Genomic DNA, 72,089 nt, shown 5'->3' on the forward strand with positions numbered 1-72,089 from the left:
ATAATTCAAAAATTAAAATAAAAAGGCTACATCTACCGGCTAAATCGCCCCCCTCGTCCGCTACACACACACACACAATTATGCCAATGTGTGTGTGCCTACACATAAAAAAGCCAATGACTCCCCACCCACTGATTCTCTCAATCATAATGGCACACTCTTCCCCCACACATTCACTCAATTTCCAAAAATTATTAAAAACCCATTTCCTTTCAATATCTTCAAATCTTTTATCTATAATTGTATAAATTCCATTTTCACAATTTTATGATTTTAAATATACCATAATCTTGAAAATAATTCAGCTACACTCATATTTGGGATTTAATTAGGTATTTAACATTTCTTTGATCCATGAACTGATCAATTTTTTAAAACGTTATCTTACGTAAAATGACGGAGACGAATAAGAAAAAATATATATGTATATATATAAAAACTAACCCTATATGTTTTCCATAAAATTATAAAAATAAGGAGTAGGTCCCTTGTGAGACGGTCTCACGAATCTTTATCTGTGAGACGGATCAACCCTACCGATATTCACAATAAAAACTAATACTCGTAGCATAAAAAGTAATATTTTTTCATAGATGACCCAAATAAGTAGGGGTGAGCAAGATTTCGGTTAAACCGAATTAACCGACATAACCGAGCCAATTCGGAAATTCGGTTCGGTTATTTCGGAAATTCGGTTTTTAAATTAAAAAAATCCAGTTATATCGATTAATTCAGTTCGGTTATTGTTTTCAAAATTTTTAAATAGATTAACCGAATTAACCGATATAATAAATACTATTATTTAATAAATTTTTATTATTTATCAATTTTATATATATTATAATTTTTACTTTTAAAATCAATATAATATGAATTAATTCTGTTCAAACAAAATTTATACATTTGTGATATGTGTGATTTTATATTTTTATGCATTTGTGTAGATTGTAGTATTCAAGAAAAATATATATATAATTAAAGTTAAATCACAATTTTTTTAAAAAAAACTAATCGGTTAATTTGGTAACCGACCGAATTAACCGATTTTAATTCGGTTCGGTTTTCTTCGGTTATGAAAAATAATTCGGTCGGTTCGGTTATGACAAAATATTTCGGATCGGTTCGGTTATGGCTAATTCGGTTCGGTCAGTACCGACCGACCGAATACTCACCCCTACAAATAAGAGATCCATCTTATAAAATACGACCCGTGAGACCGTCGCACACAAGTTTTTGCCAAATAAAAAAAAAATGAAATACCACATGGAATAAAAGAACATACTAACTTCAATTTAAATCAAGTTTCATTAGGAAACTTAAATTCTTTTTCTTCACACAACATATATTGTTATGTTATATCACTGTTGCCAACCTAGATATTATTATCCCCTTCTCTCTTTCTCTCTTCTCCTTACAATTTCACTGCCTTTTTCTCTTGTTTCTGCACCTTGTCTTCAAGCTGAAGCAAAGCCCTTTGATTCCACAAATTTATTGATTCATAGCTCTGGATTTGTTTTCTTGTTCAAATCTAGCTCACCACTATATAAATCACCTTGAATCTTTAGGCTTTTCTCGTTGATCTTCGTGGATCCAGCTAATATGTCACAGGAAACTATCTCCGAACGTGTTTGTTACGTTCAGTGCAACTTCTGCAACACCATTCTAGCGGTATTATTGTATTACTCAATTGATCTTTCAAATTTTGAAGATTTTCGAGATCCTATTTAACTAGGGCATATGTGATCGCGATAAAGTCTTTAAATTTTTTTTTACTGTTTTTTCATTAAATTTTTCCTTACGCATCGAGCTGTATATGATAATCTAGAGCTAGCAAATGAAATATATATATATATATATATATATATATATATATATATATATATATATATATATATATATATATATATATATAATTTCAATAAAAGTACTACATCACCGGAGATTAAGAATCGTGGCCGGTTTGGTATATATCTTTCTTGTGATATGGTGATGCTTCATATTGGGTTTTTTTTTTTGGGTGATAAAAATTTTCAAGAATCTGCAAGATAAAGTTGAAGTTCATATTTTGGACAGAAAGAGCTGGAGATTTTACAATAATATGATATGTCAAATTGAAGATTTAGTTGTAATTATGATGAGTAAAACCCTAATGATCTCTTTTCTTTTTAGGGCTCCCCATTAAATATTTTTGTGTCCAATCTGAAATTATTATTATTTTTTTACCCTGAAACTTTCAACTGCATCGCTACATGAGTATAAAGCAACTATAATCTTGATACATATATATATATATAACTGAATCATTACACACATATTTGTGTGTCGGTGAGTGAAAAATGGATGCATTATATGTCTGATCGAATTCTGCTGTGAGATCTCACTTTGATTTAACCCAAAGAATTCTCTCCCAGATCTGCCAGAAGAAACTCATCGCATAGAAAAGTGATTCCTTTTCTTTTTTTCCAGATTTTTTTTAAGCAACCCATGTTTTCCAACATTTGTTCTCAAGTGAGAAGTTTCATCAATGGATATTATTTACACACACAAATTTCATTTTTAATTAGTTCCTCGGATAATTGAGTGCTTTCATTGGAAATTCGAGTACTTTTTTTTTCCGCTGTTTGTTCTGAAAAATCCATCCAGTTACTGTATCATCATTATTGATCACGTTCCAGTAACAAAATTAATTTTGAGTTTTTATTGAAAAATAAATAAATAAATAAATAAAAGAAATTTCATGATCAATCAAGTTTCTTGGCCATAGTGCTTGATGAATTCCGTTCCAGTCACGTCGTTTTCTTCTCTTCTCAAACACAAAAAATAAAAAAAAAATTGATTCATCAATTAAGCAGTGATGCATGGTGGTGTCAGAGACCTGTCACAAAAAGTCAGTAGCACTGAAACGAAAGAGAGATTTGAGGGCTTCTTTTCACACAATTGGGAGATCATCCCTCTTCGGTTTTCCTGCCCGTATTCTCAGCCATATTAGTCTCCAGTAAAAAAAAAAACAAAACAAAACAAGATTCAAATATTTACCCTCTGTTAAAGAAATTAAACTCAAGTCAAATCCACATGCATTTGAATCAATCGAAACCCATTATATTCCAACTAATCCCTCTCAAGAATTATATCGTTTTCAGGTCAGCGTCCCGTTCAGCATGTTCACCGTTGCGACGGTGAGATGCGGGCATTGCGCAAATTTGCTGTCTGTCAATATGGGGGGAGCTTCGCTTCATCAGTCTCATGTTCATATGATTCAAGATTTCCAGGTTTTCTTCTTCTCTGTCTCTTCTTCTTTTTTTTTTTTTTTTTTGCAACAAATTAATTCACTTCACTGTTTCAGATTCTTCTGTCATCTACGTACAGTGTTTTCTTGTTACCATAAACTTTGCGAATCAAATAAGACTGGAATTAAATTAACGTTGCTGTGTGTGTTTCAGCGTCAGAAACAACCGTTTTTGTTAGCTGATCTTCCATATTAATCAAATAGAAATTTGCATAAATTTTTTTAAGGTTTTTGATCAAAATTAAAATGTGCTTCAAATCATTTTTGAAATTAAACGATTTTTTAATAATAATTACGATAAATTCAAATAATATCATTTTTTTTATTAGATGTTTGAGTCAAATTTGGGAGAAAAAAGCAAAAAAAAAAAAAAAATCATAAATGAAGAATATTGTTTGACCGAGAGTATATATTAAATTGTACATCCTATTACATTTTATCATCCTTTTAACTTGTTCGATCGATTTAAGTTGATGTGGCACGAATAATATTCTATCCGTACATATTCTCTTTCTTATTTGTTAATACATTTTTTTCTGTTAATTAGTGAAAAATTTTAAAAAATATTTATCTTATTATGTTTTTGGGTTTAGTCACGTGTAAATTTAGTTTTAGTCAAATAAATTAATGTTCGATTTTAGTTTCAATGTTTTTTCATTGCAGTGCTAAGAGATAGCGTCATGTTAGCTCACAGGAAAAAAAATTTTGAAAAGATGACCAACTTATTGTACTAAACAAAATTTTGACAAATTATAGGATAAAAAAAACGAAAACATGCCGATTTATATGACGATTTTAATAATTTTCCTAGTTATTTATATTTATATTTAAATTACATAGATAACTTGATATTATAAAAAATATTAAATAGAATCGTGTGTGCTAATTACATCTTATAACTTGTTGAAACTTGAAACCAGCTTCAGAAACAACACTTAATGAATGAAACTGCTCTTAAAGACAACGGCTCATCTTCAAAGTGGAACAAAACCGGATCATTTCCCACTGAGTATGAACAACCTAAGATGGCTCCGATTCGACGTAAGTTGGTTATGTTCTTCATTCCCCAACCCCAATACTGGATCTGCTTATCGTCTTGATTCTCACTCTTATCTAAGGATGGAAAGTAAGGGTGAGTGTTTGATGAAACACTCACTAAGAGAAGACCGATCGAATATATATATATATATATTTGAAACTGAAACTCAACAGAGCTGAAACTTAAATTTTTTCTTGCAGATATTTAATAACAAGCATAAACATACACTGAAAGTCCTCTAATTTCCTTACTGATATCAGTTAGAACAATGGTTTTTTAACGTAGCAGGGTTAGAACATCGACCATCACCCAAACACATCAAAGTCAAAATAAACAAAATTCGGAATTTTCTTTCCACTTAGATTTCAAATGTTAGCATTGCTTCTTGATCTTAAACTTGCCTCCACATTTCAGAATATATATTTCAAAATATTCACGTATATTAAAACGCATGATACGATTAAAACAGTAAGTCCACATATATATATATATATATGAATTCTTTAAGTAATATCAGTAGTTTTGAATTTGTTTGGAGTGCGAGAATTCCTTCAGCAGCTTGCTGCCACCAGCTAAAATTTTCAAGCTTTTTGAGTGTGTCTTCCCATGGATTTCAGATCGTATATTATATATACAACGGTGAAAAATCTTGAGAGTTACATCCCCAATATTTGCCATAAACCTCTAATGAAAACCTATTATATATCAGTCGTTATATATCACTCTTTACTTGGTTGTTACACTCAATTACTTGACAATTAGAAGCTGATGGAGGTGCATCGAGGCCAGTTTGTATAGGTTTGACCGAATCTTCAAACAAATAATAATCAATATACAGCTAGCCAATGGCCCTCTAATTATGGGCAGGAAGAAAAAAGAGGAGATAGTGTTTCCTCCCTTTTAAATTGGAAATATACCTTGATTCAACACAAAAACTCTCGTGATAGTATACGACAGATCTCTTATCTAGGTTATTGTTGGGTGCAATAATTGTCCATGTTTGGTAGAGTGATCGAATCATGGTGCTTGAGCTGCTGTGCGATTTAAAAGATTTGAGTTGCACCATTACCACCAGCTATAGCTTTTGGTAAAGCGGCAAGCGCTTGGTCTTACAATTCGTATCAGAACCAAGGTCACGGGTTCGATTTCCATTGATTGCAAGGAGTGCAATTACTGGGAGGGAGATTGTTGTGCACAATAATTATCCGTGTTTGGTAAAGCGATCGAACCGTGGTGCTTGAGCTGCTGTGCGGTTTAAAATATTTGAGTTGCACCATTACCACAAACTATAGCTTTTGGTAAAGCGGTAAGCACTCGGTTCTACAGTTACTCATAAAAAAATTACTTTTAATGCCAAAAATTTTAATTTTTTATTGTAAATACTGACAGAGTTGAATCGTAAAAAAAAATCTTTGAAATTTTCTCACGAGAGACTTACTTCTCCATCAGCATAGTTGTCCCTAATCTCCAAATGACAACTTTGTCATCAAGTAAAATCTTGATGGGTTTTGTGAGAAAAGTGCTAAAAAAGAGCACCTGACTTTTTTTGCTTCATTTATGACCTGCTACGATGGCGACTTTACATTCTAGTACAACTCATTTTTATATTAAAAATTATAAAGAAATCAAGAAGAAAACGTCTTTATTCATAAATGATAATTAAACATGTTAGTCGTTTTTTTATATATTCGAAATAAACATTAATCATTATATATATTTAAATAGTTTGATTTACGTTTATTTTTTCGGTTAATAGTATATTATACTTGTTTTTTTTAATATAAAAAATCTAATAATTTAAGTTGTGGATTTTTCTTTTGCGTTCAAATTGTAGGCAGTAATTGTTTAAAGCATTGTTTGGCACATGAAATAAGGGCGAGATTGATAAATAATCTTCATTATCTCATGTTTGGTACCTTTTAAAAAGCTCATGACATTGATAAATAAATTTTGAGAAGGATAAAACAGTAAACATCCTTCGTAAGAGGTGTGATAATTTTAATGTAATAATAAAATATATTACAAATGACTTAATTACCCCCAATTTAAATGCATTTAAGTTAATGTTAAATGTTTACTAAATACATACATATATACAAATATATAGATATATATATATACACACACAAATATATTTATATATATATATATATATATATATATATACACACACACACATGTATATATATGTGTGTGTGTATATAAATATATATATATAACATAATTTAAGCATTGAGATATGCAATTACAAGATCTTGATAACAATGAAATATAAGTTTTTGTGATATGGTTAATTTTTTCATTACAATTCAACATATAAATTTAGACACTCTTGTTAAAATCATACCAAACATCCAACATATTAACTTATCATTATATTTATCCTTGATTTATCCTTATACTATATATCCATTACTATCATATCCTATGTACCAAACTGTACCTAAATATATTATCTGCATTATATATAATAGAATTGACAAAAACTTGTGTGAGACGGTCTCACGGGTCGTGTTTGTGAGACGGATCTCTTATTTGGGTCACCCATGAAAAAGTATTACTTTTTATGCTAAAAGTATCACTTTTTATTGTAAATATGGGTAGGGTTGACCCGTCTCACAGATTATGATCCGTGAGACGCTCTCACATGAGACTCACTCAATAGAATTTGAGACGCGGATATTAAAGGCTTCACTAGTAACTTAATTTATTAAAAAATTAAAACTCAAAAACTATTAAAATATTAAGTTAAATAAAAATATTAACAATGTTGTGTAACATAGTGCTCTCGGGTCGTCCGAGTTAATGAAATAATTTAATATTTAGATAATAGTCAGGAGTTCGATTCTGTTTACGAACACCTTCTTGGACGAGTTTATTACACAAAACTTGCCTAATGTGTTTCATCTGTTTAACGCGTTTTACATGTTATTGCACTAGTATGATGTTTTAGAGTGTGCACAGAAAGATAGCGATCATAGGTACTCGTGTTATAAAAAAAATATTATTATTTTTGTTACTATCATTAATAGTAAATATGGGGTCAATTTTCTGCCGATTTAGCTACAAATTAATGTTAGCTGTGAAACTAAATTAATTTCATCTAAAAGTTTTAAGAACATTCGATTTTTCATATTTCACATACATGGTCGTTTCAATATTGTTATAGTGTCATTTTTTTGTTATTTATTATAGCAATTATGATAATATAAAATATTTATTAATTTTCTTAATTAATTTCTACGGTCATGATTTCTTCACAGCCCCAGAGAAAAGACAACGCGTTCCTTCGGCGTATAATCGCTTCATAAAGTAAGTTCTAATCAGGATCATTAATGTTTAACAAATAATTTTTATAAATTATTTGTAAATTTCCCATTTCCTCAAATTTCAATTAAAATAATTAAACTCTAGCTTTTTATAATATAGTTTCCCTTCAAATTTATTAATAAAAATTATATTTCGTGATATTTATAGAGAGGAGATTCAGAGGATAAAAGCTAGCAATCCTGAGATTAGCCATCGCGAAGCTTTTAGCACAGCTGCGAAAAATGTAAGTAATATTTTATCTAATCTTTTTCATAAATTCGAATTAAACTTTGTTTTAAAATGATATTTTTCCCATTTTTATTTTAACTGAATGAATATTCATGTTTATAATCAATTAAGAAAGGTAAATTTTGTGATTAATTTTTGTTAAAAAAAATTTTATCGCCGAGGCAAAGTGAGATTTGGATCTTCTACTGTGTTGAAAATATAGCATTTGGCGCTGTGCATTTTTTACACGAGATAATCGCGTGATCATCTTATGGACATCACATCATATGAGATAAATTTAAAAAGTTGTCAGTGTAAAAAGTGTGCTGTGTTTTCAACACAGTCGATGATTCAAATCCGGCAAAACGTTAAAAAAGACACGGGATCTTGATTTTTGCCAAACGGACAGGTATAAAATCTAACATTCACAGCTTTATTTATTTTCTTGGTTTCAAGTGTTGTCTGGTGCACAAACATCAACACAAGTAGCGGACAAATTATTTTACTTATTTATGAATTAATTATTAATATTTGCAGTGGGCACATTTTCCTCGGTTTAATTTTGGACTGAAGCTGGAGAGCAACACACAAGCAAAGCTGGACCATGCAGGAGAAACTCAAGGGACTCAAAAATCTCTTGGTCTCTACTAAGATTTTTAAACATTGGAAATAATGGGCAAATCTACCAATATTTTTAAATTTCTTCCGAAAATTTCAAAATCTGTGGCATTAAATGACTAAGAAATCTGGTTTTCGATGATGCAAATCGGTGTGATTTTGTCGATCATGACAACAAATTTCACTGATTTTTTTTTCTGTAAACTTTTGACCCTTTTTTATTAACTAAACTTTTTTTAAAAAAATCAACTGATTATTTTCACTTGTTTAAAAATAAAAAAAGGGACTTGGTACATTTCTTGAAATTCTGGGGTTTCATTTAAAAAGGTGCATCGGTCACCCTTAAAAAAATATAAGTAATATTTTCTAATATGTTGAAGAAATTTCAGAAGTGAGTTATGGCTGTTTCCCTTGTGATTTGGCATGAATCCCTTCTTTGAGTATATATCATGACGTGTTTATTGTACAATTAATTGTACCACAATTACAGAATTTTAGAGTGAATTAAATAAATGTTGGTTGTTTTTTGGAATTTCAAGCACCTTAGATTATTTTATTGATGTCCGTCAAATGATTTATTTATAGTCTAACATATTTCTTTAAATTAAATACGAGATACGTCTCATATTTAAAAGAAAGTAAATCAAAAATAATATTTGGATTAAGATTATGAATATCTTGATATTTGATTTACCATATCTTAGATAAATATCATCAAAATGTTCCAATTTTAGTGTTTATATGTGATGGTTAGAAAACATTTATAAATACCGAATTATGAGATCGGTTAGGATCAATGAAGATGTTTAGAGAGGGGGTGAATCACCTCACAAAATTTTCTTGTTAATCTTTGTCGTTTCGTTGTCTTTGCTTAAAAAAAATACTCAATAATAACAATTTTAACTAAAACCGTGGTTAAAAAGTAAAAGACAACGGTTTTTTTTTTTTTTTTGTAAAACCGTTGTCTTTTAAATGTTGTGTATTCATTATTTTCTTGTAGTGACCATGGTGAAAATCAGTAAACCACGAGCAATAGATCGACAAAGTAAAATGCAATTAAAACTAAATCACACAGTAATTGTTTATGGAAGTTTGAAGGATAAAACTCTTCCACGTCTCCCCATATTATGATTCCAGAAGGGTTTTACTAAAGGACTTTGGTTTTACAACTCTTGTAAACACTCACTTCGTTGAAACTTATACACTGCTTACTGAAACTCTTAGCAACAACTTTTCTTCAAAAAACAAGATTTAAACAGAAAGACTCATCTTTTCAGTTACAAAACTCAAACAAAAATACAGTATAATCTTGAAAAAATTGTGAGTAAGGTTCAACACAGATGATATCTGAAATAGATCTGATATGTCTTTATGTGTATACTTGATATAACATTTTATAGATGATTTTCAACATTCAGATTTGAATGACTGTAATTCAGTCGTACGAAAACCATAACATAAATAGTATTGAATGTCACATGCCATTTGTCGTGTTTAAAAAATGATAAAAAAAAATCCTTCAACATCGACATTCAACACCCAAAATATGTTTGTTTGTATTATCTGAACATTTAGATTTGCTGATAAAATGTCTTCAATAGTTAAGGAAAAAAATCCGAGGTAATACAGTCGTTAGTTGTGAGGGCGTTGTGCTCATGATTAAAATTTAATTATCAAGCAACCATGATTTATTAACATAAAAATAAAAAAAAAATTCAATTTGGACTTACAGAAATTTCGGCATGACCTCTCACAAGTAGAAAATCCCAAAAATTTCAACAACACAATAACATTTATATACTCGAAAATAGAGTCCAATAGATCAAAGAGAATACCAATTGCATGCAGAACTGGCTAGACTTGATTACACCAAATAAAATCTAACACTAAAGTATACAAACATACAAATACGCGTGGCATCTCCGAGGAAAATGACTCAATACATAGTATAAATATCTGGGGACAATAATTACAATACGACTCGACTCACTGTGCTCAACTGGTAGATGCTATGCTAGCTATATCAGAACAACATGTATAACCTATTATGAAATTACCGAACAAACCTCGGCAACCTCTAGTGACAGAAGTCAAACTCTAGTATGAAGATCAAATAAATTACATCATATATAAATGACATATAATGTAATAAATGCAATGCATGTAGGTTACGAAATAATCTCGGATATCAAATTAAATCCAATGAATCTATAACAACAATTTTTACCATATGTGTAAGGGGTGCGACATATCAAATATGCCCTTGGCCCTACACATCTGCGTCAAGGGCGACGGTCTATAGAATTGCTCGGCTTTTCCGCTAATCATCAGAGGTGTGACACTAACATACCCTTGGCTATGATGTCTAAATAACTCATCCAAGAGTACACATAAATCTCGGAAACAACTGAGTCATGACTCAATATGAATGTGTGCTCAACCATGTATATAAATCCACGTATTATTCAAATATAATTTATGTTTTGTTTTATGAAATTACAAATAATCCTAAAATGCATTCCAATAACACAAAGAGTACATAATCACACAATTCACATAAAATAAGTCAATTCACATTAATTAAATTACACTTCGCTATAGACGTTGTTTTAAATTAATCCGTACCTTAGCCAAAAACTTACAATATGACAATAATTATTTATGGGCTTCCTGACTAATCCAAACTTATGGCAAAAATCATTATTTCACATTAACTTATATTATTATTCGATAATCCAATACTTTAGCCATAATTCTAAAATCACTCTTCAGGCTTATAAAAAATTTCAACTCTTCGCAAAGTCCAAATTATCCATTTATTTAACCTACTAAACCAAAATTACTCGATAATATTCAAGGTGAAATTCGGAAATCACAATCCAACGAAATTTGAAATTTTCGATAATGTCTTAATAAATTCCGAAATTAGCATTTAATATTTCCAATCCATTAGATATCCAACACTCAATTTATTCAAATCCTAAAAATTCGAAATCCGGTCTTCTTTCTTTTCACTTCAAACAAGAGGTAAAAAAAAAGCAAAATACAAAAAAAAGGGAATGAATAGCGCTGAAATTCTGAAATAATTCTTCGAATAATTTCTGAAATTTAGAATATACCTCCAATAAGCTCAATGAATCACTTATAATCAATAACACAATAAATAAATATATAAATAAATAAATAAATAAATAAATATATATATATATATATATATATATATATATATATATATATATATATATATATATATATATATATATATATATTATCATCGAACCAAATATCAAACCCAAATAAAAATTCGAAACCCTATAATTTGGATATAACTTCAGTTGATTCCATTAATAATGGAGCTAAATTCGACCTCTACACACTCTAAGGAAGAAGAAATCATAGAAGGTAGAAGCTGAAAATTCGAGCGTATGCTCGTGTGCAACAACTAGACATAAAATAGAGTTGTGCAGACGACTCAGTTCTCGCTCCTCGGACCGAAATCCAAGAAGTAACCACTTGGGCTAGCTCAACGAGCTCCATAGACCTGCTTTTGGTCGCTCTGGTTAAGTCGATGCTACTAAGAGAGCACTGCCTCCACATGATTTGGATGAACAAGATTCACACACATATGTGATTTTAAAAAATTAGTGGACCTCGTGTATGTGTGACTAAATTTGAGCCTTGATTCTATCATATGGGTAGTGCCCCTACATATAGGATGAAATCAACCGACTTCTCTGCTTCTACCGTCTTTTTTTTTTATTCTTTTATTTTAGTATTTGGGTTGGGCTTTAGAGTAATTGGGCTTGAAGAAATTGGGCTCTCATATCAGTACTTATTCAGTAGACAGACGAAGTTACATTTAATTCAGTGAAGACTGTCATCGCGAGTTTGGTAAGACCATATTCAGATCTTTTGGAATATGGGTGCTGAAATTGTTTGTTTGCTGAATTTTATCAACTTGAGTTTTTGTACAAACCCTCCCAGTGAAATATAAAAAATACACACTTCTCCCCTGTGAAAATTATATAGATATTTTAAACCTTAGCTTCTTATAAAAGTTGCACGAAGATCTCTTACACCAAATAAAATTTGGCGAGCTGAAGTATTTTGATATCCTATAGAGAAGTTGTAAAAATGATCAGAGGGCAAAACAGATAAAAAAAAAGTAATTTTTTATAAGTCATATTTTAGGCCCGTTAGACTAGTTCAGATGTTATCTACGCAATATTTTGTTATCTAATTTTAGTCTATCTTTATTTTTAAAAATAATTCACTTAGGGAGATAAATTTTTAAGAAAATGTTGACCAGATCTATTTCCCTAAATATTCATGATAAATACTCGTATTTTGTTATCTAATTATAGTCGATCATTATTTATAAAAAAAATGACTTTCTGCCATATATTTCAAATATATTTAGAGAGATATTTTTTTTAAAGAAAATATTGAGTGGGTCTATTTTCTTAAATATACCCGATAAACACAAAACCACTGGACAACTAGAAGCGCGACTACGAGTTGGTTGGGCCTTTGCCCGAATCCTAAAGCCTGTGTAGTAGACCAAAGATTTGGGTTGGGCCTTCTATTAGCCCAACAGCTTTGTGATCTTTTCTTGATCGATCGACTATTACGTTCCACATCGCAATCAGAACGGAGAACTCACTCGGGGGCAAATCGCGATGGGTGACGCCGCCGCCGCTGCTCCGGCCGCCGACGAAGAACTGCTGCTTAAACAATTCTTTTCAGAAGTCAGCGAGGTTGAGCGCGACAATGAAGTTAAAAGGTTCCCATAATTATTATGAATGTATTTAGCTTCAAAATGATTTATTTTACTTCGTTTCATTGTTTTGTTTGCCTTTGGTAAAAAAAAATTCCTCAGACCGATGAAGAAAACATGCTTAAGGATTACCTATTGCATTTGAATACGATAATATTTGGTATATTGCTTTGTAGTTCGGGCATGTATGTGCTTTTAGATTAGTATTGAAATGAAATGCGAGGAGCGGAAGATAAACTTCGATGAAAAATTCCGTGGATATTTGAATGTCAGCTCAATGACAGTTATTTTGGACTTTGTCGTGGATTAAGGTTTGATCGGATATAATTAGATGTTGCTGATTCAAATTTCATACTACTTTTGAAGCTAAAATATCATTAGAATTCAGGCTTCTAATCGACCATCTGTGTAGTGTTGGCGTGCGATAATATAGTTTAAGAGTACTAAATGGACTATTACAAAATATAAATAGCAGACTCGACTGAGAGCCCGCTTTGGATATAAAATATTTGTTAAGTATCTGGTTTCTTCTTAGTTAAAATTCTTTGATCTCTTCTTCTTCTTTTTATTTTTTTTTCTTATTCCTATTTTTTGTTACCTCCTCTCATGACTAAAGCTAGCTATTTTACACTGTAAAGTATTATTACACTTCTGCTGATGACATGTTCTCTAACTTCTTGGTTTCTGTAGGATCCTTTCATGCTTCAAGTTAAATGCATTTGAATATCTTAACCTCCCATTTGATTCATCTTTAGATGATGTGAAAAGGCAATACCGTAAGGTTATTTCTTTCACAATCTCAAGCTATTAAGCCATCTGTTCAATGTTGATTATCTGGTATTTTTGGGTATCATACAAGTGTTTGACATAACTTTATCATCTTAACAGTTATCTTTGCTAGTCCATCCTGATAAATGCAAACATCCACAAGCAAAGGAGGCATTTGCAGGTAAATAACCCTAAGCTACTGTGTAATTTGCTAAGGCAGTCTTGTACACTTCTACACACTTTGAGATGAATTTGTTGTCGTGAATTTAATTTTGTTTGTTAATGGAAAATTCAATTTGTTAGTTAATTTGTTGACATTGTTTTATCTACCTTACAGCTTTAGCTAAAGCTCAACAACTACTTAACGACTCTCAGGAAAGGGATTATCTTTTGAACCAAGTTAATGCTGCAAAAGGTTAGTGGTTAAGCTTACTTGTTTGTGGAAGAGGTGGTACTAAAATTACTACTTTTTAGTAAAATGAGTAAATTAAAGATTATATAACTGCTTGTAGCTTGATATTCAGCTTTATGAGTGGAACGCCACTCGTATTAATGTTTTAAAATGTGAATTATTCATTTACTTTCAACAAGGAGATCTAGTGCCACTGTACCAGTGATGCCCACCCCCTGTAAAAGCAAATGAAAAATGCCTATGGCATAAAATGATAAATAGAAAAGCAGGCGAGCGAAGCAAGCTTTAACAGTCCGTCCATGACCTTAATTATTTAATCGTGTGACAATACTCAACATTACTGAAGTTCTCTAGTCGCAGCAGTTCTTTCTTGTAGTAATCAAGTGATCTCCTGTTTGATCATGCTTCCCATTCGTACTCTACTTGAAGAAACTATGAAAGTGTTTATTTTCCTTATGTATTAATAAAAAAGGCCATTGTTTCTCGAGCGTTTTTTTTCAACTTTGTTCATTTCATAACTGATTACATGTTCCTGTTTGAAGTTCGATATCCTCACCCAAATGTCCTTCAAGTCAAGTCTGGATGAAGTTATCCATACACCAATAGAGCGTCTCTGTTGCTATTTATGTTTGTGGTAATAAATACTATGTTGTGCTGATTAATCTGTAATGCTGCTCTCTTCTGAATATGTAATGCAGAAGAACTTAGAGCAAAGAGAAAAAAGCAGCTGAAAAAGGACACTGCTTCCAAGTTAAAGTCATTAGTGGATGAGGTAAGGTTGATTTGCTCCAATATTGATATTTTTACTGGTTTCTAACATAGAGATTGTTGATCAGCATAAGTTATGATCGAGCAAAACTTGCACAGTAAAATCCCCAATAAAAATATGATTTTGTATGCTCAAAATTAATCGCAAGTGCACGATGTCAAGTTATAATATAGTGTACAAGAGTACGAGTATCGTTCCACTGAAGACTGTGCTTAACAATTATTATTTTCAGTTATTTAACATTTAGCAACGAAAATTGAGTTGTGTGATTATTCCTACTATACTCAAATAAATATGTAATTAAAATGATTCAACAAGTAATGAATGAAAATTTAATCTAAAATGTTGAGTTAAAATTCAATGAGAAAAGGATTTGTTGGGAATCTCGGTTCACCTACCCCTCGTTTATTTATTAATTCGTTCGATCGTGATCTACGCTTCCGACAGGATTTCCTAATCTATTGAACACACTCTCTCGAGCTATGCCAAACTAATTCTACTCAATGAAGTAATTAAATGTCTTTAATTATTTATCAAGAGCAAATCACATTTCGATCTATGAAATCCCCTAGTTTTCGACCCTAAGGACTATGACTATCCGCACGTATCCAATTTCATATATCTATGTAAATTGTAGATCCGCGGATTATACTACTCGATCCTATCACTCGTTATTCTCTCGAACTCACTCGTGATATGAAAACATCGTTAAAGTTAGCTACGCTTTAATGACACAGTAAAACAGTAGTAAAATCAAGAATAACGCACAATCGAAATATAAATTAATTCAAATCAAGGTTCGGGGTAGGATCCCCTTAAATCCCAACAAATATTAAAGTTTAGCTACTAGAATTCATAATTCAACTAAGCAAAACAATGTTTAAAAGATAAAAACTAAGGTAGAAATACTAGAAGTGACGAAAAACGCGAAGAACGGTGCCCGGAAAATGTCGAATCTTCAATCCAAGCGCCCCGTGCTCTCCAAAACTCTTGACGGCTGAAGAATCCAGTCTGAATAGGTCCCCCGTCCAAAAAAACCGTCCACCCCTATCATCCATCCTCCGAAATAAGGAAAAGAATCGAATGCAAAATCTTGCCAAAATTAGGTGGCGCTCGGGCGGTAGAAAAGTACCGCTCGAGCGCCACACCTTCTGTAAACTTCCTTGAGGTGTGCGGCATTCGCGCTCGGGCGGTAGAAAACTACCGCTCGAGCGCCGACTCTTCTGTAGCTTGGCCTTTGTAAAGCATCTCTCGCGCTCGGGCGGTAGAAAGTTACCGCCCGAGCGCCGACCTTTCTGTCGAGTTGTGGACTTGATCACCTTTCGCACCCGGGCGGTAGAAAATTACCGCCCGGGCGCCGCTCATTCTGTCCGTTGCCTCCTCTTTTGTACACTTTGCTCCATTTTTTGGTTTTCCGGCCACTTTTCCTTCAAATTCGTCATGCCCGAGTGAGATATGATATAATGCAAATGTTTACTCTAAAATGAACAGAATGTGATTGAAATAAACGTATGCACAATGCAAAACACACACAGACTAATGCAATAAAACACGTAAAAACGACACATATCAACCCTCTCATACTAACTTTTGCTTGCCCTCAAGTAAAATAGGTTATAGACCGCAATCAAACACGGAACAAACACAAAGGGGAGGGTACCGAAACAACTGAAATGATGGTGAAGTAGCGAACCGGTATCTCCTGCCTCAGCGGGTGTTTGAACCACATCCCCTTTGCCAAATCCCAACATTCATCAATACCCCTTTTAAAGCACCTTATAACATTTTGATTTGACCAGAAAGTGTGGTTGTGTGTGTGCTGTGGGTCTCACTAGCTCGTGCTTCAGATAGTTTTATTCGCAAATCATGCGAGTCTACCAAATCAACAGTTCAATGCAAGTTTCCCTATCCTGAGTTCTGTTTCTAGTCGTGACCAACAAGTAAACACAAAGTGACAAAATTTCAAGGTTGTACAACAGGACTTTAGGGAGTCAATATCATGAGGTTTCAAATGGCTCAAAAAGATGGGACGTACACTGATCATTTTCATTATGCACTTGTCAGAATTTTTATCTGACATTCTCAACGCCTTACATCTCCATCTATTTAGCTTTGGGATATGATTTCATCTCTTTTTGGCTCCCCCACACCTTACATCCCCTTTTTTCATTCACAACTCTATTAAATTTTTTTTTTTTTTTAGTGCACAATTTTCTCAAGTGTACTCCCTAGGTTTTGAGTATATGGAACGTTTGTTTTTTTTTTTTGGCTTAGGGGTAACTCTTGAGGTATTATGCACAATTGGGACAAAAGTTATTCCGGTGGGCTCAAGTGATCTACTCTATTTCATATCACTGGTCGGTCACGACTGTCAACAAAAATTCACTCAAGTTCAATTTGCATCTCATGTTTTTCCAGTTTCTCCCATAGATTCTTAAACTCGACTGTCGTTAACACTACTCATAACACCCACAATGTATGCATATGGAAATTTTCAATTCACTGGGGTATTTATAACGAGTGATAAGACTAAGTAGAATGCAGTTCATTCATCCCACAATCATCATCGGCTACCAATTTACTAGTTTCACCATTACTGACACTCATGCAGGACACTTACGAACGTAAACAAATAAGAAGGCGTGCGACGACCCCCTCATACTAGACGTGTGCAATGTCCCCATTGCACAAAAGACGCAAAACACAGAAATGCAAACACAAAGGCAGACTAAGAAACATGAAAGCTAATAAGCATGCTAGACTGAAACAACGATAAGAAAGAAAACAGAAAGCGGTAAAGAAATAAAAGTGCGAAGAAGGGGAAACAGTAAACTCCCTGGTCAAGACTCGTCGTCGTCGTCGTGCTCGGGTGGTGGCACTCCGGCAGCGTCCCCCTGCTGAAAATAATCATACTGGAACTGGAATGAGGGAGGAGGTAGCGGAGTCGGTGGAATGGTTGACGGGTCAACGCCCCCGTGCACAAGCAAAGTAGCGCATCATGGAGTCAATGTGAGATAGATGGTCCGTGACGTAGGAGTTGAGCTGACTCTGATGCGCTTGGAAGGCGAGATTTTCATCCATCTTATCATTCTGAGTTCGCCTGCGGGGTTGTGGTGGGAGGCGGCGTGGGACGGTAGTGCTTGATCCACCGGCTTCCTCCGCCCGAGTGGGGAAGTCCGCCCGTCGTTTCGCTCTTTTTCTCTGTTCATCCTCCTGACAAATTGGCTTCATCGGTTGAAGCCACTCCTCGTCGTCCCGAAAGTTCACCCCGGCCCGTGCACATAATTCGGAAATGATGGTCGGGAAGAAAAGATCTATGTGGCTGTTGTGGGCACTCAGTGTGATTTGCGAATCTATGAGTTTTCCCTACATCGATGTCGTCTCCTCGGTGCAACGCAAAAAGTAACACCGCACGCTCCTTTTGCACCTCGCTTTTAGTGCGAGACTGGCATCATCCGTCGGGCCACAAACAAATACCATAAGGCAATATCAGCTCTCAAGTATTTCTCATCAAAACAGCTCGGGGATCCACCCTAATGGTTTCCACATCGCACCCGGGTGGCACAGAGTTTCGATAATCAGGTTGTAGTCGGGATTAACCACCAATGCCTGGAAATTAGAGTTATCGACCTCGGCCGTTTCCAAGAGGGCGTTAATCGTGGCCGAATCAAACGGCACAAGTTTTCCTCTCACAAATGCCCTACTATCAGTTCGTTCAACGGCATTGGCGTAGAATTCCCTGACCACCGACACCACAGCCGCCTTAGGTTGCTCGCTAAATTTGTCCCATCCCCTTCTTTCTAATTCCACAATAGGTGGCATGTATCTATCTTCAAGAGTGCGACGAAATCCCCTCTCGGCTATGGGATTTCTATGTATTTTAGCATGATCATATCTCTCCCTAGCCGCCGCACTTACAAAACGTGTTCTATCAAATGAGGAGGAGGAAGAGGAGCCGGGGTTACCTTTTTGCTTCTTGGGAGCCATAGAGTTTGAAGATGGAGATGGTGGGTGACCGGAGAGGGTTATTCTTGCTTCTTACGGAGGGATTCGCCTTGTTGCCGGAGAATAGAATGGATATTGAAAGCCTGCACCACAAAATTGAAAGAACAAAATGAGGGTAGTTAGGGATTTGGAGAGGGAAGTTGGGGAAATTTCGTGCAGAATGAAGAAAGAGGAAAGGGATTTCGCGACTTAAAAGTAGTCGCGCTCGAGCGGTAGAAAGTTAGCGCTCGAGCGCGAACCTCTCTGGAATTTTTTTTCAAAGGTATGCGCTCGCGCTCGGGTGGTATAAAGTTACCGCTCGAGCGCCAACCTCTCGGGAACTTTTTGATGCTTCGGGCGCGCTCGAGCGGTAGAAAACTACTGCCCGAGCGCCGAGTTCTCGGGAAAATTACACTTCTTCTTTTTTTTTTTTTAAATAAAACAACAGTAAATAAAATAAAATATGCTGACACGAAGAAAAAAAATTAAATTAAATGCAAGAGAAGGGAAAGAAAAGTAAGTTCTCAATTTATCGTCGAGAGCTAGACTGTCGGCCGGTCTCAGTTCGGCATGTCTTGGAACCGGGTGATTCCAAGTTGTGGCTCAACTGTGCCACCCATGTAGTGCTTCAGGCGCTGGGCATTGACCGTGAATGTCCCATCCTTCCCATCTTTCAATTCTACAGCTCCCGATGGATAAACTTTGGAAACCACGAATGGACCAGACCATCGTAACTTCAATTTTCCGGGAAACAGTCGCAACCGGGAGTTGTAGAGTAGGACACTTTCACCCTCTTTAAATTCTCTTTCGATGATCCGCTTATCATGAGCCTTCTTTGTCTTTTCTTTGTATGACAGTGCTAGATCATAGGCCAGATTTCGGAATTCCTCCAACTGATCTAGTTGAAGCAAACGCTGTTCACCTGCATCAGTAAAATTAAAGTTCAGTGCTTTTGTGGCCCAGTATGCGCGATGCTCTAACTCTACAGGTAGATGACATGCTTTACCAAACAAAAGCCTATACGGTGTAGTGCCTATAGGTGTTTTAAAAGCAGTCCTATATGCCCAAAGAGCATCATCTAATCTCACCGACCAATCCTTCCTACTGACACCTACCACTTTCTCCAAAATTCGCTTTATCTCTCGGTTAGACACCTCCACTTGCCCACTCGTCTGGGGGTGATAGGGGGTAGAGATTTTATGTGTGACACCATATTTGCTCAAAAGTTTTTCAAATAGTTTGTTGCAAAAATGCGTGCCACCATCACTAATGATTGCTCGTGGTGTTCCAAATCGGTTAAAAATGTTTTTCTTTAAAAATTTTAGGACCACTTGAGCATCATTAGTGGCATACGCTTCCGCCTCTACCCACTTAGACACATAATCAACCGCAACCAAGATGTATTTTTTCGTGAAAGAACTGGGAAACGGTCCCATGAAGTCTATTCCCCACACATCAAAAACCTCACATTCAATGATATTATTTAAAGGCATTTCATGACGGTTAGAGATGTTACCTGACCGCTGGCATTTATCACAATGTAGCATATAAGAACGAGCATCTTTAAAGAGAGTTGGCCAATAAAAGCCACATTCAAGTACCTTGGATGCCGTCCTTGTTGGTCCGAAATGACCACCTACCTCACGGTCATGGCAGTGGCGCAACACACCGTCTTATCATGGAATCTGCACAAATTTTAAACAAAAACGGTTCCTCCCAAAAATAGTATTTCACGTCAGAAAAGAATTTCTTTCGTTGGTGAAACGATAGGTTTGGTGGAGGTGTGCCTGTGACAAGAAAGTTAGCGAAATTTGCATACCATGGACAATGTTTCATCTCAAATAGTTGCTCGTCAGGAAACCAATCATTAATAGCTTGATCTACGCATTCATTACTAACAAGCTCTAGTCTAGATAAATGATCCGCCACCACATTCTCAACACCTTTCTTATCTTTTATTTCCAAATCAAACTCTTGTAACAGTAAGATCCACCGAAGTAAGCGTGGCTTTGCATCTTTTTTAGCAAGCAAATATTTCAGTGCAGAGTGGTCTGTGTAAATAATGACTTTTGACAAAACAAGATATGCATGAAATTTATCAGTGCAAACACTACTGCAAGTAACTCTTTTTCAGTGGTGGCATAATTTAATTGTGCTTCATCTAGAGTCTTACTTGTATAGTATATAGTGTGGAATACCTTGTTCCGTCTTTGGCCGAGGACAGCACCAACCGCAGCATCACTGGCATCGCACATGATCTCGAAGGGCAGATTCCAATCCGGTGCCACCAAGACAGGAGCCGTCACCAAGCGCTCCTTTAAATCCTCGTATGCCTGCAAACAGTTAGAATTAAAATCAAAGGGCATATCTTTCATAAGTAGAGAGGATAGAGGTTTGGCAACTTTAGAAAAATCTTTGATAAACCACCGATAGAAACCGGCGTGGCCTAGAAAACTTCTAACTCCCTTTATTGAAGATGGTGGTGGTAGGTTCTTTATGACTTCAATTTTTGCTTTGTCCACCTCAATTCCTTGCTCCGAAACCTTGTGCCCTAAAACAATTCCCTCTTGTACCATGAAATGGCACTTTTCCCAATTGAGCACCAAGTTCGTCTCCTCGCATCTTCTCAACACGGATCTCAAATTCTGCAAGCACTCATCAAACGTTGCACCAAAGATAGAAAAATCATCCATAAATATTTCAAGAAGGGTTTCAATCATATCATGGAATATAACAGTCATACAGCGCTGAAATGTAGCAGGTGCATTACAAAGACCAAAAGGCATTCGGCGAAAAGCAAACGTGCCATAAGGACAAGTGAAAGTGGTTTTTCTCTGGTCCTCAGGTGCAATTGTGATTTGATTATACCCCGAATACCCATCTAGAAAACAATAAAATTCATGCCCCGCTAATCTCTCCAACATTTGATCAATAAAGGGAAGGGGAAAATGGTCCTTACGGGTGGCATCATTCAACTTCCTATAGTCAATACACACTCTCCACCCCGTAACAGTTCTCGTGGGAATAAGTTCATTCTTTTCATTGGTGATCACCGTAATCCCACCTTTCTTAGGCACACATTGAACCGGACTTACCCAAGCACTATCAGAAATAGGGTAGATAATACCTGAATCGAGAAGCTTAATAGTTTCAGCTTTCACTACCTCTTGCATCTTTGGATTTAGTCGTCTTTGAGGTTGCACGAGAGGTGAGTACTTTTCTTCCATCAAGATTTTATGCATGCATATCGATGGACTGATTCCCTTGATGTCTGCCATCTTCCAAGCGAATATCCTTTTGTGCTCTTTGAGAACTTGCAGCAATTTGTCCTCCATAGCATCTGTCAAAGCACCAGAAATAATGACAGACAACATGTTATTCTCACCTAGGAATACGTACTTTAAGTGTGGAGGTAAGGGTTTAAGTTCAAGCGTCGGTGGTGTAACGCCCCAGATTCGACGACTGTCCTCACTGTATCAAGACTGGTCTTTCCAGCGTGCTTATGTCCTCACTCACACGCACCCTGAGAAACTTCCCAGGAGGTCACCCATCCCAAAATTTCCCAAGTCAAGCACGTTTAACTTTGGAGTTCTTATGTGATGAGCTACCGAAAAGAAGACGCACCTTCGTGATATGAGGAGTACCAATCAAATCTTTTAAGCCATCTTCAACTGTACAGTCCATTACATTGAACAGTCTCGGATCCCTCTCATTCCCGTGTGGGATCGGTTCATTCATGTTCCCTCCACCTAGAAGCCTGCCAGGAGCCGCTCATTGTCCGTGCAACTGATGGCACCGGCGATCACCCCCCGCCCTCTTCGGCCCCGGGCCTCACAGGTGGCTCCTCGATGCTCGACTTTGGAGGGATCAAATCTCTGCGCTCTCCTAGATCTTCCAGTTTCATCCTCATCGGCCTTCTCCATGGATGGTTGTCATTGAAGTATGCCACTATTTCAGCTTTTTCGTCGTCCAAATCCTCTTCTCCCAATTCAGTAGTGATAGCAGCCTCCAAAGGATCTCTCAACGCATCCTGCACATAGTTAGACACAAAGGCATCAATTCTATAACAACTATTAGAATACAGTGTGTGCTTAAGTGCATTAAAAACATCAAAAGTAATCTCTTCCTCGCCCACTCTCAATCTCAAATTCCCTTCTTGCACATCAATCAGTGCCTTGCCAGTTGCAAGGAACGGCCTCCCCAAAATCAAGGGCATCTCCATATCCTCCTCCATGTCTAGCACCACGAAATCATCATGAAAAATAAACTTATCCACTTTCACTAGCACATCCTCAATCACTCCGCGGGGATACTTGACAGATCTGTCAGCCAGTTGCAAGGACATCCTCGTCGGCTTAGGCTCTCCCAACCCATGTTTCCTAAACATAGATAAAGGCATAAGATTAATATTTGCACCAAGATCATACAAAGCTTTGTGAAAAACAACATCACCAATCATGCAAAGAATAGAGAAACTCCCTGGGTCTTTTAGTTTCGGTGGGATTTTGCTTTGCACCAAAGCGGAGCAATTTTCAGTCAAGTTAACTGTCATGTGATCCTCCAACTTCCTTTTATTAGCGAATATGTCCTTCAAGAATTTAGCATAACTAGGCATTTGCATTAAAGCATCGGCGAAGGGAATATTGATATGCAATTTTTTAAACACCTCGAGAAACTTACCGAATTGTGCATCTAGTTTTGCTTTTTTCAATGCAGCAGGAAAAGGAGGAGGTATAACAATTTTAGGTTGTGCAGTGGGTGCTGGTGTTGAGTTAGAAGACTCACCTTTGGATGTCTCAGTCGGTTCATCCGGTATTTGAATTTTTTCCTTTCCCTTTGACTCCAGAATTTTCCCACTCTTCAACTCAATGGCCTTCACTTGCTCTTTTAGATTAGTCTCGGTATTACTTGGCAAGGTGCCCGGCTCTCTACTTGCTATCATCTTGGCCAACTGTCCAATTTAATTCTCGAGCCCCTTTATCGATGCATCTTGGTTTTGAAGTCTAGTTTCAGTGGATGAAATAAACTTAGACATCATTTGCTCCAAGTTGGACTTTTTCTTCTCTAGGAGGATCGGATTTCCCATATTGTTGTCCTCCTTGCGATCTATTCTGACTGTTTTGACCGCCCCATGAGAAGTTGGGATGTTGCCTCCACCCAGGATTGTATGTGTGCCCGCAGCTTCATGGTCTTGGAGGGAGGGAAGTATTTGATGAGAAATGCTTTCGCCATGTCCTCCCATGTAGTGATCGACCCTATAGGCAAACAATTTAACCATGCTTTAGCTTTATCACATAAAGAGAAAGGAAACAAACGCAACCTGACAACATCATCAGAAACTCCATTGAATTTAAAAGTATCGCAAATTTCAAGAAAATCTGCGATGTGCGTGTTTGGGTCATCCATTGCAGTTCCTCCAAATTGGACTGTGTTCTGAATCATCTGGATTATGGCTGGCTTGATTTCAAAGTGATTTGCCCGCACGATAGGTCTCACAATGCTAGGGCGTGCACCGTCCAAGGAAGGTTGGGCATACTCTAGCATTGGTATGCGACGTGGTATCTCAACTTGTCTATTGTCATGCTGTTCCTCTCCACGTTCTTGCTCGTGTCTTTCCATCAGTTCTTTAAGTCTTTGTTGTTGTCTCCGCCTTCGGAAAGTTCTTTCAATTTCAGGATCAAACTCAAGCTCCACGTCAAGTGACTTTGGCATGCACTGGAAGAAATATCTGTAATAAAATATGGAGTGTTAGCCGAAGAGAAATAAAAGAATGCTAAAGAAAATAACTAAAAATAAAATTGTAGATTAACAGTCCCCGATAACGGCGCCAAAAACTTGATCGAGCAAAACTTGCACAGTAAAATCCCCAATAAAAATATGATTTTGTATGCTCAAAATTAATCGCAAGTGCACGATGTCAAGTTATAATATAGTGTACAAGAGTACGAGTATCGTTCCACTGAAGACTGTGCTTAACAATTATTATTTTCAGTTATTTAACATTTAGCAACGAAAATTGAGTTGTGTGATTATTCCTACTATACTCAAATAAATATGCAATTAAAATGATTCAACTAGTAATGAATGAGAATTTAATCTAAAATGTTGAGTTAAAATTCAATGAGAAAAGGATTTGTTGGGAATCTCGGTTCACCTACCCCTCGTTTATTTATTAATTCGTTCGATCGTGATCTACGCTTCCGACAGGATTTCCTAATCTATTGAACACACTCTCTCGAGCTATGTCAAACTATTTCTACTCAATGAAGTAATTAAATGTCTTTAATTATTTATCAAGAGCAAATCACATTTCGATCTATGAAATCCTCTAGTTTTCGACCCTAAGGACTATGACTATCGGCACGTATCCAATTTCATATATCTATGTAAATTGTAGATCCGCGGATTATACTACTCGATCCTATCACTCGTTATTCTCTCGAACTCACTCGTGATATGAAAACGTCGTTAAAGTTAGTTACGCTTTAATGACACTGTAAAACAGTAGTAAAATCAAGAATAACGCACAATCGAAATATAAATTAATTCAAATCAAGGTTCGGGGTAGGATCCCCTTAAATCCCAACAAATATTAAAGTTTAGCTACTAGAATTCATAATTCAACTAAGCAAAACAATGTTTAAAAGATAAAAACTAAGGTAGAAATACTAGAAGTGACGAAAAACGCGAAGAACGGTGCCCGGAAAATGTCGAATCTTCAATCCAAGCGCCCCGTGCTCTCCAAAACTCTTGACGGCTGAAGAATCCAGTCTGAATAGGTCCCCCCGTCCAAAAAAAACCGTCCACCCCTATCAGCCATCCTCCGAAATAAGGAAAAAAATCGAATGCAAAATCTTGCCAAAATTAGGTGGCGCTCGGGCGGTAGAAAAGTACCGCTCGGAGCGCCACACCTTCTGTAAACTTCCTTGAGGTGTGCGGCATTCGCGCTCGGGCGGTAGAAAACTACCGCTCGAGCACCGACTCTTCTGTAGCTTGTCCTTTGTAAAGCATCTCTCGCGCTCGGGCGGTAGAAAGTTACCGCCCGAGCGCCGACCTTTCTGTCGAGTTGTGGACTTGATCACCTTTCGCGCCTGGGCGGTAGAAAATTACCGCTCGGGCGCCGCTCATTCTGTCCGTTGCCTCCTTTTTTGTACACTTTGCTCCATTTTTTGGTTTTCCGGCCACTTTTCCTGCAAATTCGTCATGCCCGAGTGAGATATGATATAATGCAAATGTTTACTCTAAAATGAACAGAATGTGATTGAAATAAACGTATGCACAATGCAAAACACACACAGACTAATGCAATAAAACACGTAAAAACAACACATATCAACCCCCTCATACTAACCTTTTGCTTGCCCTCAAGTAAAATAGGTTATAGACCGCAATCAAACACGGAACAAACACAAAGGGGAGGGTACCGAAACAACTAAAATGATGGTGAAGTAGCGAACCGGTATCTCCTGCCTCAGCGGGTGTTTGACACTTTGCTCCATTTTTTGGTTTTCCGGCCACTTTTCCTGCAAATTCGTCATGCCCGAGTGAGATATGATATAATGCAAATGTTTACTCTAAAATGAACAGAATGTGATTGAAATAAACGTATGCACAATGCAAAACACACACAAACTAATGCAATAAAACTACGTAAAACGACACATATCAAGTTACTTGCTATACACGTATAGAAACAGTATGCTAACCTTCATAATTTTTTTAGGTAAATCCTTTTCAACTTGTCACCATGCATCTTATGCCTATTTATTTTAAAATCCAATATTTATTCTTTTTATGGGTGTGTGGAGAAGAATAATTTTATTATTCTTAAATATTAAAGATAAAGAAAAATAATAACAGAAAATAAAATTTTTCTTTGATGCATTTTTGTACAAGGGAACTGAATTTATGGGAATCCCAGCAACAAAAAATAGAACGAATAAAAAATCATATCTCCTCAGTCAAGGGATTTTCCTATGTATCAAATTCGCTTAATAATTTGATTTTCCTACGCATAATGAGAACGTCTGCTAATTGGCCTCATGTGGAAACATATCGCTTGTAACTCAGGCCGCTATCCAGCTTCTCCTTGTGTTTTGTTTGATAATTTGCACTGCAAGTCTGGAATATGTGCAACTCTGATGGCTTAGTTATTGTCACAGTGAAGTCTCATGGGTCCCCTCCTTTTAACATTCAGAATCTAAGGTTTTCTAGGATAATCTTCCCCTATAACAATTCAGTCTCTTTATGCCATTGCCATAAAGTTTGCTTCTGCACTTCACCGGTCTACCACATTCTGTTTCTTATTGCTCCATGATGGTCGGTTGAGATTTATCTTCGGTCTACAGGATTTCCTGCATGTTGAATATCCGAAAATTTGATTAGGATGGGCATTTGAATTATTAGATTAGATAAACATCCATCTACTGTTTTTATGTTTTATACTTTGGATATATTAGATTAAGTTGTTATCCACAGATTTGATTTGTATAAGACTATAAGTATAGGTTGTACTTCTCGGTTCATTAAGTGAATAAGAATTCATCTTCTTCAGCATATATTCTATTACATATAACTACACTGCATAATACGCATCGGTGTAGGCTTCAAGAATGAGTTTAGAATCCCTCTTAAACATCATCCCCTTTACTGGGTGAGATTTCAAGTAGTGGAGTACTCTGCAGATGACCTGTAGGTGAATCTCCTTAGGAACATGCATAATTTAACTAACGACATGAACAGAGTATGCTTTGTCTAGTCGTGTGTCTGCAAGGTGGGTGAGCTTCACTACTAGTCTTGAGTATATTTTTGTCCAGTGCTCTTTGTTCAACCGCTTCTCCGAGTGTGTGGTTCTTGATTGGCGTTGCAACTGGTTTGCTTGTTGTCGTGCCGGTTTCTCTTAGAAGATTGGTTAATAAATTTTTGCTGAGTGCTGGAGATTCCCTATTTCAAGTAAGCAAAATCAATACTTAGAAAGTACTTAATCTTTCCTAATCCTTTACTTTGAATTCCTTGGCAGGCACTATTTAATGCTTCTTTTCTTTCGTATCATCATAATATCATTCACATAGATTATCAAGTCCGTGATTCCCCTTAAGCTCAAGTGCTTGGTGAAGAAAGTGTGACCTCAAATTTGCACATGACCAGTAGCCAGCATTACTTTGGTAAATCTTTCGAACCACACACTTGGAGTTTCTTTAAGTTGTACAAAGCCTTATTCAATTCGCATACTTCTGTCAGCTCCACTAAATCCTATGGGAATGCTAATGTAAATTTCTTTTTCTCGTTCCCATGGAGAAATGTGTTCTCCTTTCCAATGCATCCATCTCAACCCTCAATCTTTCTTCCATTCCTCTTTAGATAATGAGTCGGATAAAGTGTTGGGAATAGTGATTTCATTTAGGTGGTGTTTAGTTGGTATGATAAATATGGGATGGGATAAATAATATAGCCCCATCCCATGCTTGGTTTAAATTAAATATCTATATCAAATCCTTGGGCCCACTAAATTGTACTGTACAATATTTGATTATTAATCTTATTCTAAAGTTGGGTTAACTATCTACATCTATGTTGAAGAAGATTTCTCATAAAATTCAAATATACCATTTGAAAGTCTATAACAAATAAAAAAGAAAACAAGCTATCTCTCGGATCTCTTGATACTAATCTATCATTCACTTTTTAATCTTCTATTCAACACATAAAAGTTTCCAAGGTGGATGATTAAGTTGATTCAATCGTAAATATCTAAATTTATAATTGTCAATGTGCCTCAGCCACCTGGGCACCGCATGGGCGGTTGAATTTTTTTAGTAATTTTTATAATAATTATATATAATCATGTAATGTAATTACAAATAATCATCATTTTTTGTGTAATATATCTAATTAAATAATGTTTTATGTATAAAAAAATTCATACAATATATTACAATCTAGACAAATTGCATATAAATATGTAAATGCAAACTAACAAGATAATTAAGGTGGTGGTTGATGGCGTCGTCGCCTAGAGGCGGTTTGAGATAGGTGGTGGCTGATGGTCGATGATACTTGAAACCAAAAGCAAATAAAAAGAAAGTGAGAGGTGTTTTTGTTATATTTAAAGTATTTTTGATTGACTTTGACTGGTTTTTAAAATTATTTGATTTTGACAATTGCCTAGGATTTTAAAATCATTGACAATCTCTGCCACCTGCTCGCCAACCTTTGTCGCCTGCTCGCCTGTCTCGCTCGTCGGATAGCCTTGGACAGTCTATAAAGACTGCCTACCGCCTAGGCGGCCACTCATTTAGAACACTGATAATGGTCGACCTGTGAAAACTTAATGTGTTTTTTATTAACAACTAAAATATCAGTCTTATTACATAAATCAAGTATAATTATAATTATAATGATTAGATGGTAAGACTGCAATTCATTTGTTAATCATATCTCAATCTTGATAAATCAAATCAAAAATATTATTTTTATAATCACAGAATAACTTATCCGTACATATTTTATAGCTCCAAAGTTAACACAGCCTTAGTGGGGTGTATTCAATTCAGAGTTTTGATGACTTTTAATGATTTTTTTAAATGATAGACTTTTATGGATTTGATAAATTTTTATTGACTTTTATGGAATCTCACAGATTTATAAACAGATTTATGTGGATTTATGTAGACATTTTTGCAAGATTTTTATAGACTTTTGTAGATTTTTTTTATAGAATTTTATAAATTTTGTACTTAACTATAATATGTGATTTTTTATTAATTTCTTTGAACCAATAATTAATTGACATATATAACATATTCAATTTGAAATTATTTTTAATATTTATATTAATAAATAAATTTATTTATTTAAAAGTTAAATCGTTTAATCCTTACGTGTATATATATGTGGGTTTATATGCATGTTTGTAAATTTTTTAAAATACATCAATTGATTAACATGTAATCTTATTTTTAAATTGATGATATAAATGTAAAAATAATATTATTTATTATTGTGTGAATATAATTTTGTATAAAAATATCATAGCTTACATATTAATTAAAAATACGAAAATGAATTTAAAAAATCATTGTTGTTACGAAACTATTCAATTATTAAGAATTAAGCAACATTTTTTTGATCATCTTTTATTATTATTGAATATTACATTAATTTGTATAAATCATAAATTAAAAATCACAAAATCAATTCTATAATTCAAAATTTCCCCGTGTTATTAAAATAAAAAATTATTAAATGAACAATCAGCCAAAAAATGAAAAATTTGAAAAAGAAAGATGAAAATATATATAGAGATACATTTCGAAAATTTGAGAGAGTAATAGAAATAGATGAGAGGAGAGAAGATATGAAGATATGTGATGTGAAGCGACAGAGAGAGAGTTAGAAGTTTAAAAAATCCATTCAAATCTTTGGGGTGAACCAAATACAATTTTTTACAATTTGTAGTTGTACCTTAGGCTTTAATGTTTGTATGTCAATGAATTCCATGGAGTTATTAAAAGTCCATGGAAAATTTGAATACCTGTAGACTTTTATAGAGTTTATAAAAGTCAATGTTGAATACCACTTGACTTTTTAAAACTCCATGAAAGTCTATTTTGAATACCACAAGACTTCTATAGAGTAATTGGATACCTCTAGATTTTTAAAATCTACAAAAGTCATTAAAAGTCAATAAATTTCCCACGTTGAATACACCCCCCTTAGAGTTGGGAGAAAATTCTTATGGGTTGGTGAGAATTTTTGACGGGCTACGAAATGAGACAAAGGGTATAGTGATGTCTTGATGCACTCTAGGTTCCTTTCCTCAAGATTATGGTAGTTTTTGGTCAGTGGTTGTGGGTACATCAGTCCGAGATGTAAGAGGTGAGTTAGGTTAGATACTGTCTCATTTCTAGAAGTTGTGGAAGAGAGCTAAATAATTACAGAAAACAAATTATTCATGGATACTTTTGCTTTACAACGGAACTGAATCTATAGAAAATTCTAGCTACAAAATATAGAAATAAACAAAAATCAGATTCCCTTGATCAATCGTTATTAAGTATCAAAATAGATCCCTTTAAACAAGGGATTTTTGTGTTATCAAACTAGATCCCCTTGGTCGAGGATTTTTCTAGGTATCCTAATCTATAGTTATACACTAAGTCAGCCCACATATCAAGGAAACGAATCATGTCTTTCCACAGGATGTGATACTTGCATAATCCCACTGAGTTTCTGTGTATGCAGAAGAATCAAAATTAGCAATGGCAATGGGCCGGGACGGGGGCGGGTTTGCCATTACCATCCCCATCCCCGAATTCCATCCTCACCCCCATCTCCGCCCCATCTCGCTTTTTCGGGTTCAGGGAATCCCCAAACCCGAAACTTCGGGGATCAACTTCACATCCCCGTCCCCATCCCCGTTTCAAAAATATTAATATGACAAGACGATAATGAATTCGGAGATTTTCTCAAATCAAAAGTTATTATTATCTATTATTATTAGAGATAATATTAATATTAATATCAGTCTCAATATTAATAATAATGAGATTATTAATATTTTAAAAAATAATAATATTATTATATTATTAATATTAATAATACTATTATTTTATTATTGATATTATTTTTATTATTATCTATTATTATTAGAGATAATATTAATATTAATATCAATATCAATATTAATAATAATGAGATTATTAATATGTTAAAAAATAATATTATTATTATATTATTAAATCCCATACCCGCCCCGAAATCCCCGAACCCGTCCCGAAAATAATATCAATAATAAAATAATATTATTATTTTCGGGGATTTCGGGGATGGGGATAGTAATCCCATACCCGTCCCGAATTCCCGAACCCGAAAAAATCGGGGATCCCCATCTCCGTTTCGGTTTTTCCCCGCGGGTCCCCAAAGCCGTGGGGAAAGTTGCCATCCCTAATCAAAATATGCCTCACACACTATGTGATAGACCTTTCTTCTAGTGATTTTTTCGATGACAAGCAAATGATTTTTCTTTCCGTTTTTAAATGATGATGCAGGGAAAATATGAGCAGGAGTACGAACGATCAGAGGAATTCCAGCAGCAGCTAAAATTGAAGGTTCGAGAAGTTTTGACAGATCAAGAATGGAGGAGAAGGAAGATGCAGATGAGGGTATGCTGCATCACTGCTTGTGTTCTAATTATAATAATTGCTTATTCAACATCATGCTTTCTTTGAAACTTGTAGATATCAGAGGAGGAAGGCAGATTAAAGAAAGATGAAGAAGAAACAAAGGAGATCTGGAAACGGAAGCGTGAACATGAGGAGCAGTGGGAAGGAACAAGAGAGCAGCGGGTTGGTATTTCTTACGTGTATCATTTAACATAACTGTGAATCATTAACTTGGTTTTTTATACTATATAATGTAACTCTATTGTTTTTTGGCTGTGTTTGATTACTTATATTCTGATTGCATACTCAGAGATGTGATTTTGTTTTATGGGGTTCCTTATTTGGCTGTATCATATTTGGGGGTTACCATACTTTGGAAAGCGGATGGAGTTAATACTAAAAATTGAGGTCCTAATTCTTCCTTTTTATGAAGTAGAAAATCGAAAGGAATGTATTATATAATATAACCGCTGAAACTAATGCCAAAAGACGCAAACCTCCCCCCACACCCCCCTCCTTTTTTTGCTCCGCTTAGCCTTGTCCTCCTCTCTTTGTTACCTGGGCCTCTAATGAGTTACAAACATAGTTCAAGAAGGTAAAATCTTTTATGATTCCATCATTTATGATTGAGTTGTGAAAACTTCTGCATACGTATCCTACCTCAGAACCCAATTCTTTCTGGTTAAAGAATCTCTTTTTATTTGCTTAGGAACAAATAGGATATTAAAAAATCTTGTATAGTGAACCTCCTACATCTCATTGGACTTGACATACAATCCTTTGATATCTCTGATGCCAGTGTATTTATTTGGTTTCTGGCTTCGTTTCATTTTATTGTCAGGTTTCTAGCTGGAGGGACTTTATGAAGGGTGGGAAGAAGGTGAGATATATATGTACTTCCATTTTGTCATACCAAGAAGAAATACAAAAGAACATGACTACAGAAAATTTTGTTTCCGTGCTTGTATAGGTTAAGAAAGGAGAGCTTCGACCTCCAAAGCTCAAGACGGAGGATCCCAACAAATCCTACGTCCAAAGGCCAGTGAATCGAGGTTGATTAAGTCGGTACCTCCCTGTACCTCTGAAACGTATAAACCAAATGTACTTTTAATTGAGAAGCCTTTGAAGGCACAGTGCTAGCATTTGTATAACCTGTGTTTGCTGTAGGCTTATATTGTGCAGCTTACTTTGAGAAATACAGTATTTAGTGCAGAACATGAATTTTATACTATTATCCGGTAACAATTGGCTCTTGCTATATATATATATATATATATATATATATATATATATATATATATATTTATATTTTGAGAATGACCTCTCTTTTGCATTTATTTGATAGGCCTATGAAATTGCCATATGCTTCATGTCTTTTTTCAAATGTCGCTCATTTTCATGTCTTATTTAACGATGTTCGACCATCATCTTAATTCATTGTTACTAAAAATAACTGTTTTATCATATTTTAAAATATTTCATCATTGACTCGAGATGCTCTATTTTTAAGATAGTGTTATTTATATTCCAATTTGTTAACCACACTCTATTTTACGTATTTAGTTCATACCGTGACTAATGATACTTTTTATGACTCATATTAACCTTTTAATATAATTACATCCTATTAAAGTTCTAGTAAATAATGCTTTTTCGTTTGATTTATATATATATAAATATATATATATATATTTCCATACATTTTTTCCCTCATTTGTTTTTGTTTTTTCCAATTTAATATTAATAAAAAGTTATTCCAGAACTTGCTATTTTTTCATGTGAATATGATACATGTAATTATTTTACTACATGATAAAAAAAAAACACTTGATTCTTAAAAATTGATTATTTTTTCCTGTAAACAATATACTATGTATTGAAAAAAATAAAATCTATGGATAACATATTTTTTCTGATTATCATTATTATTTTGACTATTATATATATTTTTGAATAGTGATTATTATTAAATAATTATACATCATGATTTTTTTAAAAAAATTTACCGATATAATGTAATTTATTGAGTATCATATAATGCATGTTATAATATTATTATTTAAATTAAAAAGGAGTAATAAAAAAATGAAAAATCTAGCCTTTTTACTTTTTAAAATATATAATTACTATGATTCAGTCTAAGTTAAAATTAGTAAAATACTTTTGAATCCAAGCTTTTTCATGTAAAGGAGAAAATGTATTGAAATTCCACGTATTCATAATTGTGTTGAAACAACGGTTGCCAGTTTACTAATTTTTTTGATTTATTTAATATTTTTATTTGGGCTGAGTTGTTCGACTACATTTTAGTTCGGTTCCAGATAATAATTCGAACCAAGCCATAATATATTGCTTTACAAAATTTCAAACAAAATGAAACATTTTTTTATAATCAGGAACAAAAATATTGTTGGTTTCGGTTTGGTCTAATTGAATTATTAATTTTCAATTTTGAATTTCACGTTAACTCAGTTCATTATATATTGTAATAAAAAATAAATAATTGACATTTGAAAGAAAGTCGAGTAGATATTTTATTTCATTGTGCAATTAAATGATTATAAGTAAAATATCATAAATTAAAATAATTATGGAGGTTCCAAAATTTTGCAATTTTATAAAAACATAAACTTTTATCAATGTGATTATGTTTAGGCAAAAACTTGTGTGAGACGGTCTCACGGGTCGTATCTGTGAGACGGATCCTTTATTTGGGTTATTCATGAAAAAGTATCACTTTTTATGCTAAGAGTATTACTTTTATTATGAATATGGGTTGGGTTGACCCGTCTCACAGATTAAGATCCGTGAGACGGTCTCACATGAGACTCACTCTTATGTTTATTTGATCTAAAATCTGCAATAAATAAATTATCATGTTATTGGATGTCGCTATTAAATAAAAACTAAAAATCAAATATAACATTTCTCTGTTTCAACTAGGGGTGTTCATCGATTGGTACGGTTTGGTTTTCGGTTTTTTCGATTTTCCAAATATATAATCCGATATCCGAACCATTTTTCTTCGGTTCGGTTTTCTACCGAAATAGTTCGGTTATTTCCGTTTTGATACAATTATTTAAATTAATAAGATAAATATATTGTAAAATATAATATGTTATCTTTTTACATGATTTTTTAGTAACAAATTTAAATATAAAGTTTAAATGAATTACATAAACAACAATCAACTAAATATTATCCAAAATAATTCATCATTCACTGATATCATCTCAAAAATATATAATAAAAATAAAATTATTAATTTATTGAAATTTCGGTTTTTTCGCGCGGTTCGTTTTTGACATATATAATCTGAAACTGAATCAAATAAATTTCGGTTTTAACATTTATATCCGAATTTTAAAATTCGGTTTTTAGTTCGATTCAGTGTTTGGATTTTCGGTTTTTTTCGATTTTATCCGAAATTTGAACACCCTTATTTTCAACGTAATCGATTTGGTTCAGATTATTTTTATCCAAAACTTGAATCAAATCAATTTTTTTCGGTATGCTTGTTTTTAAACTATAATTCATTAAAATCGATCCAAACAAACTATGCGATTTGATTTGGTTTAACAGTTTTGTTTGGTTCGGTTCCTTTCCTGAATTCTCCTAATTTTATCATTCATAATTTTTTAATTAAATTCATAAAAAATCATCTTAAAACTAAAAAGTACAGAAATGATAGCAAAAGGGCTAATAAAAGCAAATCAAGTTTTAAATTTTTTTTAAAAAAAAATTATATAAATAGCATTCTGTTTTGTTGGAAAAAACTTTTATTAAAATAAATATTTCAATATTATCACGTGTTATAATAACTACACGTGCTATATATCTTTTACTATTTATTAAAGTTAAGCCCATTATAAAAATCGTTTGGTGTCTTTGATCTGTTTTTTGATTATCCAAAAATACCCCTCCATCTCCTTTGACTTCCTCCCCCACGTTCCTATCTCCTTCCATCATATCCAAAGCATACAGTTTCTTTGAAAACTGAAAATCAGATTCTCTCAAATCAAATCCGGTTAGTTCGATTATGGGTGTGTGGGCAGTGCCCACACCCCATATGAGTGGTTGAGATTCTAAGAGAAAAAAAAAATTAAAAAAAAATAAAATTGGGCCAGAAAAAATTCTGGCCCTTGGATGTACCCCTACAGACACTGCCTGCAGGGGTAGGATGAAATAATCCATCAAATCCGTATCTCACACTTTCTCCCCCACGTTCCTATCTCCTTCCATCATATCCAAAGCATACATCGGTTTCTTTGAAAACTGAAAATCATATTCTCTCAAATCAAATCCGTATCTCAGATTTCACCCGCAAATCTATCGTGGTTGTTGCTTCCTCCTCCACGCTTTGTTTATTTTTCTCCCCCTACTTAAAGCGGCATTGAACAGGATGACTTCGACGGTCTTCCTCGATACTTCGAGCAATTGATTGACACGCTCGACTCCAGCCATCCTCTCCTTAGTGTCCATCCAGCACGCCAACTCGCGTTCCTCCTCCATAGCGGCGGTGGTTTGGCTTACGGTGATTTCAATTTTTTCCCTCTTTAAATTCATTTTGGTTTGATTACTGCTGTATCACCTCGGACACCGTTTAGGTCTTCATCAATACTTCGAGCAATTGGTTTAGACGCTCGACGCCATCAATCCTCTCCGTAGTCGCCTTCGACCGCCCCAACTCCAGCGCATCCTTCATAGTGGCGGTGGTTTGGCTGCAACACCCTACGGTGAGTTCCATTTTTTCCATCTTGAAATTTATTTTATTCTCATCACTGTGTAATGGCATATTATTAATCGTGTTTTATTTGCTTCACTGTATGTGTTTTGATGTGATAATACTCATACATTCATGCTAATAGTCATATATTCAATGACATCAAAATTGTTTATTTTTTTTTACATTTTATTCTTGTGCAAAGTAGCCAGTAAGTTTTTAGGATACGAGGCACTTCAATGAAATTGTGAGGAAACCCATTCTGTACATATCAGGAGCCAATCGCCATCCTCAGGCAAATTCGGTTCGTCCCTCGATTTTCCCCTACATCGTCACGTCCACACATCGCTATCGACGCATTATCAGGTAATTCTTTCAATCCTAATTCCCTTTTCTCTTCTTTTATTTTGTTTGTTGGACCAATGGTTGATAGAGTGGATCATTTGCCTGCTATTCATGTTTGTATGTTATGGCTGGACTGTTTGTATGTTATGGCCCCGCATTTTCTTGCTGCAAATTGAAACCTTTTTGGCTTTTACTACCTTGAAGTAGATTTTTAAAAAATTCCAAATATAAGTGAAATCTGTAACATAATGGTTCTGTAGGGATAAATGGAGAAGTTGCAAAAAGGGACAAATACTATCTTTTTTTTTGTTTTTTTCGGGGTTGGGCTTTTCTGTGAAGATGTGATGTTAAATAACGTGAAAAGATGTGGAGCTATGAATCTTGTTCTAAATGCAATGAAATCCCTCTAAATCCGAGTTGATCTAGCCATCACCCATATAATGTGTGAGAGTAAGGCAACCAAGAAAAAGACATGAAGCAGTACACACTAATTTACTAGAAGATATGTAAAAACACACATTTAAGTATTCTCAAGGATTGCCCGATCAAAGAGGAATTTTAAGAGAACTTTGGTTCCATAAGGTAAATACGATAATGAACACATACAAGCTCATGAATGTCGACCTCAAGAATGTCGATTCGAATGGCTCTGTCCTCTTGAGTTTTTACCGCCAAAGGATGGAAATAGAAAATTTTCTGCCTGTGTGTAATCTTGATTATTGGATCAGTGAAATCCCATTAAAGACTTAATTTCACAGATCTATGAAGCAACAACTTTATGATTAAGAAACCAAAGTAGGGACGTGTGAGCGTGGGTTTTTTAGTGTATGTTGATGTATTTGTTCTTATTTGGTATTGCCATGTGAGCGTGGGTTTTTTAGTGTATTTGTATTGGCTGGTGTACCGGATTATGCTCTATATATGTATTTGTAGCTGGATATCTGAGGTATACAACGTATACTTATATTTCCCTGGGTATGCCCAATGTAGATGGCTTATTTGTTATTGTGATAGACTGTCGCACTTATAGTCATTGTCGCCCATGGTTTTATGGTTTTGAAGGTTAATTATCTTGTGATGATCCTCAGTGTATTTGTACATAACATTATTATCTTTTGAATGGAAATTATTTTCATTGACTTCAGATTGAAACCATGCGTTAAATCACTCATCTTTTACTATTTATTAAAGTTAAAGTCCATATAAAAACTGTATGGTGTCTTGGTCTGTTTTATTAACTTCCTATATTACCCTTCCCTCACACCACGTTCTTAGGATTCCCACCTCTTCTCCACTCCCAAACCCAATTGCCGCACAAAATCAAAACATCATACCCTCTTCTTTCACTCCCGAACCAAGAACCGCACAAAATAAAAAAATGATTTCCAGTTTTTTCTTTTATCAATTCCTGATAAAATATCTTCCCCAAACCATCTCCCTACAAAAAATCTAATCGGAGTTTTCAGAACCGTCACAGTCAATTATATGAAATTCAATGGCGGATCCACGAAGAGGAAATTGTGTTTGATGTGAAGATTTACACGGGTTTGATTCGCGATTATAGTGTATTTTTTATATATATATTTTTTCCCTTTCAAAATTTTCCCTTCTTCCCCTTAATCGACTCTACATCTGTTTGTGTGCTTTTTGATTCGGTAACTGTGACGGTTAAAACTTATTCAAAAATGACTATAGATTTCAAAAATATAAACAAATTTTTATTAAAAAGTGTGAAAAATTAATTATTAATTTTATTTTGTGTATGTTAAATGATTGCAATCATAGGAAACGAATGGGGTATTATATTGACAAAATTACGTGAACAAATACTTAAATGGAAGGTCCGTACACCGAATAATTCTCGTGAATGCAATCATAGGAAAAGAATATATTTGTTTGAATTTATTAGATTTTGTTGTGGTTTTAGTTTAATTTAGTGTCGAAGTCAAGTATATAATTTGGAAACGAATATATTTGTTTGAATTTATTAGATTCATTTGTGATAAGTGCTGTCAATTTACTCTCATCTAATTATCTGCATTTCACGACGCTCACAACTTGGAACTGTCTTAGGAGACGTCACCTTTGATATGCGTTCAGAAGTGAACCAGACCTCGAGACCATTTTTTAATATTTGGACTCGAATTTTGTACCATTTATAATGATTCTGCATTGGATATGTCTTTTACATCTTTTTAAAAACAAAACTTTAAACTTTAATCTTCTGCTTCTCTAACTGTTTCTCTACTACTATTTCTCTACAACTTGCAATAAATTTATCATATTTTGTTTCAGATTTTTGAAATTTCTTTAAATAGTTTTGGCAATGGTTTCTTCATTCAGTATGTTAGCTTATGCTTTAGGTTGATTTTGATGTAATGAGAATATATTTGTCTTGCAGATATCTAAATATTGAAACATGAAAGCCATGAGTTCGGGAGAACATAGATCAGACAACAATGTCAATAACATGTTTTCTATCCAAAATGACGTTGCAAATCAACAACAAAGTCTCCACATGTATGCTATTTTTTTCATTCAAAATCTCAAGAAAACATTTTAATACTATTTAGCTTAATAAGAATTAATATATCTCTATCCCTGTTTTCTAACCATGTTTTTATCTCTATCCATGTTTATTTATTTCTCATCTTATATCTTATCACGTCTCTCAAATAACCATTTTTGGCATGGATATTACAATTTCTATACTTATTTAATCATTTTTAAAAAGTACTTGGTTAGTGTCTAATGGATAAACATATTATTTATTATTTCATTTTTGTTGGTTTAAGTTCAATTTTTTGTTGGTTTTGACTTTGTGTTTTTTTCTCAAAAGCTGAAGGATACTGGTTTATTTGTAGAAATGACATACTCAATTCAATGGATTAGATCTACTCGCCCCATCTTCACCTGGTTTGTTTTTAACAATGAATAAATTTATGATCTATGATTTATTATGTTGCTTTATATTAATAATCATATCAAATTCGTTTGTTTGTTTTTATATTGCAGGTGATAATGTATTTATTACGAACTTCACGGTCTTATGATATAATCTCTCGCATATTGTCAATGTATTCCCTAAATCATTAACTTAAGTCTTCTTAAATATTGTTTTATATAATCTTTACAGACAAATTTACATTTTGGTTGGTAGATTAAACTAAAATGTTTCAAGATCTAGCAAAGTTTCGATCTCAAAATCTGAACTTTTATCTGACACATTTGCATCTTTACTGATTTGACATATTTGAATTTTTCCTGCATATGTATTTAAACCTGACGATTCATACATAGAAAACGCGGATGATGGAGGCATGAATCCAACTAATAGTCTCCATAAATAGCCAACGCCGCAGGTTTTTAAAAGTCTTAGTATTACCTTAATAAAGTTGACCTTAATATGGATTTACAAACTTATTATTTCCATTGTTATCTACTTAAATTATTGATTTCTATTTCAACTTAAAGCAAAACATAATACGTGTCTTCCGGAAATTATTTAATTCTACCCCTATTGAAATAATTTGTATTGTTCATCTTTGTGAATTAATATACTTACAATATTTTGGTTTTTTTGGCAAACAAAAGGAGTTTGTCAATTTCTACTTTATTTTCCATTTATTTAGCAAAATCTTTGCAGTAGTTTACATTTTGTTATGTCATGTCAAATTTTTATATCACGCTTTAATAGATTGCTCTATTTCTTTTGTATATTTATGTTGTACTTTGTATGATTCGATAAAAATTAATTTTTATTAATACGCTAGAACATAAAATGTTTAACTTATGCATACAATGCCTAAAGATAAATACAGTTTTAATTGTTTTTGTTCAATTACTAAGCTGAATTTAAGAGACAAATTTGAGGTTTTTATATTCAATAGATTTTAGATCGATGATATTATGATAATTTTTGGAAAATCATTCGATTATTTGTTTACTTTTTTATGTTATCATTATTTCACATGAGATGATATTGCGACTTCAAAAGAATATTATTTTTTATGATTAAAACATATATCAAGTACAAAATATTTTGGTGTCATGTTGTTGTAATATCATGAATGTTTAATATATTAGCTTAATATATTCATGACACACGCAACGCGTGTGCCTCAGTGGCTAGTTCATATAAAATATCAGCATGTTTGGAAAATGTTTTAGTGATATTAAATAGAGTAAAAAGTATTAAGAAAAAGAATATTCATTTTATAGATTTATATGAATAAAATGGAAAGATATTTACTAGCGTTTCAATTTGGTGCAATATATCAAATTTTTTTAAACAAAAACAATAAAAGGAATTATGGTCACCTTATAAATAAAAAGGATAGAATGAATAATGATTAACATAAATTGAAGGCTCTCAATCTTTAAATCTCATACTATTATTGCTTCAATTTGTTCGATATTTTTCCATCGGCATACCTGCACAGATCTCTTTTAAAGGATACTCAAACTCAATCATGGTCATAAACACAATTTCTAAAAATACAATTTGAAGGCATTTTTACAAAATCAGCGTAAATACCACCATATTTGTCCAAATTTAACATGAAAAATGCCAATCTCATTTAAAATATAACACAGTCGTGTTTATAAATTCAAATTTTAAGAATACAGTAAGAAGACATGATATGAATATGACCGAACATTGTGTGCTAATGTTTGGATGAAGAGATTCAAGGAAGCACTGCATGGAATCATGAGCAATCGAGAAGAGCTTATAAGCAAAGCGCCAAATCTCTAAGATTTCGTGATGCATGGAAGTGAGTTTGAGGACCGTAGGATCGTTGTTCAAGTGTTAAATAATGAGGAGGACAGAACACTCGATGGAAGGAGGACCAAATCTTACCGCCTGAGCGCGCACTACTCAAGACTGCGGAGTCCAGAACACTCGGTGCTAGGGCGGCCAAATCCTGCCGCCCTAGCGCCGCCATGCGGGAAACTTCCTTGTTTCCTAGTTTAGAGTCCAAGTTATTTAGGGAACTAGATTTTGATATCTTTTGGTTTGTAAATAATATATAAACGAAATTTGATCGTTTTAAACAATTAATCTTGAGTTTTAATACAACTGATTAAAATTTTCTCTCAAATTCAAAACTTGACTTTGTATAAATTTTGTGTGTTTCTCAAATCAAACTTATCAAAGTTTAACACTTTCTGGTGTTTGTCAGTTGTTCTTCACTTCATTTGTCAAAGACGAATTCTTTAAAAATTCGTTTGAGATCGATTGTTATCTTCGTGAATATTTATTGATAAGTTTTTCGTAGATTAGAGGTAAATATCACTACAATTACTTGTTTCAAAAAGATCAGGACAACACAACGTTCTTTGTTTTATCGAATCGAATGCGTAACTCCGTTTTTTTAGAGCGTTTGCTTTTCGTGATTGAAAAATCGCATCAAAACATTTTTACAAAAATACCACCAAATTGTCACCAAAACTAATATTAGCTTGTCAAGTTATGCAAGCAATTGTCACTTCCTTTAAGAGGAAACTGCTCGAGAGATTTTAGCTATCAGATATTTGCAAATATTATTATAGAAAATTAAATTAGTGTGCAAATGAAGCTCAAAAGAAACAGGCTTAAAATCAACAAATTACTACTGTATTTGGGTGTACGAATGAATGACCAAGAAAATTTCAACATGATACATCCCATCAATCACGTAAAAGAGCCTTACATCCTCTTACAAATTAGCAAAGACAACAAAAACCCAAATGAAAAACCAAAAATACATACAATATATTATATATATATATATATATATATATATATATATATATAACACTTAAAAACAGTAATATGGAAAGAAAAACCAACATGCCTGTTCGAGTAGGAACCAAAGCATTGTGTAACTTCCACCTGATACCTGTGTTCCTTTAAGTCCCATGTACAGATGTCATTTCAATTCTTTATTTATGTCTTTTTGGGATCAACAAATTAACGGTACACCTTTCTGGTCAAACATGCCTTTTCATTGTGTCCATGTCACTCCATTTTGAGACCGAGAAATTCAACGAATTCACTCTGTGGAATGGACCAGGAACAACTCACTAGCCCGAGGCAAGGAAAGCTACAGGAGGAAGATAGTGAAGAATAGCATATCTAAATCCAAGCAAGAGAACCTCGGTCGTTAGCAACTTGGGGACGGCCTCTAGTTGGTGTAGGTGGCCTATTGGCATTGAGCTCCTACAAATATATAACAAAAACAAGCAGAGGGAGGGAGAATAACTGAGCTTGATCACAAGATGAAAGATGAAAATAAGAATCACATTAAAAAATGAAAAGTAGGAAATAATTTTAGGTACCTGCATCCAAATGTCTTCTGTATGGCGTTCAGGAGAGATTTCTGGAGATGAAATTGCAGGTGGCAATGGATGAATCAGTTTAGGTACAACTACTAAATCTCTACCAACAACCAAGATGGCACCGGCATTGTTTGCAGTACCTGCAGAAATGAAAAATAAGAAGATTGAACAGCTAATCTTCAAATAAATTGTGAAATAAATGGAGGACATCCTGGCCAACCATACCACAATAGTTTGTGGCAGAAAACAGTGTAATTAAATGGCCCTGAGCAAATCTTTCAAATCCATCCATCACACATTCATGTGCCCGGATAATCAATTGAAGATCATTGTTGTTACAAAATTCCTTAACGCGATCAGGCTGCAATGACGAAGAAACATTGATTAACTCCAGAAAAGTCTCACCAAAATATTATCAGAAAAATAAAATGGACCTTACCTTTGCAATACATAACCAGTATTTAAAACTTGTCATAAATAATTGTCACACTCTAATCACAATAACCGTTTTTATCAGAAACTATTGTTCAGAAATGCTAGAAACAAGCACACTTCAGAAATTATGAGTTATACAAAAGCTTATGTTCTTGATTCATGCAATACCGTGATAATTATGTGTTCAATAAGCTCTCATATCCCAATGGCAGGCACACAGTGAGACAAATGATGTTTATGACTTTATTTAGAGAGAGCTCTTAAGTGCAGTCTACGTAAACCTTCTCTCATAAGGCCAGGGAAAACATTTTGGACTTAGTTTCCATGAATCCTAGAGAGTATGAGGATTTAAGCACCTAAAACCGTGTCAGATGGTTGAACAGAACTTACAGGCGTGAGATGCAAAAAGGGAAGCACTTGAGAACAACCCGGTTTTAGAAAAGAATCTTAATATAAACGTGAAGACTAGATTCTTTTTTCAACTGTCATTTCATAAAACTCACAAGTAAATATAGTCCACAGCACTTAAGGACGTTCTTCATGATGAAAAATACAACCCGTCTTGCCTCCATCGACGCAGGAAATGTCACTTGATCGAGTGGCTCAGAGACAAACTCAATTTAGCTTTTAATGAAAAAAACCAAAAAATAAAAAGAAATAGAACCTCCCAGTTTTCTTGTGGTGAAGGAGCCTCTATATTCCGAGATTGACTGAGCTTATTTCAAAAATCCTACATTTCAGTTTTGGAGCTTATAAGATGTTATCAACCAAGCACCACACTGAATACAACTTTAAATTCCAGAGACCAACCACTCCTTCGATGAAAAATAGAAGGCACAGTTAGAATTCAATATCCAACCGGAATTGAACTCTCACAACGCTATTAACTTTTTTGTCCGCAATTTTATTTGAATTGCTTCCTATCCTTGATTTGCTAACTGCGGTTTTTTTTAATTGGAAGTGCATCTGCAAAAATATAACTGTGATCTAACAAATCATCGAACCCAGGGTCTAAGACAATACAGGGCTAAAACAGTGCCATAGCTTGACCACATAAGGCCAGCCCGAAAAGAAAAAGAAAAGCAATTACATACAAATGCATTTAATGAAGAAAATGATTTAAAAGCCTCTGAGTCAATAAGCACATTAGACATATTCAATTTTAATAAAAAGGTGGTTTGCAAGAAACTTTGCCAGAAATACCCACCCCAAAGGTGACCAATCCAGGACCTCTAGCATTTGGCCGTAATCCTTCTACACTATCATTTTCGGTGGGATCGGACCTACAAGGAAATATTCATATTGAGAATATCAGTCACGGATGCTAGAAGAACAAGAACTAAAAACATGAAGATAACAAGTATGCACTAACCACAACAAGTCCATAAGAACAATTGATCCCGCTTCCATTGCAATGGGACGCTGAATATTGTCAATCTGTTCTAAATGATTTATAGATCTACCAATACCACCATGCATACAAATAATTTTCTTTTCAATCAATGCGGCCAGAGGGAGCCAGTTGAACAATCTGTTTATTCGATGCCACGTCCATATTCCATCTCTTTCACCCTGTACAGAAAACCATCCTGAGGTCCATGACGTTATGCCATAAAACAAAAACCACCAACCAAATACAGTTTTTTTATGCATTACCATACGCTCAATGCACTCGATTCGAAAGCCAAAAAGGGCATTGATATCCGCAGCTTCATGATTACCACGAATCAAATGTATTTGATGGGGATGTTCGACCTACAAATCATATATATCACATACTCACTAGTCGACAACTAACATGTGGGGGTGGGGGAAATATGGCACTAGCAAACAGAAGGGAAAAGTACCTTCATAGATAGGAGAAGAGTAATTGTCTCCAAGCTGTGTTGTCCGCGATCAACATAATCTCCCAAGAAGAGATAATCAATATATCTGACAGACATTAATGCAAATCAGTTTCTAGTACAAAAACCTAACTTATGACATTCGAATAAGTACTTTATGTCAATTGGTAAAAGGAGCCCTTTTCTCGCTACGAAGTTTTAGGAGTAGTTGGGGTTGGTTAGAGCAATACAATATCATAACCAACGTGACCAGGGTAACAATTTTCCTAAAAATACTTGAACAATACAGTCATGAAGTAGTTGAGCAAAAAAGGAAAAACAAAGCAGCGAATTTGGAAACATCAATTGAAACAAATAATGAGTTAAAGGGAATTAAGAATGAGCGAGGGCAACAAGAAAATTTCAATATAAGACAATTAGCATAGTTCTTTCAGAAAATAAAAGGTTTATAACATAAAGAATGTTGGTCCATCTAATTAAAAGACTAGAAGATAAATAAAATATCAATTTCATATCCTGAAATCCTCTCTCCGCAAAGCCAAATAAAAGGGACGAGTTAAAATGGAACGTTCCGAAAATTTGGAGGTCCACGTACACCACAATGCGTGCAAGTTATCGAATTTCTTATGTATTTTAATTAAATTGTTTTAATTGTCTGAATTGATTATGGTAGGCGTGTTTACATGTTTAAAATTTAGTTTTCTACCAGAATGCATAAAACTGTGATTTTAAAGGTTATTCGAAACGCGATCGAGGAACGGAAACCGAGGACCATAAGAGAAAAAATATTTTTATTAAATAATTATTTTTAATTGTATAATATTTGGTATATTTTAAGGAGTATTTCAAAATTAAGATATTTTGAGATGTTTTCATTCGTCGAGTCGTATTTTAAACCAGTTTTCGATTTTCGATTTTCGATGAAAATGATGATCTTTTGAGAACTCGGCTAATATTTTCACAAACGTTCATTAACAAAATATTTTAAATTATTATCTAATGGGCCAATTATACCAGGTTAATGAGTCTAAGCTTGCACCATGTATTTTTATATCAAAATTAAGCTAATAAACCCTACCCATAAACCCCAAACTCACGCCCCCACCCTAGGAAAAGCACAAGGACTCTTCCACCAGCACAAAGTCACACAGAATTTCAGCAAGGATTCTTCCCCTGCCTCTCCGCCAACGTCCCTCGCATCGCCAATCAGTTTTTCGTGCGTGAAATACACAAAGGCACGCCTTAATCTCTTTTTTCTCATCTATCACACAATATTATATGTTTGATACATGATTGCATGAAAAACATGATACACTTTATATATTTTTGTTTTCGTGGATATACATGCACAAAACTAGTGTTTACATCTTTTAAAACTCTTGTCTATGATGCATGAAGGGGCTGCCATGGTAGGGCTATGGGAAGGGACGTTTTTCAACATGTTTAAGGACCCTTATGTGCATGTGTAAAGGCTGGACAAAGAGGGTGACAAAGATGGACGAAAATTGGGGCTAAGGAAGGTTAGGGTTTTCGAATTGGTTTCCTAGAAGGACATGGCTCTTAGCTGCTGTTAGGGCACGTCCAGGGTCCTAAGGGGGCTGGGTCAGGGTCCTAGATGGCTTGGAGGAAGGCTGGTGCAAGGCCTAGGGATGTAGGGGAAGATAGACGCGCGTAAGGCTTAGGAAGGGTTCATAGGGCCGTCCTCGGGCAAAGGCTGTAGAGGCTGTTTCAGTAGCTTGTCTAGGGTTTGGTAATGGTCCTAGGAGGGTCAACTAAGGTCTGGACATAGTGGTTAAGGGCTGGAGCCGAGGCAAGCTAGAGTTCGAACCAACTAGAGCTAGGGTTCTTTTGTGCAGAAAATTTCAAAGGTTCCTAGACTGTTCTATGGGTTTTAGTTGGCTTGATTTGGGATGAAAAAGGGTTAGTTAGATGTTAATACATCATGGTTCAAGTTTGGCAAGGTTTGGTTAAGTTTCGAGTCCATTCGGGTTAAAACCGGGAGGTACGTCTAAGTTTTAAAAACGAATTGGGAAATTAGTCGAGGGGCTTAAGTTTACGTCTAAGAAATATATATGGGTGTATTTTAAGGTGTCATGTTAAGTTTGGAATGATTTGGGTCGTTGTTTAAAGGTCTAAGGATAAATTGGGAAAGTTAGGGTTTCAGGGGCAAAACAGTCATTTTACACCTGAAAAATATTAGATGTTCTGGCTGTGCCCTGAATGATGTAATAAATGTTAAAATGTTTATTTCAAATGTTTATGGAATTTTATGATAAAACGTTAATGCTAAAAGACATGTTGCATGCTTGATTTAAAAAAATGATTTATATATATATGAATTTTTATAAGTGATGGAAATATGAAAAGTTGAAGGAGGTGAATTGATTGTGACTAATACGATGATACGACCATATTTTTTTTTATCAGAAACTCATAATTTATTAAGGTAATAATAATTGATATTACAAAGTTAGTGGATGAGCAATCCACAGTCCATCCACTGATTAGCTAACTAGAAGAAGTTCATAAGTAGATAAAACACCAATCTCTAACTAGGTCGGATAAAAGTAAATGCTGAAACACTGGCACACTAGTCGTCCATTTTGCCACTGTGAATCTTATCTTGTCCCATAATTCCTCCGACGAGTCTTCTTTGTAACTGAGAATTCTGTTATTGCGCTCTATCCATATCGACCAAAAGGTGCAATGTACAATGATGTACTAAAAATTTCTTCTTCCCCTTTCATTGAGAAATCCGTTCTCCACAACAAACATATCTCTTGAAGATGCTGGAAAAATCCACTCGAATCCCAGGTGTTGCATAACCTTGATCCAAATTCGTCTTGTGAAAGAACAATGTAACAGCAGCTGGTCTTGATTTTCCTCACTTAGCTTGCACAAGCTGCACCACTGTGGGCGTAGAACGGTACTCGGCTGTCTTTTCTGTAAACTGTCACAAGTTTGCAATCTGCCCAAAGCAACTATCCAAGAAAAAACCTTTACCTTTTATGGGATAGATACTTTCCAGATGTTTGTGAAATAAGGGAAAGATAGATTATCTGAACTTGGGAAAAAAGAATAGTAAAGAGAACTGACAGAGAAAACACCTGATTGCTCCCCTAGCCAAACCCTGACATCTACAGAACCCACACTCAAAGAAGCTGACTCTAAAATACCTAGAAGGGAAATGTATTCACCCAACTCAACATCATTCAACCCTCTCCTGAACCTCACATCCCACTGGAAGGACGTAATTCCCTTACTATTTGAAATCGAGTAAAATTGATCAATTGGTTTATTTGAAGATGATGAGAGAAAAAAAAAAGTGAGGAAAACGATCTTTGAAAGACAACCCTCCCACCCACATATCCTCCCAAAACCGCAGTAAATTCGCTCCCTTTAGCACCGTGCCAATCAAGTGTTGACAAGAAGAATGGGACCGAGAAATAAACTTCCAAGGGCTTCTGAAAGTCGAATTCCTTGCCTCCCTTAAATCCCAACCATTGTCTTCAAAACCATAAATGCTTCCTACAACTCTTTTCCACATAGAATCTTTTTCTACCGCACATCTCCACCACCGCTTCCCTAGCAGAAATTTATTCCTCATTCGAACACTCCTCAATCCTTTGGTTTGCACACTTGACTCCAAATAACCACATGGCAATGAGTCTCCTCGTCCGCACAGTCCCACAGAAAATTCCTCATTAAAGTTTCCATTTGCTTTGCTACGCGTTGTGGGACCATGAAAAGTGACATGTAGTAAGTAGGTAGTGCACTGCGCTCAACACCGACTTAATCAATGTTAGTCGACCGCCTCTAGATAAGAATGCATTTTTCCAACTTGCCAATTTAGTTGTGACATCTTAGAACCACGGGGGCCCATAATTCAGATTTCATGGGGTCTCCTCCCAAAGGTGCATCTAGGTATTTAATCGGCCGCTGTTCTTTCTTACAACCCACCACTTCCGCTAGACCGTCTACCTCTTCCTCAGATCGATTCAGTCCCAATAATGAACTTTTTTCGAGGTTTATTTTAAGTCCTGATTTTGAGCAAAAAAGTTTTATTAGTTCGACAACAGTCAACAAATGACTCTCATTTTGGACGAGGAATAGAGTGTCGTCCGCAAATTGTATGTGAGAAATTTCTACCTTGTCTTTCCCGACCTCAAGTCCTCTCACCACATTTGACAATTTAGCCCGTATCCATCAATCTTCCCAAACCATCGATCACTAAGTTAAACAGAAAAAGGGATAATGGGTCTCCTTGTCTGTGACCCCTTCCCCCCTTGAACTTCCCCATTGGTCTACCGTTGATAAAAATTGAGTACGAGACAATAGAAACGCAACCCCTGATGCACTTCCTCCACTTAATCCCAAAGCCCTTCTTTAGAAGCACAAAGTCTAGAAATCGCCAGTCCACGTTGTCGTATGCCTTTTGCAAATCGACTTTCAGTATCCATCCTTTTTTCTTTTTCCTTTTGTACTCCTCCACAACTTCGTTTGCTATGAGACAACAGTCTGTAATCTGTCTACCTCGAATGAAAGCGCACAGATTTTCAGCCACTGTTTTGCTCATAACTTTCTTCAACCGATTAGTCAAGACCTTTGCCAAAATTTTGTACAAACTTGTGATTAGACTGATAGGTCTGAAATCTTTAATCTTTGTTGCATCTTTTTCCTTTGCGATCAAGCAAATGTACGTTTTGTTTTTCCATTGACGATACCGTCATCGTAGAATTCAGCAAACACTTTGAGTAGATCTTTAATCGTATCCCAACTCTTTTGGTAAAATGCTAAAGTAAATCCATCCGGCCCCGGAGCTTTCGCACCATCACATTCAAGCACCGCTCCTCTGATATCCTCCTCCGAGAAAGGCCGTTACAACTGCTCGGCCTCCATCAAAGTAATTGGCCTCCATTCCACCCCGTCTAGACCCGATCCATCCCCTTCTGATTTTTTGTATAACTGATTATAGTACCCAATGATTTCATTCTCAATCTTTAAGTCATCTGAAAGCAGTGACCATCCTCCAACTCTATCTTGTCTATCGTCGCTCTGTTTCTCCAACTCTTCAAAAGAGAATGGAAGAATTTGGAGTTTTGATCCCCATCTTTCAACCATTTTACTTTTGCCTTCTGACTCTCCATCTGTAATTTTCGAATGATCATTATCTCCAACTCACATCTCATCTCTCTTCGCGTCTCATTTAGTTGCATTGACCACATTCCTTCCGCCTCTCGCTTGTCTAGCCAGCTCATCTTACTCCTTAATTCCGAAATTTTGTAATCTACATTTCCGAAAACCTCTTTATTCCAATGTAGAACCCTGTTTTTTGTTTCTTTGAGTTTCATCATAAACTTATAACCTTCCCATCCTTGAGTGTTCCCACTGCCCCACCATTCTTCGAGAGACTCTTTAAAATTATTGTGCGTCAACCAGACATTTTCAAATCTGAAAGGAGATGGTCCCCATTTCAACCTTGTGATGTCAAATATTATCGGGTGATGATCAGAGGTTATTCTCGGCAGCGCTGTTTGTCTGTAATATGGGAAAAGGTCCTTCCACGGTGTAATCGATGTAGGTGAGCATGAGCTTGATATTGATGGAGGTCTTGATGGTTGAACTAGCTGGACTGAAGGTGCCCACAACCCGAGGACCGTCGCTAGTTTTCCGCAAATAAAACTATATTTATGATTTATGATTACTCAAAGATTTAATTTTTTATGACTTATGATGCTTTTGAGAGGTTTTTGAGAGGATGTTAGAGTTAAGCTTATTTTTGAAATAATGTTAGTTTAGGTTGGTTGACGTTTACGATTTTATGTTTTGAATTACTTTCTTTAGGATTTTTAAATATTAGGTTGGTTGGTTTATTTTTAAATGGTGCAAAATATTTATATTTTAAATGTTTAGTGTTTCGACCGAATGAATTAGAAAGAAAAAAAATCTAGTATATTTTTAAAAAAACAAGTAGTGGACGTTTCATAAAACTTCTTGGTCAAACAATAGCTGACATCAATTTAAATGGTTCAGACACTTCCACTGAATAATAAGCCAATTAATGTAATACCTACCACAAAAGTGTCTCTGCAGTGAACCAATAAAATGAATTCAATGCTTGGATAACATCAAGGTTTAGACAGTGCTTATTGATCCGATGGAAATGAACATAAAGTTCAAAAAGTCATTTAGCCAGTATGTCAAAAGTGTCACAAAAGAAGTAAAAAAATTGCATTAAACAAAATAATAACTGATCAAGAATTTTAGTATGCAGAGAAATGTTACAAGTTCTACAACTTACGCTATATCACCAGCAGTCGAAGGGGAGCCATATTCATCAAAAAGCCGCATAAGATCCCCAAATTGCCCATGTAAATCACCAAATATCTTAATAGGAGCCTTCAGCTGTAGGACAGTAGGTTCACCAGCAAATATTTTCTCAGCGCTATCACATAGATCTGCAATCTCATTGCAGTCCAAGAAAAATTGTCTGCGGACAGGAGGCTTCCAACCACGAGGTTTCAGCAGATGAGCAATGACCTGGGAGACGTGCAAACAGAGTACATAAGGCTGCTATTTAGAAAATGTGTAGGATAGACAAAAAAAATCGAAAATAAAATTGAGATGGTCAGTAGAAAAACTTTGGGTGATGATGTACATATTATACTGAAACAAAATCAGAATAACAAGGGACATGAAAAGTTACTCTTTGATCAGATTCCTAAGCATGAAATATTTATAAAAAGCACCCATATTGATCAGCAACGTGTGTCATATGAGGGCATAAGGAAAAAAGAAAGCATGAGCAAGAAGCAGTGCGCTTCTAGAACTCATCAACAATGTTCATCCTGAAAACCTAAAACCTGAACAATGGGCAAAAGGAAACCTTCTTTGGCACACTGTTAATAGACATCTGGCGATCAAATAGTTTCCTTGCCGCAGTTGCATTATCAGGAGTCCCATAACTGACTCGCCTGCCTTCATTTTCAAACTGATCTATTGAAAGTTGTCTGACCATAACACCCAAAGCACCACCAGTCTCCGCAGCTATGACAACCTGCAAACATAGTAATGAAAATAATATGTTCAAACACTCAATCATTATTACTTCAGATGTCAAGGTTATGAAATATATATTATACAGATACTGACAGCACGATGATGTAGCCTGACTCCAGCTGGTGATGAATTATTTGACACCACGGAGTCAGGCTTGAACATGGTAGATATCTGTTTTCCACTAGGAGTTGCCTCTGCCCCACGATATCTATCTGACAGCTCAACTTCTCCATTATTTTGTCGAGCTTTTGCAGCTGCTAATGTCGCACTGATAGCCTCAGCTTCTGCTGCTGCTGCCTCAACCAAGTAGTCGGTGCCTTTACTCAGTCTTCGATTGAAGATATTTATTATCAGAAATCGAAGCAAGTAACACAAAAGGTGATTATATCACAAAATATAAACAACATTGAAAAATTTACCTGGATCCTTGAAGTGTTGCATTTTCAGTGGTCATATCTCTAAAAATGTCCACATTGACAGGGGTAACAGGACTCCCCAACGATACTTCACCATCAGCAGCAGTGTCGGGCAATGGCACCCTTGTCCCATCATCAGTAAATCCATATCTACCTTGTGCATTCTCCTGCTGCATATTGGACACAGCAGCTGCGGCAGCTGCATGAGAAGCTGCACTAGTTGTTTCAGCAGCAGCCAGATCTTCAGCAACAAGCAAGTCGCGAAGTAACACCCCTGTGGTGACAAACATTCAGTGTCAATAAAAAAAGTGGATATAATATCCAACTCCATGATATTTTGTGTTGTCAACTGATTTGTAGCATTTATCTCAAAATCTACATCAAAGCTTTAAAGAAACAGAAAAACAGGCTTTAAAGTTGTATGCAACAGACTGCCCATGAGAAACCATGTAGAACGGGTATCAATTTAGGAGCATAAAAACACATACGGAGACTGTTCATAGACTTGAGTAGGAATGATGTTCCATAAAATGGTATTGAATAATTGCAGATTATAATCTTAATCAACTTCTCAGCGTAACACTAGGAGGAAGCTTGTAAACTGGCATCTGCCCGACTTCTTATATTTCAGTACACACTCCATGTTCAACTCTATACACACACGCAAAGGTTTTGAATGTGCATCTCTTAATTGCTTATATAATTCAGCAAACAAAAAAAAAAGGGACAAAAAAACACCTCAAAAACATAGATCATTAACTTATGAAATTCATCATGCTTAAATTTTCTATAGTTAAGCTGTTCTTATAGCAATGTTCCCAATCATTTACGATAAAGTACACACAAAAAAACATCGCTCGCTGATGTCATCATTAGTTCCAAGTTATCAACCAGATCAAATCATATGTAACTTGAAAAAAGCTTCCAGATTGTTCAAAATTCAAAATATGGATGATACGAAATAGAAAACCGCATATTTAATAACTGGAATAACCGCAATAAAATTAACGTATTCCAATCATGAAGCAGTATAATATCTTACCACCACGTAGACCACCGTAGATGAAGATCAAGTCACCAACAGCAGCAGCAGCATGCCTACAACGCCTTGTCAATTCAACTTCTGCATCACCACCAGCAGCATCAGCACTGTATCTACCAGTTCTTGGACTTGTAACAATGGACTTTGTGTCACACCAGACTCCTGCTGCTGTATCCAAAACTATATAGAGAACGAAAAAAAGGTTATATTTTTAGTAGTACAAAAAGAAGTGCTCTTTTAACGCAACTCAAATTTATGATATGTACAAGGAGATTAATATACCAGCAACACTTGAGGAGTCCTCCACCATGCGTCCGCCTCCAAGTGCCCCCCCAGATACATGAAGTCGTGCATTAACAAAAACCTGTAAAGACAATAGATTTCACATGGAAAAAGGGACAGTAATTATTGATTTATTTAATTTCACAAAATAAGAATACGAGAGTTTATCAAATATTCATAAAGAACTTGCCGCTGCATGTTGGTATCTTGGAGATGGCGAAACACCGGGAGCAATTGCCCATTCCCATCTGCCATCTCTATGTTTTGCTAGACCATATGCACTAGCTAGTGGCTGCATAAGATCATTTTGATAAAAGCAGTTACAATACTCTCAAAGCAATCAAGAATGTTCATGACCCTAGAAGACCAAACTCTTCAAGTTAAAAACAACTGAAACCTAGATGCAATGATAAAACCAACAGTTATTGGTGCCATAATTAAACGCGGGATATAGGAAGAGTCAAATAGAAAAAATAACCAAAGCTTTGAATATACTCAACATTACTAACAATAACATTTAATACCACTTAATGAATCACCAAAATAAACATCTGTGGTTGATCAGCAATGTAGCATTATGTGTTGGGTTTTAAATAAATCACGCACTTGAGTAATCCATGATGACAGAGAAACTGTGGAAGTGGACAGCATCATAAGTTACACACTTGATGAAGATCAAGAACTAAAATACATCCCTCCCCCCCCCCCCCCCCCCCCCCACTGGTTCCCAAGGCAGTATGGAGAATTAGAAAAAGAATGGGAAAACCACTTTTAATTATCATTTGAGTAACCAAATGTCAAAGACACTAAACAGGTATGCATAGTGTTGGGATTCCATAAAAGAACACGAATCATTTATTTTCTTTACAAAAGAGTAATAAATCCCGTGACAAAGAGAATTCATAAAACACGGTCAAGTGGATCTCAGCAAGTCTTAAATCATGTGCAATGCATTCGCCATAGGATTCCCACTAACCACACTATTCGCATCCCTCCCACCAGACAGTAGAAGAAGACCATCAGAGCGAGCACTTGTTGTTGCATACCTGCAAGCAGACACACATGATAAATATCAAAATAGGGACACGGTCATGCAATTTCGGAAAACCATGAGATGTCATAAAATATACAAATTTTCTCCAGTGCAAATTTAATGAATCTGTTCGGTAAAGGCTAAATAATAAAACAAGACTACTTTTAAGAACCAAATTTCTAGTTCATAAAACTGATATGGAGAAATCCAATCATGGCAGCATAACAAAAAGAAAAATTCAAAATAAATCCAAGTCGATGCAAGAAAACATTAATTCAAGCCCATCAAACAGAATACAATCTTAGAGCACTCAGGTATTAACTCAACAGAAGCATTTACAGGGTGAATTCTTGCCTCCTAAGTTGCCACATCCAAGATTCTTCCTACTCAAACCCACATCATTATACTTGAATGACAATTTACATTTCAGTAACAAACAGAAACCCGGCCTTCTAATTTGGAAGCTCCAATTTACGTAATTCGTAAACATATAATACGTGAACCAAAATCTTGGGTGCCGTTTCATGTGGGGATATTTTGGGATTTTGATGTCACACATACACAGAGAGAGACAAGAAACACCTATAGAAAATTATCGGGCCAAAAGAGAGACAAGAAACACCTATTTTCATTCAATCAACTATCAAGCAAGATCAAACTTTTCCACGGTAAGGACCAAACAAATGCGAAAGCACACAACAAGAAAGCACCGAGGAAACTTTAAAACAGCCAAGTTTAGGGAAGCAATTTTTAGGAAAAGGTTTCATGTTTTCATATATTTAATAAAACGTAAAATCATCCCAACAGTACAAATGAACCACAATGTTTGTTCACAACCATTTATTTGCTGAGCCACTGCAAAGGAAAGTAATAAATATGAAGCCCTTATTGAGAAAAAGAAAAAAAACAAGGCAAAAAAAAGAGAAGGAAACCGAGAAGTTTCAAGGAAAGAACATAAATGGGAAACAAAATTCTTCATAAAAATGCTCAGATTAGCTATGAGTTTTAAGAAGTTACATGCATGGAGGAGGACTTTCACCCTCTGGTTCCAGTTTCCGCCATTCATATGGCTTTGCAGCAGTGTCTAGAGCCCATACATCAGCTAAAGCTCTTTTTCCTAAAAAACACTCACGAATTATGGCCAACAAAAATAACATAATGCACCACGAAAGAACAACTGATCATGCAACAAACCGTCATTTCCACCAATTGCCATGAGATAACGTTGCCCGACCAGAGCCATGACATGTCCGTAGCGTGGCCCTGGTCCAGGGCCCTGAACCACAACCCTAAATGAGAGGTATTCAGTTTTGTGACTATAAAAGACAACGATAACGAACGTACAACTTTTTTAGTTTGTGCAAGGGTAAAACATTTTGCGCATATGTACATGCATTTGTAGTTATCAAGAGAATAACCTGTGCCATCTAGGCCGTATAGTCAGGTCCAGAACGTGAAGATCTTCTGAAGACAAACCTGCTGGACCAATCCCACCCTATGATAAGAAAACAATAAAGACATAAATATTCAAATCGCAGAAATATAATTTGTCAAACTTATGAAGACAATGCCATGTGTCACCTCACCTGAATAACGACCATAGTACCCACAGCGGTGGCAACATGAGCTGCCCTAGGCGTAGGTGGTTCTCCTATTGGGGTAAGTCTGACAATAAATCAAAAAAGTTTATTACAAAACACCAAATAAAGATTCAAGTTGACATGCGATCCTAGTTATCTTACCTAGACCAATTATTTGTCAACACATCATAACAATGCACATCGGCCGTGGCCCCAGCCAACCCTGTGATCATATTGATACATGTGTGTGTCAATAATAGGTCAAAATTACTAAAACAGCCGTTTTCACAGTTAAAATTAAAGAACCGTGAGCACCATCCTACTTCAATAATAAGATTTGCATATTTGAATAGATCACTTAAAAGATCTTCATACCAATAATATGAACCGAATAATTTGCCCTTACTTTCTCTTTATTAAGAAACTTCAAGGATGAAACTCACATATATTTCAGCTTAATTATACTTCCATCCATTCTCTAAAGAAAGTTTATAAATGTTTAAAAAATTTCTAGATTACTACTACCCAGTACTTCACAAAAAATATACCCATAAAAAATCACAATTCAAGTAAAGAGAAGGCAAAGGATACTATAAATAATAATAAAAATCCTCAATTCATTTTGAATCTCCGAATACAACAAACATACGGATTCCTGCACTTCCGGCAGAGGTAGGAGTTCCCGGTGCTGCAGAATTCCCTTCCAGCGCTGTCGCCCCACCAAACAGGATCAATCTCGGTCCAATATATCCAGGACTCCCCGCCTCCCCAATAGCCGAAACAGCCGTCAGGGTGTGACCACACCGTGGTCCTGGGTCATCATCCTCCTTCTCGATATTGACGTTAACTACTCTGTATTTAGGCGCAAAACGGGGACCCGTCACCCCCTCCCCTCCATTACTACCAATATCATAATTGCTACTAATACCATGTTGCTGTTGCGGCCCTGAGGATTGAGATTCCGAAGGCGCGTCCCCATCATTAGCAGTGGAGGGCCGCTCCGACGGATATTGGTGCGGCTCGTTCCCCATGGAAGAATCCGCCTCCATTTCCACCCAAAACCCGCAAATTTCGAAACCCTAAAACAAGATCGGAGCTTGAATTCTCAGCTTACCCGCATTCTCAGCAATCATTTTCGAATATCCCTATCCCAGAAACTTACCTCCTCCCTCTCTCTCCCGCTATCCACATATATACAAAGCGGTGAAGAGATTAATACAAACAACGAACCCCAATCGTTTCTCTGTGTAAAAAATTGTGCAAGTGTATGTACGTATGTGTATGTATGGGTATGTATCTGTGTGCGCTTTCGGAGGAAAAGGTGGAGAAAAGGAAAGCAAAATTTCAGTTTTCTTCGGTTGTTTCTGTTGTATGTGTGTGTGAAAAATGTGTGCACGATTTTTACGACTCCGACCACCACCGTCCCACACGGCGGCGGTGTGACGAAATTTAAGGAATGATAAAATTGTAATTCCAATCTGTTAGAACAAGGTTGTACCGAATTGCATCTCATGTTGTACTTTTAAGGAGGATGTTCATATCTCAAGTTTAGGTAAAAGATCACGATGCCATTTAGTCGTTTTTTATGAATTCAAATATAATAAAGGGTAAATTTGAGGGTTTTTTTGATTAATTAAAAAATAAAAAATTATTTCAAAAAAACTTCAAAATAAAATAAATTTCAAAAATACTTTAAAAGGTTGTCGACAACAACGGATGCTGTCTACGTTCATCATCCGTGCTTAGGGATGTAATCGAGTCGAGACGAGCCGAACTCTTGAATGTTTGAACTTGGTTCGTTTATAATCGAGCCGAGCTCGAGCTTTATTTAACGAATATATACATGGCTCACGAGTTTATTCAAGCCTTTATCGAGCCTAAACAAGCTTAATAAATATGAATTATACATTTAAATTTACATTAAATTAATTAAAAAGTAAATTATATATGTAACGAAGATATATTATTCTTATTAAAATTTTTATTATAACAAATAAATTTAATAGATTTTTCTATATATTTCATAAATAATATGCAAAATCGATAAATCAAATATCAAAACTATTATTTTTCATCTAAAAGATTACTCATGAACTTACCAACGAACATGTTCACGAGCCGAATACTGTAAAGCTTGAGTTTGATTTGTTTATCTTAACGAGCCTCATTAAACGAGTTCAAACGAGTTTTTATCGAATTGAGCTTCGATTAGCTCACAAACGATTTGGTTCGTTTACATCTCGTGCTTACAAAACACGGATGCTGCACTCATCCACCTCCTTGTTCTCTCCTTCACCATCTCCTTCACACATCTCCTTCTTCTTCCTTCCCTCTATTTTCTCACTCACCTTCGAAAATTCTCTCTTCCTCACTCTCTTTACCGGCCATAATTTATAAAAAAATTCACACCGAGTTTAGATCTAAAAAGCATTTAAGAAGAGTTATGTTTTGATACAACAAATTTGCAAAGAGCTCTGAACTTGGTTGACATGTATTTTGCGTCGGATATGCACCATTTTCACGCCACCTGTGACCATCGCACAACCGTGAACCGTCGTGCTTAGAGAGTCTTGAGCTCGTTTCTTGCCTTAGATCAAAGTTTACAGACTTTGTTAGGGTAAATTTTTGTATTGCTTCCAGTGAGTTTTGGCTTCATTTTTGTTTGATTTGTTATGAGTTGATATTGTGGTTGAAGCTTGTTTTTGTTGCTCTCAGCAAGATTCCGGCGATTAGGTTTGGTCGATTGTTCTAAATTTCGTCTTTCATTTTTTGATTTAAACTAATTATACCTTGATTAAATGTTCGTGATTAAATTATTTATGATTATAAAAAGTCGTGTTATTAATGTTCATGTTATTTATTTGAGATGATTATTCCAAAAATATGTTAGAGGAATTATATTGGCAACACGTACATCATATTTGGCAACACGATATTCACTAGATTTTCTTGCTCATTTCTCATACTTCCGACATGCATAATCTGACCACAGCTGATTTTCCTGAACCATACGACCACCTCTTGTCAGAAGTTCAATGAAATATTGCACACACCTCAGAAGTGTCAAGTGTACTATCGCAGATATAGGAAGTCTACTATCACTCTTGAACACACTATTTAAATATTCCGACATATTGGTTGTCATCACCCCACGACGCCAACCACCGTCATGAGCCAAACTCCATTATTCTTTCGCAATTCCAGCCAAATATTTGTGTGCCAAAATGTTTTTTTTTCTTGATTGCATCCATTGTTGCTTCAAACTTGAAAATTTGATTCTTTGTGCTTGCCTCCCGAGCATAAATCTTTCAAATGCACGTATTTGAATTTAGCATTAAAATTTGAGCACACATGTCTCAAACAAAAACGATGCACACATAAGGAGGTGAAAAATATGATAGATCTTCAGTTGATCGCACAATTCACTCATGCCTATCAAAAATTATGCACACACCATTTTCACCACAAACGACATGTCGTCCTAGATTCTCCAAAAATCATTTCCAATAATCTGATGTTTCTTCATCCACAATAGCAAATGCTAGTGGTACAACCTTGATTGTTCGCATCCAGAGTGACAGCAATTAACATTTTGTACTTGTATTTGGTATACAAGGTGTACCATCGACACTAATAATTTTTCGACAATGTCGAAACCCATCAATACACAGCCTGAATGCCCAGAAAACATAGCTCAGTGTCTTAATCATTTCAGTGTTGGATCTGAGATGCTTTCACTCCACAGCTGCTCCCGGATTATTTTTAGACAGAGCACACATATATTTTGGAAGTAATTGAACAGAGCTCTCCCATATACCATAAGAAATTTTCATGGCACGTTTCAAACTTCGCCAAGCCTTCGTATACGAGATTTGATATCCATATTTTTCTTTCACATTTTCAATTATATAATTAATCTCGTACGAAGGATCACAACGAACAACTCCCAACAACGTATGTGCCACCATATCATTGTTCAAGTTCTGATAGTCTATACCAACATTGGTAGATATACATGTGTGAGGCCCGCCATATCTTTTTTTTTACAATAACCAGTTTTGGCCTTTAAAGAAGCGCGTAGTCCCCATCGACAAATGAACGTAGAAGAATGATTTTTGCAATGTAATTTCCACTACTGCTTGTGCTATCCACGACACGGTAGTAACGCCTGACAACTCTAACAGAATAATCCTTCACAGATGCAATGAGAACATTCTTATCTTTAAATAACATATTTACGCATAATTCATCTCTACCCGGATTATAATAGCTTGTTTGCATTCCAGAAGGTAAACCGACATAATCAGGAGGCTCTTACCCAAAAACTTTATTGAAAAATGATGGCATTTCAGAAGTGTTAGAAAGCAATGGTATTATTTGCCTCCGTAACGTCTCACGAGGTGGTTGCCGAGATGATGTCCCCTCATCAGGATTTGAATATGTATTTACATATTCATCATCATTCACTTCTTCTTCTCCAGACTTGCTATATGATATATCGGGTTCAGTATCACTCCTAAAAATATCATCATTAATGGCCAGATCTAGACAACGAGCCCTCATATCTAATATTGTATTCGACCAATAAATTCTAAAGCATCATCCGACATTGACTTGAATTTCATTCCAAGATGATCTCTCCATGAATGAATATTTGGTTGACAACTTCAGAGTAAAATTCATTTGATCGATTACTGACATTTTATGCACAACTTCAACCAACTCCAACAAATTAATAGACCGTAATACCCGTATCGTTCTAATACATGGAATAATATATTCGAATGATCCATTATCGATAACTACCGAAATATAAGAGTACATCAATATTAGACATTTTGCCGAAGAAATTTGAGAGAAAATTTAAGCAAAATGCTCGAAAAAGATATATTTCAGAAAATATAATTTATTACTCATGGAAAAATCATCAGCGTTCGAAATATTTTATAGATTTTAATACACGTCTATAAAATTAAAAATATTGTATAATTTTCAGTGATTGATCCGACATATTTCAGAAATCACATGAAAATTTTGAAAAAGATTCAATTATTGAAGGAAAAAACAAAATGAACGTACTTCATGTCGAATTTGTGTAATTGTTTAACGCAAAACAACAAAAACTAATTGAGTATTATTGAGCATCCGTGCATACGAAGCACGGATTTGGTGAGGTGGAAGAGTATATGTGCTTCGTAAGCACGATTTTGGTGTGTTGGTGATCATCAGTGCTTAACAAGCACGGATTTGCTAAGGTGGTGGAGCATCCGTGCTTATGAAGCACGGATTTCATGAGGTGTTGAGCCACGTAAAAGCATCTTTTGTTGTTGACAATGTTTTAAAGTATTTTTGAAATTTATTTTATTTTGAATTATTTTGAAATAATTTTTTATTTTGAAATTAATTAAAAAAAACCCCTAAATTTGATATACGTTTTTAAATCAAAACATAAATTTATCCTAATTTTTTATATTCAAAAAACTTTATTTAAATTCTCTAAAACAATAAAAATGACAAAAATACTTTTATATTTGTTGTGTTTAAGTGATTGATTTACCTGAGCCAGAAATGGTATTAGAACCAAGGTAAAAATATTTCAAACATACAAAAATATTATTATTGTGTAACTAAAAGGTTGAGGAATATGATTTTCTCAAATAATATAGATCTGAACACATGTTCGAAATTAATTATTTACAGGATTTTATTCCAATAATTTGGAATATTTGAAACAAGAAGATTTAATCAATATTAGATATCAGGAGCAAAGTGGGACTGTTAGGATCGTTTTATTGGATGGAAAGTGTTTAGAAAGGGGTTGAATAAACACTTGGAGATTATGAAATCTTTTTGTAGTAAAGTATCAGTTTGGTGACAAAATAATACAGGAATCTTGTCGGTCAATAACAATCTGTTTAACTGATAACAGTTGCGGAAAAAAAATTGATTGAAAGATAGAATAACTAACTGAAATAATAACACACAGAGATTTATGGATGTTCGGAGATTTAAATACTCATACGTTATCCCTTCTATCACAAGGATAGAATATGCACTAAAAGACTTTGATCGATACAAAAATTGTACAGAACCACTCCAGCTTGGACTTAACACTGCCAAAATTGAAACTCTTAGTTAACAATAATTTTCACAGTTCTACGACTGATCTTAGCACAACTGATCTAGTTAAAGATCGAATGTAATACAAAATAGCTTGTGCTAGTTAGCTCAAAAGGTAGCCTCAACTGCTACAAATGAATCTTATAAGCATGAGCTTTGGACGATCCGAAGTGGGTTCGGTGGATCCGATCATGAGGTGTCAAGAGTTGATCGACACGTCAGTTTACATGCAAGTTCGGATGATCCGAAGTGTAAGTTCGGTGGATCCGATCATGAGGTGTCAAGAGCCGATGGACACGTAGGAGTTCGGACGTTCCGAAGTGTGTTCGGTGGATCCGAACATAGCCTATAAATAGTGCTCGGAATTCCTCATTTTGGATTGCAAATTCTTGAAGTTGTGTCTCCTAGTTGAGAGGTTTGGAAGGTTTCTAGGGTTAGTTGTTGGTCGAGCGATAGCCAAGAGCTGCCAGGATTGGTAGCGTAGCGACGCCTGAGTTACGAGGCAATCGACATCAAAGGGCTGTCGACGGACGAAGGTAAACCCTAAACCTTTGGTAGTACTGGTTTTGCTAGTCTAGCATGGTAGTATTGTTCATTGGGTATGCTTTTGATGCGTAGGCTTGTTCTAGACCTGATTAGCGGTGTTGCGTAAGGCTAGGCTTGCTGTGATAGAGGTACGAAAGTACTATCCGAGATATCCTGGTCGAGTATACATTCTTATATGTGTTGCATGATTATGTGGTGCATTGATATATGTCATATGATGCATGCTATTATGTCACGCTTTATGATGCATGCTGCATTTCATGTTGAGCCGTATCTCCTTCGAGATAGCCTTTACTGTTGAGCTGTATCTCTTTCGAGATAAGCTATATCTTGTGGGGCCGCTCAGCCCTGTCTTGTCTTGTGGACGCATGGACACCGAGAGTACACAGTGGCCGACGGGTCGGGAGGGCTTCGGTGATCCGGGACATTTTTGGTCCACGTCTGTTCTTGTAGTGGATGCAGTGACCCAGAGGAGTACCGCGCGGCACTATCCACTTGGCGCCTCTAGACTGAGCATTTTGAGATCCTTTGTTACTCCTGTTTCTTGACCTACCCTGGTATCATATCATAGCATGTGCATTTCATATAGGTTTGTATACTCATGCTTTTGTACTGGGCGTTCTTATCGCTCACGTCCTCGGTTTTGTTTATCTTGGACACCCCATTCCCACGGGGCAGGCCTCAGGTTGGAGCAGGAGGAGGACAGTGAGTAGCTGGTTGGTTTAGTTTTCAGTACTATTCTATTCGATATGGTTGTACCGAATATTTTTGAGTTGTTCTGATTTCGATTGGGTTGTATAACTATTTGTCGTTGGCCATATTTCCGCTGTTATCTCTGATTATTATTAATTAAGTTAATTGCATGCTTAGTTCTTGATTAGTAGGTGATTCTGGAACGGGTCACTACATTTATGGTATCAGAGCATGCTTACGAATTTGGGATATAGATTTCTGTTTTGGGATTTTCGTTGACCATTTTACCATTTTCCCCATTCTCTTGTAGCGATGGCTGACCACTTTGGTGATGAGAGTAGTCAGGGAAGTGTAGGTCGTTGGGGTGACCAGGACGATCGTAGGCGTCATCGTGAACATCGTCATCGTCGGGATGGTCCTAGGCGTTTTGATTTGCACCGTTTCATTCAGATGGGGCCTAAGCCTTTAGTCGGCGGTGAGACTCCCGATGATGCTGAGGATTGGTTAGAGCGCATGGAGAGCTGTTTCCGTGCATTCCAGTGCACCGAGGAGCAGAAGATAGAGACCCTTAGTTTTATTCTCGAGGGCCGTGCGCGCAAGTGGTGGCGATCGACTTCTGCGCCGATAGTCCAGTCTCAGGGTAGGGTGACTTGGGCCGATTTCCGTGCAGCTTTCATGCAGCTGTATTTTCCTCCAGCCCTGCGCCAGGCAAAGACGATTGAGCTCTTGAATCTTAAGTAGGGGAGTATGTCTGTTGATGAATATCAGCAGAAGTTCTTCGAGTTGTTACCCTTTGCCCCTCATATCAGTGGCAGTTCTGAGGCCAAGTATGACCATTTCCTTCAGGGTCTTAACCAGGAGATTTTTGATCGAGTCACTGTCTGTGATAATCCTACTTCTTATGATGGGTTAGTGAACCGGTGTCGCCAGGCAGAGATCAGTCTCCAGCGTGGTAGGGCTATTCTTTCTTCTAGACCTCCGAGCACTTTGAGCCCTCGATCTCAGTCTTAACCAGGAGATTTTTATACTTTGAGTATGAATAAATCTCAGCAGAGTAACAACAAGGTTTTTTAAAGTAGTTCGTGTATATATTTCTCGACTGCTCTTCTCGCCTATTTATAGGCTTCTCTTTCAACGGTAACAATAAATAATATTTGAATCTTTATATCCGTTGATTGCCACGTCAATATTCTTCTGACATTCGTATACTGTAGACTCTGAAATTCGGCGTTCCACTACGAGTTGCAGTCTTCTTTGTACTACTGTCGGTTGAACGGTTGAATATCATTTTCAACTGATGACATGTACAGCTGAATGATCAGCAATAGCTGATAAGCTCACAACTGAATGAATCAACTGATCAGTTTCCAACTGATCAGTCAGTTGTCTTTGAAAGTCCATTTAAGCTGAACTGATCAGTTTCCAACTGATCAGTCAGTCGTAGATTCAGTTCAGTTGGTATCAGTTGCCTTTAATAGTTTGCGCTACTCTTCAGGTAGGCAAAATGTCAGTTGAATTGTGTAGTTATATTTCTTGATCAGTTAGTCTGACAAATAGTTTGTCAAACAACCGAAATTATGTTTCCAACAATTTTTCCCTTTTTGGTGTTTGACAAAACTTGTAAAGTATGAACTGATCAACTGAACTAAATAAAAGTTCTTCAAATTCATTGTAGATAAAATAATTTTTTAGTGTACAGATTCGTACAAAAAAAAATCCCTTGTCTTCTTCTGATCTACTAGTCTTTCATCAATATATCTGCTTCCCTCTTTTTGTCAATCACCTCAACTCTTCGAGATAAGATGCGAACATAAGCTGCAATATCTTTGACTGCATTCAGCACAAATTCTTGCAGTAATTCAATCTTTTTTGTGACAGTACTTTGCAAAGAATCAAAGCGTTTTCCGACTAATTGCTGAGTTTGGAAATGAGATTCAGTCGACAGTCTGTCTTTCTTGATTTCGTTCATCTGAGTATAGAGAGAATTGACATGCTGAGTGAGCTGAGCTAGTTTGCTTGATGTAATCATGATTAGAATTTAGCTTTAATGAATGTGCAAGCAGAGTCGACTGAATTGCAGAGATTGCATTCGTCATGTTGTTGAGATTGTGTTGAACAGTGTGAATTTCTTCACACAAAGCTTATGAATCATAAATTCGAGGAGAGATAACTCTGGAGGATTCTGGACTATGCACCCTTTGTTGTTGAGTAAACACGATCATGGTGCCTTCAGTTGTTTCAGTTATGTGCTCCGGTAATTCTGAAATAGTTTCAGTTGCTCGCTCTTGTTGAAGTTGGGGAGTAGAAGAGACAAGATGAAGATCCAAGGTAGAATATGGTTCTTCAGTTTGATGAGCAACTGGTTCTTCAGTTGGTTGAATTATTGTTTCTTCAGTTGGTTGAGAAACTGGTTGTACAGTCGGCACTCCTTCAACTGTAACTGAGTGCAGTTGAGCTTCTGTAGTTGGTTCAAAAACCACATGCTCAGTCACTGGTTCGACAGTTTCACTAAAAGACTTTGATCGAATACAAACATTGTACTGACCCACTTCAGTTTGGACTTAACACTGCCAAAACTGAAACTCTTAGTTCACAATAACTTTTACAGTGCGTGACTGAATATAACACAATTGAATGAATTTAACAAAGATTTCAAAGTGCTAACACGCTCGTAAATATAGCTTTGACTGCTACTGATATATATGATAAGAGTGAGATCTTGATATTCGAATACGAGTGTTGATTTTAGCAGAGTAACAACAAGTTTGAATAGAATAATAGTTCGAGTTGTTATTCTCAGCTGCCTTCTACACCTATTTATAGGCTTCCCTCTCAACGATAATATTAAATAACATTTGAATCTTTATATCCGTTGATTGCCACGTCAATATTCTCTGACATTCGTACACTGCAATATCTGAAATGCGGCGTTCCACTACTAGTTGCAGTCTATTGTAATATTTGTCGGTTTTCTTTCTCAACCGATGGCGTGTACAAATAAGAGATCAGCTGAAAGATACTTTGCTGGAAAACTCATAACTGATTGTTTCAACTGATCAGTTGAGAACTAATCAGTCAGTTAGATTATGCTTCAACAGATCAGACGTGGATAAGATTTAGCTGGTACGCATTAATCTTCAGCTAATGACAAGTATCAGTTGTAAGATTTTAGTCAGTTATGCTCGTTTGCCTTTGATCAGTTATTCCAATAAGTTCGATGCTTAGTTTGTCAAATCACTGAAATTTAGTTTCCAACAACTGCCTTTTGAGAAGAAGTAGCAGCAAAGATCAAAGAAATATTTCTTCTTTTCCAGAAATTGAGCAACGGTTGATGCCTTAACTACTTTCATAACTACATTTTCTAAGTGAATGAACCTTCACAGTTTAGACTTTTTCTGAAGGTCTTTGACGAAAATCCGAGTCCTGAATTTGACCCATTCATCAAAAATCTGGAGTTTTTCTTCTGAAAACTCATTGACCTCTTGCCAAATGAGATCAATGTGAGTTTGAATGACATTTTTTGGTCCGGGCTCTTCTTGCATTATTCCTTTGCCCATTGGATCAGTCAGAATATGAGAAATGCTCAATCATGAGGTAGTTGCATCAATGCCTTCTCTGAGCACCACCCTTTTGGTCTGACAAACAGTAGAGGAGTGTAGCTAGAGATAGTGATTATTGGAGCTTTGACTACATCAAGTCTTGTCCTACACTAGATTCAATGACTTTCTTCTTTGGTAGAATGAGAGATAGAGGCAACTGATCCTCAGTTGAGGATTCAGCTCGAACTGCTTTCAGAGGAACAACCTTGATTGGTTGTTGAGCTACTGATTCCATCAATATTTTAGTTTGTATGGCTCCAACTGTAGCAGCAGGTTTGGTCTTCAATGTCCTTGGTTTCTTGAGGGCTTTTGGAGACGGGGACCTCTCAGAATCAAATTCAATGACAATCAACTTGCGCTTGATTGTCTTCTTCTTTTGGACTGATTTGGGAGGTTTTTGAGTTCCAATCTCCTTCTTGATTTTCAGAAATTATTCAGGGGACATTTCCAACTTTTTCTTTGGTGGCTGAACATTTTTCGCGTTGAAGATTTTCAGTTTGGATGATCTCTGTGAATCATCAGCCACTAGCCCCTTGACTTTCATCAAATAGCTTAACTGCACGGCAAAACCCTTGGACTGATTGGTCGACTGAAACATATTCCTCAAAGTATTGAAGATTATGTTCTTCCAGTTCACCTTTAGACCAGCCATAATAACAGTCATGGCTTGAAACTTTTCCAAAGTCAGTGCAGCAAAGGATCCAGCCTTTGCCAATAGCCCCTTTGCTACTATATCTGCCAGCAGCTTGCACTTTTGGTTTCAGTTCCTTTTTGGGATCTGAAAACCTTGATTTTACGACCATCAGCTGAGAGTAGAGTTTGCATTTCCTCAATATCAGATGATTTAACTTCAGTGAGATTAGCTAGCCCATCAGTAGGCAGATGAAAAATATTGCAAAAGAATTCTTCCTCGATGAGCAACAACTGACCATTCACAGTAGTCTTGATGTTTCCGTTCTGATCGACAAACCCATTTGCATAGATATCCTGAATCTCTTTGGGATAGATTTCTTGGGAAGATAATCCCAAGAATGATTTTAAACCAGCTGCTTCCGGTTTCAGAAAGACATTCTTGAGCTCCTTCGTCTTTCACAGTGAAGATAGAGTCAAAATCAATAGCCATCGCGTTCATTATGTGAGCAGGAATCTGGTTGGCCATTTGAATAATCTCGAAGTTCTGTGAAAGAGTATTCTGGGAGTAAAAATTTGCTCTGAATGCTTGAATGTGCGCGTAAGAAGAAAAACTGAAATGAAGCGGGGTAAAGTACTTATGTAAATTACTATTCAAATTATGGGACACGTATTAGTGCAGAAAATTTGAATTAAAAATGTGTGTACGTGTGGTAAAAGCGTGTGTAAAAATACATGAATTATATGGGTCCACGTAACAAAATACTATTGATTTAAAGACAACAATTAATGCTTCGATAACCAATCACATCATTAGATTTGGAATACAATACGATTAATCAGTTATCAGCTGATCGATCAGTTGTGAGACTGAATTATTTCATATGACAATTCACTAACTATTGTCTTCTCAGTTAACCTCTTAAAATCGATATTCTCCCTAAATAAATGCATATTTAAAATTTGAAAAACTGAACAACTGATAGAATGATGTAAGCTTCAGAAGATGAAATGGCGAGGGAATTGATTACGTCCTTTCAGTTGCTTTGAACCTGGGTTATAAATAAGAATAACATAGTTAGTCTTAACACATTAGCACATAAACATTTCAAGAGATATAATGACAGGTTCAAGCAGTTCGAAGGTTCCAGATATGGCCGATGAATTCATGGATGCATCTCTGGAAGCAAGAAAGATTGCTATGGAAGATAAAGTCTTCCACAAGATTCTCCGTTTCTGGCAAAAGCTACAAGAATTCCAGTCCCTTCAACAGGGAGGGGCAGTTGTCACTCCCAAACGGGTGACAAAAATGAAGAAATATCGGCGGCGGCGCCTGCACGTTGCTGATGAGGTGGACATCTTCACGGATGAAGGTGTCTACCTACTGATGCTTATTAAAACTGATGCTTATTAAATAGAGGAGGACTCTGAAACACATTGCTATTTCAGAGGGCTTCTTGAAGACTTCCACAGGGGACATCACTCGTTGGTTGACCTTGTGGAGGTCTGCTGTCAAGAATGAAATCATCAATGTACGCTCCGTTTATAATAAATGAAATGTTTATCTATTTTATCATTGTCTCTTTACTTTCTGCAAACAAACTAATATCAGTTGATAAATATATAACAAACTTAATACGGCAAAATATAGGAGACTAACTGACATCAGTTGAGAAATGGTTAATGAACTGAACATTGTAACTGATAAATGTTCAACTAACATCAGTTGATAAGCTCAAACTGATAAATGACGTACTGATTGAACCGGTTGTTGGCAAAGCGGCAATAAAACTGATTAAGATAAATCAATTAAACCAAGTATATTGTGAAAGTGAGAAAACATAGTCTCTTGCTAATGGTTTGGTGAAGATATCAGTAGCTTGTTGTTCAGTTGGCACATACTCCAGTTTGATGGCTTTCTTCAGAGCATGATCTCTAATGAAGTGATGCCTGACATCTATGTGCTTGGTCTTTGAGTGAAGAACTAGGTTATAAGTGATAGCAATCGTGCTTGTATTATCACAAAATATAGGAGATTATTTAGCATAAACTCCATAATCTTTCAGTTGTTGCTGAATCCAGAGTATTTGGGCACAACAGCTTCCAGCAGCAAGGTATTTTGCTTCAGTTATGGAAGTAGCTATGGACTGTATGCTTCTTGCAGAACCATGAGATCAGTCTGTCTCCTAGAAACTGACAAGATCCACTGGTGCTTTTACCATCTAGCTTACATCCTGCATAATCTGCATATGAATATCCAACTAAATTGAAAGAAGAGTCTTTAGCATACCATAATCCCACATTTTGTGTGACCTTAAGATATTTTAAAATTTTTTTGGCAGCTGAAAATGCGATTGCTTAGGATTTTCTTGAAATCGAGCACACATGCAAACATCAAATACAATATCGGGACGACTAGCAATTAGGTACAATAATGAGCCTATTAAACCTCTGTATAGTGTCGCCTCAACTGATATTCCCCCTTGATCATTGTCCAGTTTGATTGATGAACTCATGAGAGTGCTTGTTGCTGAACATGATTCCATCCCAAATTTCTTGAGCAATTCCTTCGTGTATTTAGTTTGACTGGTGAAAATACCAGTTTTCAATTGCTTCACTTGCAGTCCAAGGAAAAATTCCAGTTCACCCATCATGCTCATTTCAAATTTATCCTGCATCAACTTAACAAATTTCTCGCATAATTTGGGATTAGTTGACCCGAATATAATATCATCAACATAAATTTGAACCAGTAAAATATGATCATTCTTAGAGAATTTGAACAAGGTCTTATCAACTGATCCAACTGAAAAGTCATGGTCAATTAGAAATTTTGAAAGAGTTTCATACCAAGCTCTTGGGGCTTGTTTCAGACCATATAAGGCTTTGTTCAAATTGTAAACATGGTCAGGAAAAAGATGATTGATAAAACCTGGAGGTTGTTCGACATAGACTTCTTCCTGCAACTGACCGTTTAGAAATGCACTATTTACGTCCATCTGGTAGACTTTGAAGTTCTTGAATGATGCATAGGCAAGGAATATTCTGATTGCTTCCAGTCTTGCAAC

The 72,089-nt window shown here is 35.6% G+C and overlaps 3 protein-coding genes and 1 long non-coding RNA gene across 6 annotated transcripts; 3 read left to right on the plus strand and 1 right to left on the minus strand.

Annotated features, from left to right (window-relative positions):
* The first annotated feature begins 1,346 nt into the window (after window positions 1–1,346).
* On the plus strand, window positions 1,347–8,647 carry LOC140831051 (putative axial regulator YABBY 2). Its single transcript, XM_073194763.1, has 6 exons — window positions 1,347–1,668; window positions 3,141–3,269; window positions 4,207–4,327; window positions 7,589–7,637; window positions 7,803–7,878; window positions 8,400–8,647. Exons 1-6 carry the CDS (start codon window positions 1,600–1,602, stop codon window positions 8,511–8,513), a joined length of 558 nt encoding a protein of 185 aa, XP_073050864.1. The 5' UTR covers window positions 1,347–1,599; the 3' UTR covers window positions 8,514–8,647.
* A 4,455-nt stretch (window positions 8,648–13,102) lies between these two features.
* On the plus strand, window positions 13,103–33,621 carry LOC140831052 (J domain-containing protein spf31-like). Its single transcript, XM_073194764.1, has 9 exons — window positions 13,103–13,263; window positions 13,948–14,038; window positions 14,146–14,206; window positions 14,363–14,440; window positions 15,136–15,209; window positions 32,240–32,353; window positions 32,429–32,536; window positions 33,195–33,233; window positions 33,324–33,621. Exons 1-9 carry the CDS (start codon window positions 13,160–13,162, stop codon window positions 33,408–33,410), a joined length of 756 nt encoding a protein of 251 aa, XP_073050865.1. The 5' UTR covers window positions 13,103–13,159; the 3' UTR covers window positions 33,411–33,621.
* Window positions 33,622–36,551: 2,930 nt separating this feature from the next.
* LOC140829836 (uncharacterized) lies at window positions 36,552–40,845 on the plus strand. 2 transcript variants are annotated; one of them, XR_012117557.1, is made up of 5 exons: window positions 36,552–37,089; window positions 37,352–37,442; window positions 39,823–39,941; window positions 40,261–40,337; window positions 40,437–40,845. It is a non-coding gene; the product is annotated as an uncharacterized lncRNA (long non-coding RNA). The 2 variants fall into 2 exon arrangements; XR_012117558.1 differs by having other exon boundaries at window positions 40,286–40,337.
* A 2,146-nt stretch (window positions 40,846–42,991) lies between these two features.
* On the minus strand, window positions 42,992–58,938 carry LOC140831053 (serine/threonine-protein phosphatase BSL3-like). Of its 2 annotated transcripts, XM_073194766.1 has the most exons (21): window positions 58,083–58,938; window positions 57,596–57,656; window positions 57,440–57,518; window positions 57,272–57,348; window positions 57,048–57,142; window positions 56,871–56,970; window positions 55,797–55,866; window positions 55,011–55,112; window positions 54,821–54,902; window positions 54,539–54,718; window positions 53,500–53,770; window positions 53,174–53,408; window positions 52,908–53,078; window positions 52,323–52,561; window positions 46,025–46,109; window positions 45,834–45,932; window positions 45,550–45,749; window positions 45,385–45,460; window positions 43,968–44,103; window positions 43,743–43,882; window positions 42,992–43,623 (listed from the first exon to the last, which is right to left on the minus strand). In XM_073194766.1, the coding sequence occupies exons 1-21, from the start codon at window positions 58,480–58,482 to the stop codon at window positions 43,540–43,542; spliced, it is 2,982 nt and encodes a 993-aa protein (XP_073050867.1). In that variant the 5' UTR covers window positions 58,483–58,938; the 3' UTR covers window positions 42,992–43,539. The 2 variants fall into 2 exon arrangements, with proteins under 2 accessions (XP_073050867.1, XP_073050866.1); XM_073194765.1 differs by having other exon boundaries at window positions 45,550–45,932.
* Window positions 58,939–72,089: the final 13,151 nt, after the last annotated feature.

The sequence above is a fragment of the Primulina eburnea genome, chromosome 4 (assembly GCF_022965805.1).
Source record: "Primulina eburnea isolate SZY01 chromosome 4, ASM2296580v1, whole genome shotgun sequence".
Classification (NCBI taxonomy): Eukaryota; Viridiplantae; Streptophyta; class Magnoliopsida; order Lamiales; family Gesneriaceae; genus Primulina; species Primulina eburnea.

Bases quoted from the DNA above. Each gene is read 5' to 3' on its own strand.
- LOC140831051 (XM_073194763.1), top strand. From the start codon at position 1,600: ATGTCACAGGAAACTATCTCCGAACGTGTTTGTTACGTTCAGTGCAAC. The intron at 7,638-7,802 runs GTAAGTTCTAAT...TGATATTTATAG, and splicing joins GCGTATAATCGCTTCATAAA to AGAGGAGATTCAGAGGATAA. The intron at 7,879-8,399 runs GTAAGTAATATT...TAATATTTGCAG, and splicing joins TTAGCACAGCTGCGAAAAAT to TGGGCACATTTTCCTCGGTT.
- LOC140831052 (XM_073194764.1), top strand. From the start codon at position 13,160: ATGGGTGACGCCGCCGCCGCTGCTCCGGCCGCCGACGAAGAACTGCTG. The intron at 13,264-13,947 runs GTTCCCATAATT...TGGTTTCTGTAG, and splicing joins CGCGACAATGAAGTTAAAAG to GATCCTTTCATGCTTCAAGT. The intron at 14,441-15,135 runs GTTAGTGGTTAA...TATGTAATGCAG, and splicing joins CCAAGTTAATGCTGCAAAAG to AAGAACTTAGAGCAAAGAGA.
- LOC140831053 (XM_073194765.1), bottom strand. From the start codon at position 58,482: ATGGAGGCGGATTCTTCCATGGGGAACGAGCCGCACCAATATCCGTCG. The intron at 56,971-57,047 runs GTTTGTTGCATG...AGTGTTTTTTAG, and splicing joins GGCAATTGGTGGAAATGACG to GAAAAAGAGCTTTAGCTGAT. The intron at 45,933-46,024 runs GTACTTTTCCCT...TATGATTTGTAG, and splicing joins CTCTTCTCCTATCTATGAAG to GTCGAACATCCCCATCAAAT.